Source organism: Ambystoma mexicanum, chromosome 3q (genome assembly GCF_040938575.1).
Source record: "Ambystoma mexicanum isolate Mex_15411 chromosome 3q, UKY_AmexF1_1, whole genome shotgun sequence".
NCBI lineage: Eukaryota > Metazoa > Chordata > Amphibia > Caudata > Ambystomatidae > Ambystoma > Ambystoma mexicanum.
Window position 1 is genome coordinate 1,264,007,568 of NC_090926.1, and position 72,089 is coordinate 1,264,079,656.

Sequence of the window (72,089 nt, forward strand, 5' to 3'; positions counted from 1 at the left end):
TGGTGCTGGACCACTCTGTCTATGGTATCTTATTTGGCCTCCAAAGGTTCAATCACTCCTCTGGTTTTCAATTATATTCGCGTTGTTCATCACATACATTTCACATGCTATACTCTTTAGATTTCTTCACACAATGTTTCCGCTTGCAACCTTGGTTATAACATAGGTGATTTTGGTATCAGTCCCTACGACACAATGTGCTACATTGTTGTTGGAGTCAAGGACAATACCATGGCGGCAGCCGCTCCTCCCCACCTTGGTTAACGACATGGGAGAGCCCCAGGGGTTCCTCTGACACACAATGCAGGTTTATTCAGCTTTAATTCCCGGTCTTACGTTTCTTACATTCCAAGGTTCGCGAAAGTAAAGGTCTGAAAAGGTCAAACGCACTTCCCTCCTTGCAACCCTCTCTGGTCTCGCCGTCTTTCTCATTGTATTAAACTGCAATTTTGAACTGCTGTTTCCTCTTGTGCTTTGCCTTGTTCCAAATGTGCTTGTGTGCTCTGCCTTTTATACGTGTGGGGAAGTGTGATGAAGGTCAGGTGTGTGTAATGATCAGTAATTGCCTGACGTTGCCTGACCATTGTATTGGGACATGTCAGGTATACGGCTCTGGTGTTAGTCCATTTTCGCTGACGGTGAGCTGTCCATGAGAAGGTGCTTGTGTCAGGAAAGGGGGGTTGAGTTCCTAGGTATCCTATCTGGTAGGATGGGGAAAGGGTGTTACAGGGAGGGGGATACCACGTCTCACCTTCCGGTGTCACACTTCCACTCCCCGAAGACCCCTCATCCAGGTGATCCTCCCACACTGGTCCACGCCCAGGAACTGGACTCAAAAGCAATGTGTGTGTCCTGGCCACCTGGATGACAGATCCCCAGGGACTAGTGGGTGAGACACCTTCAGGTTTCTCACACCAGGTGGACAAGTAACAGGAGAATGCAGATAGTGCAGGGGAAAGAAGGTCCACGTGCTAAGAGCCAGGACAGAGCTGTATGAACTCAATAGGGGTGCAGACCCAGCCAGGCTATTGCAGGGGGATGGAACCTGGTAGGGAAAGTGCAGGTTGAGGGACCTGGGGGGTCAGGGGAGACCAAGTGCTGGGGTAGACTGGTCGAAGAGGGCCTGGTAAATCAGAAGAAACCAGGCAGCTAGTCAAAAAGGGGCGGAGCGAGACATTAGCAGTGGAGGGCCAGAGGGGAGGAGGAAGAGAAAAGGAGGGTCTTGAGAAGCTTCCGGAAGTTAAGGCGATCCAGCTCAAGTCTGAGGGGGGCAGGGAGGCGTTTGCGATTGGAGGCACCTGCGGAAGAGGGATCTAGCCCCCACTCTGTGATTGGAAAAGCATCTGATCTGCAGAGAGTTGGAGCTAGAAGACCGAAGGGCTCTAGCAATGAGGTATTTAGGGAGAGAGGGGTGGATGTAGCAGGGTCCCAGATCCTAAAACTCTTTGTGGATGATGCAGAGGGTCTTGAACTTGATCCTCGCAGTAACCGGGAGCCAGTGGAAAGATTTTAGGGCTGGAAAGATGCAGTACCTGGGCTTGATGTCAATGTTAAGTCTCTCAGTCTTATTCTGGATTAGTTGGAGGGGGCGAAGGGAGGAGTTAGGCAGATTGAGGAAAAGGATGTTGCAGTAGTCCAGCCTAGAGAGGACCAGAGCTCTGGAGACATTCAGTTTCTGGGGGAAGGTGTGGAAAGGGAGAATGCCTCTGAGGAGGTGCAGCTGGAAGGGGGCCTTCTTGGCAAGGTCTGTGATGTGAGGAGAGGAGGAGAGGAGTTGGGATGACACCAGGGAAGGCAGTGGAGGGAAGCTTGAAGGAGAGGTGCATGTCATCCATATAACACTAGAAGTGAGGAGAGAATGTAGGGATCAAATGGGCTAGAGGGGCAAGATAGACGTTGAAGAGCCACAGCGAGAGGATAGAGCACTGAGAGACGCTGAAGTTGGAGAGTGTGATGGAGAAGAGAAAAGGGCCTAGTGGAACCTGGGATGGTTGGTCAGAGAGGAAAGAGGTCAACCAGTTCAGTGCCAGGTCCATGAAACCATGGGTTTCATGGAGACAATTTATAAGGGTGGCATGATTGACTGTATAAAAGGCAGAGGAATGGTCAAGAAGGATCAGAACGGAAGGAGAGTTGGAATCAAGATTTGAGAGCAAGTCTTCATGGGTGTTCAGAAGTGCAGTGTCCCTGCTTCTGGCTGCTCTGAAGCCAGACGGTTGTTCTTGGAGACAACCAACAGATTCAGTATGGTGGATCAGCTGGGAGATGACCAGATTCTCCAAGAGTTGGCCCAGGAAGGGGGTAATGGAGATAGTGGATAGTAGTTAGCCAGACAAGAGGGGTCCGCAAAAGGCTTTTTGAGGAGAGAGGGTGCTTGAGGAGTGGCGGGAAGGAGCCAGCGGCAAAGGAATTATTGCAGAAATCAGCCACGGCTGGAGCAAGGAACGCAATGTTGTCCTTAATAGTTCTGAAGGAGCAGGGGACCACCTGTTTGGAAGAGACTTCATAGAGGGTACTGGTGTAGAGACCTCATCCAGTGATATGGGTGAGAAAGAGGAGAGTAGGCGGGAAGCGCAGAGGGAGGCCTGAAAACAGGTGAGAGAGATGGGAGAGGTGTAGAGTTTTGGTTATGAAGTGAGAAGTCAGTGCAGAGAGTCAGGGATGGCAGAGGAGACATGGAGACTGCAGTAGGATTGGCGAGTTCCTTGCAGATTTTTATCAGTTCAGCTATGTTAGTGGCCCCAAAGATGCGGCCTTCGACATAGGCCTTCTTCGAGCAGATGGAGAGTCTGTATTGCCTTTGGAGTCCAGTCTGTCAGAGGATGTTCTCAAAGCCTGCCACTTCCGCTCAGCACTTGCGTTTCAGAGAGGCTAGGTCTGAATCATATCAGGTGTCACGCTTGGAGTCAGGCTTCATGCGGATCCTCGTGAATCATGATCCTCAGGGGCAAGGATGTCCAGAGTGTTGGAGAGATGAAGGTTAGCAAGGACTGTGTCAGAGTGAGTCAGTGGCTGGAGTAGGAGGGTGGATGAAAATGGCAGCAAAAGCAGCAACTGACATTCGCTTCATTGTTTGAATAACGGAGAAGGAGACTGGTAGTGCTGGCGGAGGCTTAGCCAGGGGACCCAAGAGATCCAGGTGAGAGGACAGGAGAGCTTGAACACACCAGGAGAAAGGTGTAGTGAGAGGGTTAGCGATGGGGATGTCTGCTGAGATGAGAGCATCCAAGGTGTGTCTGACTGAGTGTGTCGGACTAGAGGGAAGAATGGTGAGGGAAAGAGAGTCCGAGAGGCTGAAGAAGAGTCCAGAGGCAACATCAGGGGAGTAAATGTGAATACTGAAGTGTCCGAGGAAGAGAAGCTTGGAGTTGGGAGTCAGGAGAGGAGAGGTAAGGTCAGACCACTCTGAGAGGAAGAGGGAGAACGGACCAAGGGACCAGTAGATAGTGGCAAGAGTCAGGGAGAGGATTGGAGAGACACCAAGCCTGAAGAAGAGGCATTCGAAGGTAGAGTAGGACTGAGTAGGTATGATAGCAGGGAGCCATTCGGGGAAGATCAGGGCGACTCTGCCCGCAGACCGGTTAGGCCTGGGTATCAAGCTGGGCCCCCTGTGAGTCCCGAATACCTATGGTGTGGCATGGTTTGTGATCCAGGATGCACTGTCCACTGGTGTCCCTCTGGTCCTAGGGATTCTGGTAATGGCGGCATCTGCCTGGTCTGGAAAAAATACATTTTGTGTATCCACTCCCAGAGCCAAGTTGTGATGTACAGCAAGCCTGGAACAGGGAGCAGTTTCCCAGCACCACGGTAATCAGACCTTCCTACAAGTTGTGGTGCAGAGCAGTGCAAACACTGTAAATGGGAGGCCACAGTCTTCACAAGGAAAAAAGAGAGAATAAGAAAGGGGTGGTGGTCTGCCCAGGAAGGAAGACCAGCAAGGCAAGACAGCAGGAAGGTAAGAATCCAAGAAGATCAGAGGCTCAACAACATTTCACCATTACGTGCAACATGACGTCCCCCATGTGTGGAGTGCGACCTGCCCGCCGGGCACGTGGGAAGAAGTCCAGAATGCACCACCTGGAATACCAAGGGAAGCGGGTGCAAAGGGGATTGTGTAGCCCTCTGGGAGGAGTGTGTCAAATGTAGTGACAGAGCTGGCTGTGAACCACGCCTCACTGAGAGCGAGGACATCAAGGTCGAAGTATTCAAGGAGGTGGCAGATGTCAGAGGAGTGTTTAACGGCAGAGTGAGGGTTGAGGGTAGCTAAGTGGAGTAGGTTACCACCTTTTGAAGGTCTTCCGAGGAGGGATACAGAAATGAGGTGCACCCGTCGGTGGTGGCGAACGGGTCAGAGGGGTGTTAAGAAGAGGAGCTGCAGGAGAATGGAGGAAGTTGATGAGAGACTGAAGATCCCTATTAAGTAGGAGTTTTCTAAGGCAGATTTTGCTTGGAAATTCCAGCTGAACTTGTTGAAATGTTTTTTTCTTCAATTTGTGCATCATGGGCTTGGCTGTCTCAGAAAAGTTGGGAAGAAATCTGTTTTAATACTCAACCAGTCCCAAAAATGTCCTGATGTTCTTCTTGGTGTTTGGAACTTGCTGGATGGCTTCTACTTTGGCTCTTTGGGGGTAGGACTTCAGTACTGCCTACGTGGGCTCCCAAGTACTTGATAGAGGACTGTGCTAGGTGGTATTTCTCTGGGTTGGCCGTTAGATTGGCCCTCCTCAGTCAGTCATACAAGGCAGTAAGATGTTTTCCTTGTTATGATCAAGTAGCACTATTCAAAGTCATCAAGATAGACCCCAGCTAATTCCTTACAGGGAGCCAAAACTTGATCCATGAGGCATTGGAATATATCAGGGCCCTAGTGTAACCCAAAGGGAACAAGTGTAACCTGGAACGGGCTCTTTGAAGCGGAGGATGCAGTCTTGGGTTTCTTCACCTCATTCAGAGGTACCTGCCAGTATCTCTTTGTCAGGTCCACAACTGAGATGTACTTCGCTGGACCATGTATGTAGGGCATGGGATACCCATCAAATTTGGAGAGCTAGCATGCTGTAATGCACATTTATTGTGGGTGGGGTCTAAAAAAGGTCTAGTGCACCTCAAACCCCCAAAGCCTTAAAAAGAGGTGGACCGACGTAATGAAGACTGACCTAACAGACCCAATTGAGTTTTCTTATGTGCAAATTCTACAGTAAAATATATATTAGCTATAATAAATGTGCTTAAAAATGTTGACCAAAATAAATATATGCATGTAGAAAATAGAACTTCAAATCAAAATAGGTCACTTCACCATGCAATCCCATATATCCTTTGAAAGAAATATGTGATTCGTATGTACAATTAGCATCATTGTGATGGCAATACTTTGATGTATTGTAATAATCAAACCTGCTTGAAAACAACCGAATTCAAAAAGTATTTAACTGATGTTGCAATTATAAACATTGCTGATAGTGGCATCTACCGGCGAAGATCAGTATTGCGACTCGGCTTTATATTTACATTAGTGCAAGGAACATGGTCGGGAAAGTCGCTTCGGAGAGCCCTGCAGAGCCCAGCTCAAGGGCAACATTAGGAGACTGCGTGGCTGAGCCCTGGCTAGCTGTTATAAACTAAGGCTCCTTCTCCATAAGACCAAGACCAGAAGGTAAGTAGTTTACATGTAGGTTTTATTCTCTTAGTTAGTAAGTCGAGAAAGCACTGGGACATCCATCTAGCCCAGCAGCTTAGGTCCAACTGACACCAGTAGAACCCTGCACACCAAACATACATCAACATTCCACCCAGAGTCCCAGTGACATCACCACCATCACAACACTCATAGCCATAATCAATCCCACACAGATTATAACATATGTCCGTCTCTTCAACCAACGTAACATTCATTGCCATAATCATGACCAGCAACATATGCCCCCCTCTTCAATAACACCAAACTAGACCCAAGATGGATACCACTCCTAGAGCAAATTACCAGAATTGTTGTAACTCAGAAACATTTTACCCCCACTGAGCCCAACCACTACTTCAAGATCTAACCAAGATCTAAAATGAAAAACAGAAAACTAATTCAACCACAAACTCTTCCCAGAGCCCAAACCCGCTGAGCTACAAACCCACTGAATGAAATGAACCACAGCAAGAATGAACCAACAATAGGTCCTTACCCGTCGAGACCCCTGTATCGCAACCAACTAACCATTCAGCAACTAAACCCCACACAGACATGTGGCCAACATGTCTATGTCCAACTATGATCCTACCACTAAACACCATAACAACACACTGTCCCCTTAGATAACCCAGACAGAACACCAAACCACCCTCTAGACAGCACCTTGCTGCCCCCAGAAAATGACCCGGACCACACCTAACTGCCCGCTAGACAGCACCTCACTGCCCCCCAAAATTACCTAGACAGCACCTCACTGCCCACTAGACAGCACCTCACTGCCCCCCAAAATTGACCCAGACAGCCCCTAAATGCCCGCTAGACAGCACCTCACTGCCCCCAAGAATGACCCAGACAGCACCTCACTGCCCCCAAAAACTACTCCCAGCAGCACCTCACTGTCCCTTAAAATCACCGACATCCTCCACACAGACATCATGCACTTATATCCAGGGGACATGCCCCTACAGACAATAACAAACAAAAAGTCTAGAGGACAGCATCTAAATCCCATGAAAATAATCACAGATAAAGTCATGACGCCAAAGTCCCTGCACGAACCCACAAATATCCATGAAATGCAAAACACTAAATGCAAATCCTTGGCGCTAAAGTCCCTGCGCCAATCCCAAAATATCCATGCAATGCAAGAAAAATAAATGCAAAAGTTATTGACATGGCACAAAAAGTCCCTGCGCCAACCCCACACCCCTATGTCCACTTCAACCCACCTGGAAGAAAAACATTGTAAACATTACAAACTTTGTCAACTTCCTGCCAACGGCAGCACCGGAACCATCCTCGTCGCCAATGTTATAAACTAAGGCTCCTTCTCCATAAAACCAAGACCAGAAGGTAAGTAGTTTACATGTAGGTGTTATTCTCTTAGTTAGTAAGTCGAGAAAGCACTGGGACATCCATCTAGCCCAGCAGCTTAGGTCCAACTGACACCAGTAGAACCCTGCACACCAAACATACATCAACATTCCACCCAGAGTCCCAGTGACATCACCACACCAACACACCACCTAGAATGTTAGTGACATCACAACATTCACAGCCATAATCAATCCCACACAGATTATAACACTAGCCCACGGATATCAACAGTAATATGGCTCCCTGCGCGCTGTCTCAGATTGTGTCTTGAGGTGAAAAGTCCGGCAGTTGTGCTTTTAGCCGTTCGCTGACCCTCTGAGGCCTCGCGACAACCTTTTCTTTTCTTCCCGCTCTTTTCCTTTTTTCAAAAACCGTTAACAGCCAAGCCTCCCAAAACACTGCGCACGCTCCCCCCTCTGGATTGGACATCGCTTTAGCCAATGGCTGACGGAGCCGGCCGGCCGGCGCCCCTCTCACCATGGTGATAGGGGAGGGCTGTAACCTCAATTGGGGAATGACACGAGTTTTCATTCGGTCACTAAACATTCGCCGCACCATAAATATCTTGTCATAAAAATAGCTTTAATTTAAAGCGAAATTTTCGTGGTACTAATATTTGAAAACCTTAAAATGATTTCAAACGCAATGTTAGTTTTAAAATTTATGTGAAACTTATATTTGTAAAGGTTAACAAAATGTTCTACAAAACGTATTTTAATAATCATAAAACAAACATTTTTTTTACTCTTTGTTTGCATTGCGTAACAACAAAAAACATCCATTACGTTAACGCCCTCAGTTCGAAGAAGGTCCACTACCATAATCCGCTTAAGTCCTGTTTCCCTGTCGATCTTAGAAGCCTTTTAAACCGAAAATAAAAAGAATGCCCCAGAGACGTCGTGTGATTGGCTACTGTACTCAGCAGTGTCCCTGCCTTCACCTCGTGGCCGGAGGGCGGCCTCTCATTGGGCTACTTAGTATCAGTTTCGTAAAATAACAAAAGGCACATGAAGGGACCTGTCAACCCTCCCCCACGTGGGTGTGACAGATCACGTGATGCCGCTCCCAGCCGAAGTCAATAGGGCGAGAAGCCGGCTTGCGCTGACAAGAGAATCGGACAGAGCAAGCGGCGCGAGCTGGCAGCGTAACAGCCGGCAGCTCGCGACTATCCAGAGCTGCGGGAGATAACGGCCGCCTTCTGGAATCCCCCAGAAAAGGGGGAGGGTCTCGGAGGGGGGTATATAACAAGGTGAGAGGAGACGTTGGTCACTGTTTGGTTTCTCTAGCGGGGTCAGGAGGGCGTTGCCCCGCCAGTCCCTCACAACGGGGATATTTACCCCCTGTGTTACTGGGGAGCAGCCCCCCTCCCGCCCCCTTGCTGCAAGAGGTCTTCTCTCCTACACCCTCTGCTAAAAGGGATAACCTTCACTTCCAAGTTTGAACCCTACCCCACGGGAGGTAATAAACAAGGAGCTATCGCAAGCGCCCCCCCCCGCACGGAGATGGCACCCCCCCAGCAAGGGATGCGGTGCCTGCCGCGACGGCCCCCGCCACAGCCAGAGGGACCACCGGGGTGCCCCCTCCCCCCAGCAAGGGATGCGGTGCCTGCCGCGACGGCCCCCGCCACAGCCAGAGGGACCACCGGGGTGCCCCCTCCCCCCAGCAAGGGATGCGGTGCCTGCCGCGACGGCCCCCGCCACAGCCAGAGGGTGCCCCCACCCAGCAAGGGATAGCCCCCGCCACAGCCAGAGGTATCGGGGAGCGCCGGTCACTCCCCCCGGCAGGCAGGCGGGTCACTCCCCCGGCAGGCAGGCGGGTCACTCCCCCGGCAGGCAGGCGGGTCACCCCCCCGCAGGCAGGCGGGTCACCCCCCCCCCCCGGGCAGGCAGGCGGGTCACCCCCCCCCCGGCAGGCAGGCGGGTCACCCCCCCCCGGCAGGCAGGCGGGTCACCCCCCCCCAGCAGGCGGGTCACTCCCCCCGGCAGGCAGGCGGGTCACCCCCCCTCCTCCCCCCGGCAGGCAGGCGGGTCACCTCCCCCCGGCAGGCAGGCGGGTCACCTCCCCCCGGCAGGCAGGCGGGTCACACCCCCCCCCCCCCCGGCAGGCAGGCGGGTCACCCCCCCTCCTCCCCCCGGCAGGCAGGCGGGTCACCCCCCCTCCTCCCCCCGGCAGGCAGGCAGGCGGGTCCCCCGCGCGCTCCCTGGCTTGGACAGATTGTTGCCACTCGCTGGCCTGAGCCGGGGACGGAGCAAAGCGAGGATGCACTGGAGCGAGAAGAGCCCTGCAACGCTACCGGCGACCCTGCTGCTCGTGCGCCGGCCGCACACACTCGCACCGAGGTCGCTCGCCCGGAATGGCTTGGACCGAAATGTGGCTCTAGTCTAGGGGCTGCTCTTTAGCAATCTGGCGACGAGACACCCGCGTTGTGGATTGCATTCATTCATCATAGGCACTCGGTTGCTGAAAGTGTGGCAAACGCGGTGGTTGACTTCGTAGATTATTGTGGATGGGTGGCGGAGGAGGGGGGTTCAAACTCTTAAAATGCCAGCCCTTGCATGATGGTGCCACGCTTCATTTCCTGAATCTCTTGTTGTCAAGAGGGTGAGCCTATGTTATACAGCCGCCACAGTGGTTATCCTGCGCTCGGACTTGTCCAGAAAGTGCAGCACTGTGCCCTGGGGCGACTAACTGGACCTTGATCTTTGGAGGAAGAAGTGGGAGTACGACTAGGGACGCACTAATGGAGAAGATGCTAGAGGAGCGTCTGTGATTGTCAACAAGAGACAATATTGTGAGGGAAGAGAGGGTGAGCCTGCCAACAAGACCCATTCTGTCCTGTTTGGACGTGGGGGCACCTTAAAGGTAAACGAGAACAGTCTGGTCACGGCATCAATGAACCAGGTGTGGCCTGGTAAAGTGCTAAGATGGCAACCCTGCCCAGGTTATGAGCCAGGCGTGGCCTCCTCAACTGCCAAGATGGAAACCCTGCCCAGGTTATGATCAAGGCGTGGCCTCCTAAAGTGCTAACATGGAAACCCTGCCTAGGTTATGATCAAGACGTGGCCTCCTAAAGTGCTAACATGGAAACCCCGCCTAGGTTATGATCAAGACGTGGCCTCCTAAAGTGCTAACATGGAAACCCTGCCCAGGTTATGATCAAGGCGTGGCCTCCTAAAATGCTAACATGGAAACCCTGCCCAGGTTATGATCAAGGCGTGGCCTCCCAAAGTGCTAACATGGAAACCCTGCCCAGGTTATGATCAAGGCGTGGCCTCCCAAAGTGCTAACATGGAAACCCTGCCCAGGTTATGATCAAGGCGTGGCCTCCCAAAGTGCTAAGATGGAAACCCTGCCCAGGTTATGAGCCAGGCGTGGCCTCCCAAAGTGCTAAAATGGCAACCCTGCCCAGGTTATGAACCAGGCGTGGTGGCAATCCTGTCCAGGTTATGAGCCAGGCGTGGCCTCCTAAAGTGCTAAAATGGCAACCCTGCCCAGGTTATGAACCAGGCGTGGTGGCAATCCTGTCCAGGTTATGAGCCAGGCGTGGCCTCCTAAAGTGCTAAGATGGCAACCCTGCCCAGGTTATGAACCAGGCGTGGTGGCAACCCTGTCCAGGTTATGAGCCAGGCGTGGCCTCCTAAAGTGCTAAGATGGAAACCCTGCCCAGGTTATGAACCAGGCGTGGTGGCAACCCTGTCCAGGTTATGAGCCAGGCGTGGCCTCCTAAAGTGCTAAGATGGAAACCCTGCCCAGGTTATGATCAAGGCGTGGCCTCCTAAAGTGCTAAGATGGAAACCCTGCCCAGGTTATGAGCCAGGCGTGGCCTCCCAAAGTGCTAAAATGGCAACCCTGCCCAGGTTATGAACCAGGCGTGGTGGCAACCCTGTCCATGTTATGAGCCAGGCGTGGCCTCCTAAAGTGCTAAGATGGAAACCCTGCCCAGGTTATGAGCCAGGCGTGGCCTCCCAAAGTGCTAAAATGGCAACCCTGCCCAGGTTATGAACCAGGCGTGGTGGCAACCCTGTCCAGGTTATGAGCCAGGCGTGGCCTCCTAAAGTGCTAAAATGGCAACCATGCACAGGTTATGAACCAGGCGTGGCCTCCTAAAGTGCTAAAATGGCAACCATGACATGCCGCACTACAGACACACACACAGCTTGGGCCATGCAGAGGCCACACCTTACCCCATAATGGCAAGAGTATGCAGTAGCAACACCAAGCAGGGCGGCACCCGGACTAACATTTCTGGGGGTGGGAGGGCTAGTTAGCCCTTCAAATGCCGCGAGAGGGGGTAGTTTCAGAAGCTGTGGCGGGTACAAAAGTACTTATATGGGGACCTTTACGAGTTCTAACTTGACTCCGCTGGGGCAGCTTCAACGTTACAAGCAGTAAACTCTTTCACGCATGAAAACCAGGTGCTTAACGACCCTTCCAGTCGCTCCACTGACATGCAACTACTAACAGCCCGGGCCCCGCCCCTATGATTTCGTGTGCCTAAAGATGTATGGTATGAACGCATGTGCTAACAATAAAATGCTTTACGTCAGTAATTGTCGGACCTCTGTTAACAGTGCAGCCGCCGGCACCTTTCATTCGCACTGTCCTTGCCTCTGTAGGTCAGCCGGATCAAGTCATAATAACCCAAAATTTCGGCGGAGGAGAGTGGCTAATACCCGATTTGCCCAATGGTCGTTGCATCACTGCTCAATACTAAAGCTATAATCCATATGATGCAAGCTTACAACATATTTTGGAACACTTAAAGTCGCTGTTATGCTGACAAAAAAAGGACCGACCTGACTGTGATGGCCTTTCCACATGGCCCCACGTCAAATACGCACAATGAGGGGCGGGCACCAGGAGCTGTGGTGATGTGCTTCTTTATTTCAATCCAGTCCCTGGCCTTCCGCCCTCCTCATGCCGGTGCTTGTTTCTTGTGTCCTTACTTCCTCCTTCCTGTGTCCTAATTTCGTCCTTCCTCTCTCGGTCTTTCCGGGAAGCGGTTTGTGGTGCTGAATCATTCCTGTTGGAGGTCTTTGATGCTTTTCTCGAGTGTGTATCACTTCACCACTGCTCCCTTCCCCACGTGCCTGACTGTGGTACGTATGGCATACTGCCTTGAAATGGTTCTTTCACCGCATGCTGAGCATTGCTGTCCTATGGCTGGAGACATGCCTTCATGGGGAAACTCGTAGCCACAGCCGTAGCAAAAAGGTTCTCCCTTTCCTTTATGTGGTGAGGGGATTTCTTTCTTGATGGCACCTTCCGTGGGTCAACTTTCACACCACTCATGGCCTCTGTCTGGAGGGCTAATGCTGCATTGGAACTCGCTAGGCGCAGGTTTTCTTCAGCAACGTGGTGTTTGGAGCAGTCTCTTCCTGAAATCAGCACACTCGCATCCTGCGATGAGACCAGAGTGCCTCATCATTCGAATAATTGTAGAAGTTGCAATGTTTGAGGAGACTGCAGAGGCGCTTTATGAAAGCATCCATCGATTCCCCTCTGGCCTACTTTGTTGTGTAGAAGACACAACAGTCTAGATTAGTGTGTGGTGTGAAATAATCTGTAAGAGCGGTCTTCAATCCGTCATAGGTGTCGGTGAACCCCATTGGGAATTCATCCACAATATCACATACATTTGGGCTGTTCGCCAGGGTTAGTAGGCTGTGTTTCTTCTCAACTTCCAAAGGCCCTATGGCCTTGATGTATATTCCGAAACCCCTGCCCATCTCTTCCATCTAGGTCCTAGACTACTGGTCTCAGACGGTACAAAATGGGTGGGCAGTTGCATAGCCAGGTTATCTAGAAGTCTTGAGAGTAACGCCCCCGGTGTGTGACAGGCACTGCCAGGTTTACTGTATCTGACATGCTTATGTGTCTCGACAGAGGTGGTGGCTTTGCTTGATATGTCCAGGAGCTGTCGTGCTGTGCTTCTTTTGCACCTCATTGCAACTTACTCTGCTGGCCCCCATATCCGGTCCCCCCTTTCCGCCCACCCTGTGCCCGTGGGCTCCTTCCATGCCCACGTGATCTCCTTATTGGTTTCACAAGGACGTCACACTTGCCAATTAGGAGATGGAGAAAGGGTCACAACATCAGTGTTGCCTTTAGATCTTGCACATTTTCATATTACACATTGGAAGCCCAGTTGGGACAAAGCGAATGATGTGTTGCCTTCTAGCAGATCGACAGCAAACCTCTTAGTTGATATGGTCAAAACCATTATGTTTTAAAAGGATCAGGGTTGGCTCTAGATGTGGAAACAGCCTGTGCTAGGCTCTGCTATTATCCGAGACTGGTAAATTGTGCTTTGCAAGATCACAGGAGCTGTTGGGGTTTAGCCAGTACCCCAAGTTGTTTGGATAGATAAGGAAAGTTTTTCTCCTGGCTATCTTGCTTCAGTTGTTGAAATAATCATTTTAACACTGTAGTTAATGCGATACATAATTTGCTTTTATTCTTGATAGTATTGGATAGTTTCTTACATTACATTGATAAGCGTTGTATACACTTGAAGGCAGTTGTGCGCCTTGTTTGTCAGCCAACACGTGTTTCGACTCAAAGGGTCCTTATCAAGGCTATTGACAATATTCTTGAGCCCCCTGTGGGGTGCTGGTCCTGGTATGGTTGTTGTCGTGTAGACTGACGTGCCTCCTGTTGGGCCCTCACTGTGGCAATCGGCGCTCGAAACACTGACACCTAGCAGAGTGATAAGGACCCTTTGGGTCAAAACACGTGTCGGCTGACAAACAAGGCGCACAACTGCCTTCAAGTGTATACAACGCTTATCAATGTAATGTGAGAAACTATCCAATACTATCACGAATAAAAGCGAATTCTGTATCGCATTAACTACAGTGTTAAAATGATTATTTCAACAACTGAAGCAAGATAGCCAGGAGAAAAACTTTCATTATGTTTTAAATCTCCGTAATATGATATACAAATCTTATGGGAGAGTTGCTACTGCTTTTCATGGTCCTCACTGTACAGCAAATTACCTATAGCTCTGATGATTGTTCTAGTGTCGGGTTTTGGATAGCTACGACCTGCTGTCACGAGACAAGCAGCACGCCTGGTCATGTGACCAGAAGTCATGTGACAGGGGATGTGTGGTTAATAAAGTTAGTTGATGTTATCTGTTCAGTGGTGTGACTATCCATTATTTGGTGCGCTGGCATCCTGCCAAAAGCATATGAAATACTAGCGTTGGACACCCTGTGAAGGCCACAAAGCAGGCACCACGCACAGGACTACACTCGTCGCATGGCAGGGGTTGGGAAGGCCAAAAGCCAGCGACTCGCATCACAGGATAACCCACGCAGGTGCAGAGTGAGCTCAAGAGCCCCAACCAGCCGGATAAGAGAGTCTCCTTGAGTGGAGGCAATAAGGCAGGCCCTACTGGAGCTTCATGATGGGGATCAGGGTCTGGCCACGGTGGACCCAGGCCCAGCACCAGGAGGGATTAGCACAGCAGCTGGTACATCAAACAAGGGGCTCTTTCCCCTTTCCCACGCTTTTCACTTCTGGCATGACAGACTCATCAAATCTTGGACCCAGGTGGGCCAGATGGATTGGGGAATTCGATGTGTACGGCGACTCACTAGGGCCCCAGGAGGAAAAACACAGAAATGTGCACCTCGCAATGACAGCAGGCCCATAAGTGAGTGAGTGACATTATTTTTGACCTGCCCAGCGATGTGCACTACTCCGAACCAGCACTTGATGATCCACAAGAATGTGGATTATGAGAGACACGTCTTTCATACTACCATGCAATTAGAAGGAGAAACCATAGACACATTTATTACACCACTAAGGACCAAAGTAAGAAACTCATTTCCATCTGTACTCGAACGAGAAAGCATTGAAATCACAGGTCCGTGCAGGATGCACGTCCATAACACTGAAGAAGAAACTGCTGCAAATGACACACAATCAGGCCGAAATCCTACTGCTAGTTAGAAAACGACTGCGCTAGAACACCAAGTATCTACCATGATTAAGCTGCACATAACACAGACAACTGTAATAAGAGGAATCGCTACACAAGCTTGTGATCCAACCTACGCCACTGAAAGAAGATAGGAAGGAGAAGAAGCAATGTTTCTGTTGTGGTTATGATTTTCCGCATGATGTACCTGGCAGTGTGCCAGGAATGCTCTCCATGTGGAATCGATCATTTCAGATCCATGTGTCTGACTACGAGGACATCAGGGTCACAGTATAAAGACCACAAAGGAACAAGTCACCATCACGATACCCGAAAGACGAAGACGATCTGAAAGGAAATCCTACACGCAAGACCGATGCAGCACCAGAACGAGGCACTCCCCTTCACCGGATGCTCGCCGGAGAGTCTGAAGGCGTGTACATCACCTGCGTACTGCACCATCTACGAGCGAGTCCGGCAAACCCTCAAGCTCGGAGAGAAGAAAAGGTTATCCGTACACACTAGGTAACCCGACAGCCATGACCCATAGTGTGATACTTCCATTCACGATAACTAGGCAAATCACATGACTTACTAATAGATTCAGGTGCCACAATGAACGAGATGCCTGAGAATCAATTGCTAAAGCTGAAGCAGCCACCATGTCTGAAGAAAGCACAAATTGAGATATAAGCATACAGAGCAAAACAACCCCTACCATGCAAGGGAGTCTTCACCACAACCTGCCGCTACAAAGAAAAATTGGACCGTATTGCAACGAGTTGATGCGTACTGAGACTTCAATCGGCCATCCAGATGGGACTGATCCACATTCTCTACTGCATGATACCCCATGAGTACATAACACCAGCTGCGAAAATAAAGGCCACATTTCCATTCTTATTCAGAGAAATGGGAAAGCTCAAAAAGTGTCAAACTAAGGTGCACATAGACCCGTCCATTAAACCAGTAGCTCAGCACTACAGGGGGATTCCGTTTAACATTCAACACCAGGTAGAGCTAGAACTACATGCCCATATCCATGCAGACATCGGAGCCTGCAATCGGGCCCATGCCGTGGATATCTCCCGTGGTACCAGTGCCGTAGAAGGGGCCAGAAGGGCACATTTGCATATGCATCGACACGTGACTGCCGAACCAAGCTATCCTGAGAGAGCATCACCAAAAGTCACGTATCACTGATATGATGCACCTCTTAAATGGAGCCACCATCTTCTCCCGGCTTGTTATGAAAAGGGGAACCATAAAATTGAGATAAAAGACCTCACTATATAACCAACTTCACCGCCCATTTAGGGTTATTCTGATTCATAAAAGGCTAAACTTCAGGATATCCCTGGCAGCCGAGATATATCCAGAAGGAGTCGGGAAAGTAATTTGTCACATCCCAAACTGCATCAGGAAATAGTGATCACATTCTAATATTTGGCAAATCGCAAGAATCCCATAATGCCACAGTACAGAGTCTGAAAAGCTTTGGCGGATGCCATCTTAACACTCAACAAGCACAAGTGTATTTTCAACAAGTTGACACTAGCATCTTTTGGGCTTGTGTTCTCAGAGAAGGGAATTGAGCCAGACCCTGACAAACTCAAAGCGCTCATGGAAGCCCCACGACTAGAAAACATAGTTCAAATCTGTTCTTAACTGGGCCTTACTAGCTTTTGCACCTGCCAGAGTTTGTGTCACCAGAACCCCGCTTCAAACCCTCACGAAAAAAGAACACAAATTTACATGGGACCCTGGGACCCTTCGTGCCAAGCCGCGTTTGACAAGATCTGTGAGGAAATTGCAAATGCAGTGTGTATGTCTTTCTTGACCCCAACCTACCCCAGAAGTGACTGGATGCGAGCCCGGTGGGGCTACGTGCTATACTGGCGCAACACTCTACAAACACTCCCATAGGAGGATAGTATCATACGCAAGCAAAAGCCTTGCATACGTCAAGCAGCGGTACTCCCAGGTGGAAAAAAAGTCTTGCGGTCATCTGGGTATGCAAACATTTCCACCTGTTCCTGCATGGCAAACAGTTTGTGATCATTACGAACCACCAAGCCCTGATCACCATATATGGCAAGCCGATGGCCCAGATGCCCCCAATGAGGATTAAGGTTGCAAAAATACAAATTGAACATTGTCCACAAGCTGGGAAAAGATGTCAACCTAGCCGACTTCTTGTCCCGACATCCCCTGAAGAGTCCAAAACCCTCAAGTGATCGGGCGAAAGCGTACGTTAACTATGCGGTGAATCATGCACGACCCTCAACAGTCTCACTGGAGGACCTTATGAAGCATACTGCAGTGGAGCCCACACTAGGTCTAGTATCAGCTTGTATTCAAAATGGGCAGTGGCGGTCCTCTAACCCTACTATAGACGTGCGACTACTGAGGACACTGACTCCTGTGAAAGAAGAGCTCTCTCTACATCCTCATTTTGAAAGGGAACCGGGTACTGATACCACCCCTGCTACAGCAGCAAGTTGTAGAGTCGGTAGCGCACAAAAGGCACAGTGGAATAGTGCCCACCAAATGTTTACTCTTTCAGAAAGCATGGTTTCCGGGCATGGACAGCATGACAGAGAGCAACCTCCAATCATGTCACGTATTCCTCAGGTTGCAGCCACATGCTTTCCCAGAGCCACTGCAAACGTCCCTGCTACCACAGCATGTGTGGGAGGTTCTGATATACTTCGTCAGCCCACTGCATTCAGGCATATACATACTCGTAGTATTAGCTGAACACTCGAGATACCCCGTCATTCAGCTGCTCCAATCCACAGCAGCCACATCTGTCATATCAGCCCTGGACTGTATTTTCACACCATACAATATCCCGAAAGTTGTTAAATTGGATATGGAGAGCAACTTCAGAGACTTAGCACAGTACATGGGATTCTGCCACTGGAAGATCACGCTGCTCTGTCCTCAAGCTAATGGTGACATTGCACGTTTCGGGATGGTCATGAAATGCTCAATGAGAATTTCTAACTCCCGCAAACCGCTGGAACAAACCATATTTCAACTACTGCATGACTATAGGAGCATGCTGAACAGCTCTACAAGGGCGTGTCCCACTGAACTGATGTTTGGTCACTCTGTGCGTACTCCACTGCCACACAACCCGCATGTGAAAGAATCAGATGACAGAGACCGGGAGATCAGAGCAAATGACATAGAAGCTAAAAGAAAAACAAAGGAATATGCTGAGCAACGTTGTTGGGCGCAGCCATTGGACTTTGAAGAAGGTGGGCCTGTCCTATCAGGGCAACCCAGCTCCCACAAGGGAACAACGAAGGTCAGGAGGGCCAGGCAACCCCTGAGAGCTGAAGGACGGCCCCATAGAGCCATAAGACGTCCAAGGCGGTTTGTGGATTAAGGAGGTGGGTTGTGACATTATTTTTAGGGTGAGGTTGTAGCGTCGGGTTTTGGATAGCTATGACCTGGTGTCACGAGACGAGCAGCACTCCGGATCGCTGGCCAGAGGTCATGTGACAGGAGGTGTGCTTAATAAAGTTAGTTGATGTTATCTGTTCAGCTGTGTCTTTTATTTGGTGCGCCTGCATCCTGCCAAAAGCGGGTGTGATGGTTGTGAGATCAACAATAGGTTTCTTCTTGGCAAGGCTAAACAGATGGCCGTTTTCCTTGGCTGCTTTGGGTCAAACGGGCCACTTCTCTCTGTGGGTTGCTAACAAGGCTCTCTGTTTGATTAGCACCCATTCTGGGGTGGAGTGGGGGCCGGGATGTAAAGGCACACTACTTAATAGTGGTGCACAGTGCTTTCTTGTCATGGGGCGACGGCACCGCACACCGACGGGCAGAGGATCTGAAGATCAAGATGTCGCTGGTGCACTGATGGAAGAAGGAAGAGTGGTGAGGGTCATGGAAGCCCAAAAAGGTCTTGTTCATGGCCAGTGCCGCACCGAGGGAGCTTTATTTGGCCCAGTTGATAAGGTAAATTCTGTGCCAGTAGCCGGGCAAAATTAGTAGTGACTAAAGAGCCTACTCGGCACCACACTAATACTTCAGCAGTGACCTCAATCATAAAAGTGAAACGGCAGGGCCTGACTGGTATATCTTGTTTAGTTTAGCTCACGCCAAGGGTAGGCTATTCTCTTCAGAAGATGTGATCTAGGGCAGAACCAACATAAACACAAAATACGGGGGTACTGAGTTAAAAGAATGTGCAACCAATGCTCTAGAAAAATAGAGTATTTAAACTAAGAAAAACGCACAAAATGAATCCTTGCACGCCCCTGTAATGGAAAACTCGGAGAAAGCAGACATTAAAGGGGCACTTTGTATTTGTAGATAAGTGCGCTCAGGCAAAGATTTAAGCAGCAAAGTGTCAGATATTGAATAGCTTTCAAAAGGTAGAGAAGGAGACTTAAAAGTCATTATTGTCCATGAAGTGTGCGTACCAGGAGGATAGCGCCATTTCAAGTACCTTTTTTTTAGATCTTGTCTTTCATGTTTTTTGACATATGTTGGGAATGTTGGAAGTCTCCGAAGAATAAACAATGGCACTTTAGTGTCAAGCAAAACTCTGAGATGCAGGGGCAGCTGTGCGTCATAATAGAAGAGGACTCTGGCATTTCCCTTGAAGCAGTTTGCACAGAGTCAAATGCCCGCAGATCAGCATGGAGGTATTTGTGTTGGGAGATACAATCCAGGGTCTCCGGGGCATAGTCCTTTTCGTCTGCCCTTCCCAACCAGGAAGACCTTTAGAGAGCACTTGCTCAGTGAGCAGGGTCCTGGGTACCAGAGTCTCAATTGCAGTGTCTGGCGTGGTCCAGCTAGCTGGGTATCCCAAATAGGCCCCTGCAATCGTTGGAAGGAAGGATGTGTCCCCTTCCCTTGAGATCCTGATGTTCACCTCTTGGCAAAGTACTATACTCCCAGTCTGGTTCCAGTGAATCCTTCTTCAAGCAGTGTCCAAAGATCAATCAACTAAGGAGAGTGTCTCAAACCACGTCCCCTGCTTATATAGGCATAACGCGACAGCAGATTCGTCCCCAGATAGCCTGTTCTGGGTGCAATCATGGCTGCTTTAACAAGTATCCTTTGCCTGCTGATGCCTTAACCAGAGTACCTGGTCTGTAGGAAGTGGGAGGGAGGACGTTTGGGATCCCTAGGTAAATCCAAGATGGTAAGACCACTCTCTGCACTGCCTACATCAAAAGACTCCAGGGTAAACTGGTGTGAGGTGGCCATTGTAATTATAGGACCGTTTTGTGAAGCACCGGTTCCCAGGGAGGATTTCTGTTGGAGGAAGATGAAAACCCTTCTCAGTGGATCAGAGAGGGCTTCATGACTTGGACCCAATATGGTTGTGGGTGCACCCAATCCACCTAGCTTTAGTACACACCAGGGCCTCTCATGAATGTGTCGCTGTTCCCCCCCCCACAATCTGACAAAATGACATTGATCGCTTGTTGCTGTTGTGCAGTCTCAGTAGCCATAATCACAATTGAAGTCAGAGGGTTAGCATATTCTGTCTTAACCCATTACAGTTTTAACACATCACAGACAGAACAATTTGTTTACCATATTATTCCTCAAACTTTGTTCTCTATAGATTACTAAATGGCCCTACAAAAAACACTTTCTATCCCTGGGTGTGTGTAACTAACCCAGGTAGTGCGCTGATGTATCGCCTATCAAGGTTAAGGGGTGAAAGAGAAAATTTGCCCTAATCTCTCTCACTACTTTCCTTGTCCACTAAAAAACTAGGAGCACACTTTTGGAAGTCAAATCCTTCTATTTTTATTTGTATTGCTTCCAAAGGTGTGACTTATCAAATTATTAAAAAACACTCAGAAAGTAGACTTTATGGACTAGTTAGATCGCGCCATATGTCTATTGGTGCTCACTTTTCATTGCTCATTAAAATCCGAACGTAAATCAGCCAAGTTCAATCTCAATTTTACTGAGTCAAGGGAGTCGGATAATCAGCCCAACCCTCTATCAATCAACCGGTTTCAGCGGAATAGATCAAATTCTCCGCTTTATTCGGGACTTGGGATGTGGCAGATGTAGTCACAGTAGATAGTTAAAAAAGACAATCTTCTAATTTGTTGTTTCGCACTCCATCTCTCTTGTTAGGGGAGAGCATCTTGGTTGAATTGTGGGACGTCTCAATTCTCTTTTTCAATCCCTCTCTGGGTATCCTGTATGTGTATGGATGGCTTATTCTCTGTGTCATCAGAGATCCTTAGGAAAAACTCTCTTGTTCACCATAACCCCCATGGTTGTGTTCTTGTTGTTGGGTCGATATATCGAACACGACGGATAAGTTATACTTCATGAGGGTACTTGGTTATCGTGTTTGGTTGTATCACTGAGCATCCGTTCGGCTTCTTACTCAGACGGCGTAACCTTAATAGGCGATACATCAGTACATTACCAGGGTTAGTTACACACACCCAGGGATAGAAAGTGTTTTTGTAGGGACATTTAGTAATCTATAGGGAACAAAGTTTGAGGAACAATCTCAGTAGCCACCAGGTCGAAGGCAGACATGGCTTATACTTCGTCTGTTGGTAGTGGTTAAAAACGGAGGTAAACCATGGTTTTAAATTGGAGCCCGACACAGTTAAAAGTCCACCTTGTCTGTTAGAACTTTGGGTTCCAGCAGCTGTGTTTAGGAATGCACATGGGACTTTTGAATCAGCCCTGCTGCCAATGCAGGCCGGCTGTTTGGGATGACAAGAGATGGTCAAAGTAAAGGGCATGTGTGCATTATTCATTGATTAATTGTGTGATTTATTATGCTTTTTGGCATGGAGCATAATGAAAGTAGGGTCTGACTCGCAGATCTCGCCTTCAGAAACAGAATTGCCGGCATCATTTAATTAAACATCAACAAAAACCCAGGCTTTTTCACCCTCTCATATGGCACTCTGACACAGCTGGTGCCTAGTATTTGCTCTGGATCCTCCTTCCTGATTGGCGAAGGCGATCAGAATGTTTTAAACGGTGGGCTAATTTTGTTTAGCTATCATTTTAATTTTGTGGACCCAGTCCTATGTACCATTATCTAAATTATCTAAACAAGTGTCTAGTTGATTTGAAACGCACAAAATGAAAAAAAGTTCTTGGCTTTGTACTGGCACAAGAGCATGATGGTTGATGTTTAGTGCAGCTGCTTTTTCTGATGGTAGGGGTTTGTAGATGACAGTGTGATTAATTTGTTAGCTATATCACAGGTGTGGGCTGGCTAGTTTCGTATGCGTTTGTCAGCGGTATGGAGAGCCCACATACAGTCCTCTGTTATGTTACTGGATTTTATGAAACGCTCGTTCGCAAAAGCATCATGGCTCTGAGGGACATCAGGACGAAAGGATATTTAAAACAGAAAGGTTTTTAACAGGCGGCGGAAGCTGAAGAGGCCCGGGGTAGCCCGAATAGGGAATGGTAGAGCGTTCCATAGTTTGGTCGCAGCAACTGAGAAGAACCGGCTACCCATTCCGGCGCACTCAACCCAGAAGGATGATCAGCAGTCGAGCTCTCTCAGATCTTAGTGAGTGCCCGGGTACAAAGTGTTGAAATGTATCCTGCAGGAATTCTGGTCCCATGCCATAAAAGGAGCATTGGACAATACAGAGGGACTTAAAAATGATCTGCTTCTGTACTGGCAACCAGTTCCTCTTACCTCAGGAACAGGATGATAGGCTAGCATTGGTAACCCCAATGGGTCCAACTCAGCCTTTGATCCTGCCATGGTCGACCGATTTAGTACCACGACAGCACTTTGAATAGGATCCACATGAAGCATTATATAAAACGCTACATTATTTTTCGTATGGGGAGTGAGGGTTGCTTGATTGTGGGGAGGTGGAGCTCTGCTGGTTTTCCCGTTTGGGGTCTGACTGGTTTGCAGTTGGTTGCTAGCTCCTGACATGACTGAAGGCTTGCATTGGTGTGATTGGCAAGTGTATATTTACCAGGCACACACACTGCTTCCACTGTGCAGGCTTCTTGGAATTGACCAGCACAGTTGGTGGTGTGGACAAATGCAATTTTTGGGCAAAACCTCATAACTGGTTAGTTCATCACACGCTTCTGCTTTTTGTGGCCCTCCATATTGAATCCTAAATCCAGGTACATATAGGAGCTGCCTGCGAATCGACTGGTAAAATGAATAGTACCTGGGTTTTGTAGAGGGGCACCTCTTTAATCTCTTTCCAGAATTTCTTTGTAAATCCTAGGAGACTTTCTTTGTAAATCCTAGCACTCTTGCCCACCAAATAAGACTTTACTCTTCTTTTTCAGTTACGTTCTTATGTGGGTGGTCTAACAGCCTTGCATCAGATCCCATCTCCCTCCATGGCAGGGCTTCACAGACTAATGTGTACTAAATGAGTTCACCTTTTAATAAAGGAGGGCAACACTCCAGAAAATATATTATGTTCTGGGGATGTGAAAGCTGCCCCCCACCTCACAGCCTCTTGATAAGTCAATTTCCAGGCTATATAAGACAGTATTACTTGGAAAACGTGTATAGCATGGAAATTGCCCACTAAGCGGAGGCTGCTGCACGTCTGTGATATGTGGTGCCGATAGGGCTCACCCGTGGTGCTTCCTCCCGTCACAGTGCTGCCATCCCTGCTGCTAGGACCGCTATGCCACTCACCATGCTGCACTGCTGGTACAGCCCCTGGCCAAGGTCTATAGAGCTAAAGAAAATTGACCTCATTTTTTTTAAATGCATGCTTAACCTTGCAGTATATTCGAGTCGTTGAAGAATCAGATGAAGGCTGCAGGGGGTGGTAACGTGGTAAACCTTGGGTACTTACTATATCTTTATCGGTGTGGAAAAGTAATATAAAATGGCCTACATGTTTTATGCAAGTGACACTGGAATCTCAAAATGTAATACTGATGTTTTAGAAGGCATGGCATAGAAAAACTCCTTGGGCCTTCCAGTGTCATTCACCTTGATCTGGGTTTGGTTTCCCTTCAAACCAATTCTGCAGTGCGACTTCATGATATGATATATAAATACACTATGTGTTTCAAAGCGCTTTGACGCAAGGGAGGGAACACAGGAAAATACAATGACATTCTTACAGGCCATGAACAGTAAGGATGTGGAATTAACTATCGTACTCGCCTGACGACATTTCAGATAGTGCAAGAGCTAAGACATAGATAAGGAAGGGAGGGGGAGAGTGGGAAGGAAATGGAAACAGACAGAGGACTACTGTACTTGGCCTGACGACATTGTTGGTAGAGCGGGAGAAAACAAAAGGTGAGGGAGAGGGGTGCAGAAAGGGAAGGGAGGAACAAAACAATCGACTATCGTACTAGGCCTGACGCCATTTCAGATAGTGCTGGAGGGGGTGGGGTAGGAGACGGACAAGGTTGCGATCATATTAGGCCCAGGGGCAATTCTGATAGAGTAAGTGCATAGAAGAAAATAAGAGGTGGAGATAGGAAAAGGGAGAAAAGGAGAGAACAGAGAGTAAGTAGTCAAAAAGAGTGGAGAAGCAAGAGGGGAGAGTGAATACAATTGCAGAAGTCAGTAGTAACACATAATGTTGCAAGCCTGGATACAAGATGAAGATGGGAACAGCATGATTCAGGGCCACCATGAGAAAGGGTGACGCACCTTAAATCTAAGAAGTCCATAAAAGTCAAATCCAGCATTGGCCACAAGACGGTTTTGGTGAAACAAGAATGTATCAGGACAGACTCCTGCATAAGTAGGATGGAAGTGGGGGCAGGGTAGAAGAATCAAGCAAAACGGGCAAGACCTGTGTGCGAGAAGGGGCGGGGCGCAAGTGAACATCACGTGGGGATCAGAGGGGTAGGGATGGCCTGTGGGGACAGAGGGGGTAACACATGTTGGTGCATGCTTACCTGCTATCTGAGCAGGGGTTTGGGCCCTGAATCCTCCTGGTCTGAACAAGTCCAAACAGGAATTGCCCTTTCCTTCGTCTGCCCTTTGCTTTGGACGCCCGGGCAAGAGACGCCATTGATCTAAGAACAGGAAGGAAGAGGCAGGGCTAAGAAGGTGGGTGTTGCTTAGGCCAGGTGACCTAGATCCACTTGCACCTGCTCCCCATCAGCAAAGGAAAAGAGGCTGGAGGGCTCCTTAAGTAGGGAAAAAGAGCGGCAACCTGGAAGGCACCAGGTGGGCGGGGCTTAGGCCAGGTGACCTAAATCCACTTGCACCTGCTCCCCATCTGCAAAGGAAAAGAGGCTGGAGGGCTCCTTAATAGGGAAAAAGAGCGGCAACCTGGAAGGCACGAGGTGGGCGGGGCATAGAGCAGCCCGATGTTGATCATGATGAATTAGAGGGTGGCCACATAAATTGGATCGGGGGTCTGGACCTCTACTGTATTGAGTTGCAATGTATTGAAATTATTGAATCCCGGCAGTGCTACAAACCTGGCTTTCTTTACGAAGCAGATCAAAACGCGCACTCTCCGCTTGCTGTTGGCGAGTTATAATTGGCTCTTTACAAGTAAGAAATGGTGCACAGTTTTATTCGCGACCTAGCATGAATGCTAGTTTTCAAAATGCACTTTGTATGCATGGCCAGTAAACTGAATTTTACCCCTGACGCAAGGCAAACGATGTGATTGATAACCCCTGATGTCAAGAGACATACGTAGGCAATTGTTTTGGGCCATGCCCCCGTTCTGAATCATTTTTGAAATCCCTGCCCCCAGTTTTGTTTGTAATTTAATTAATACTCAAGAGCAGAAATTGTGCTGCACCGAGATATGCTGTAGCTGGAACAAGCTTTATTTGTTACAGTGATTGGGTAGGAGCAGGGAGTGGGTAGCACAAATATGCTAGAGCTGGGTTATTCAATGGTGACACAATTATTTGTTATGCGGTTGGTTAGGAGCAGAATTTTCTTTTAAGTTGTGAGCAGAACTGACAATATACTGTAGGATTTGTATGCCATTCCATCGGGATTTCTAGTAAGCTAGTAATGGATGTAAAATGTGTGTGTGCGTGTTTTTTTTATTTTTTTGTGGTTTTTTTTGGGGGGGGGGGGTTTAATTCATGGTTTTATAACCTGTAACAGTTTTGAACTGCCTAGTCTTCCTTTGGAGGTGTGCAGTTGCAGTGCTTTGCTTTGGCATTTTGTGGTTGGTTGGTTTTCCCCACTGGCACTGTTGGCTGGTTTGCCGTTGGTTGAGTCATTTGTGTTGTCGGGGAGGGGATCCGGTAAGTTTTCCCATTGGCAAGGTTGGCTGTTTTGCAAATGGAGTATGCTTTGTCAGTTGCTGCCAGTTTGGGTAGACCATGAATTGTTTGAGGGTAGTTTAAGTTTTAGGGTCGCTTTTTATGGTTCTTGTGAGAAAGCTTTAGGTTTGGACAGTTGGTTTAAGACATTTTTGTTCTTTAATTTTGAGACATACTTTTGGTCTTAAGATTAAGATCAAGCTTGTTCAGCTCAGCAGGTACTCGCACATCGGAGCAAAAGCCTTCACCCCCTCCAGATGCGGGGATGCTCCTTTTAACTGCACATGCCACAGGTTCTCTTCAGTGCAGTAAGCCTACTTGGGTCTTGCATGAACAGCATAGTTACCCACACTAAAGTTTTAGGATGAAGGTATGGTAGATGCCCCCTGATACCATAGACCCACAGTGGGCTTTGGTTCACGACATCATTGAAATCGAGATGGGATTCCTATACAAGATACACTTGGTCTCAGAAGAAAGGCCCAGTTGAAAACTCGGGTGGAATAGATGCTCTGGTCTTGGGTGCATGGGCTGGGTTTGAAAAGTTAGACTCTTGCCTTACTCTTGGTTTTTGCACCACTCATTGATTCCTTGCCTGTCTCCTCTCTCAGGTTCGCTCTCTGCTTTCGCCTTTTACAACTGCCACTCCACATGCTGCTGGACGGGGAGATCACGGCTGGGGACCGGCTGACCAGTGCAGCTGCCCGCGGAGACACGCTTGAGGTGCGGCGGTTGCTACATGATGAACTGGTACACCCAGACTCCATCAACCGCTTTGGCAAGACCGCACTTCAGGTGGGACCAGGATGGTTGTGAATAGACCATAGGCTTCTTTCATAGGTTGGAGTTGCTGGTTGAGGGGGTTAAAGGCTGTTCTGTGTAGGCTGCAGCACATGGTGATCGCAGGGACGTCCTGATTAGAGCACGCAGGGGAAGGAAGTTTAGAGAAGCCCACAGATTTAGTCGGATGAAGTAAGTTAAGGGGGGGGTTGTTGGCAGGGCACATGGAGTGGGAATTCAGGGAGGCCATATACCTGGCGGATGCTGGAAGGGCAAAGTGAGTGGGGGCGTGATGTTAATTCAGGGAGGTCATGGGCAAGCTGAGGGGAAGGAGCAGGTAAAGGAGTGCCATTAAGGTGATAGCAGATGAGTATGTCTGTTACCTCTATGGGGCTGCATGGAGAAAGCTCCATGATTAAACCGAGCATGAGAGCAGATGCGGTTTAGTGCGCAATATGTGATCCTAGAAGAACATTCTTTGCTTGTACTTCAGTTCCCATGTCTGTCTAGAAATTGGCTAAATGCAAGTAAGCAGTGCCATAATATATTTGCTTACTATTCTCCTTTTCATCCCCATTTTGACTCCAGGTAATGATGTTTGGCAGCCCGTCTGTGGCGCAGGAACTCCTGAAGCAAGGTGCCAGCGTCAACATTCAGGATGAATACGGGACCACACCAGCCCACGATGCAGCACGCACTGGCTTCCTCCAAACCATCCAACTCCTTGTCGAGCATGGTGCGGACATCAACGTGCCTGACAGCCACGGCTCGATACCAATTCACCTGGCCATACGCGAAGGCCATGAGGACGTCGTACACTTTCTGTCAGCAGAGTCCAACCTGCGACACCGGGACTCTGAAGGGTTGACTGCACTGGACCTTGCCAGGCAGGGAGCAGAACCCCAGCTGGTCACCATTTTAGAGCAGTACATGTCTGCCCAGACGTAATGGTGGTCGAGTTTAAGGAAAGAGAAAAGTGGTCTTGCTGGTCTGTTCCCATGTTCCTCCTGTTGCCCCTTCACTTGGTGAGGGGCCTGGCTTGCACTGGGTGGCGGCACATTGCTCCTTCAGCCGCGCATTATCTCGCTCCTGGTACTAGATTAACGGTTGCCTTCTATTCTCCAGTTCTTGTTTCGAGTCTGTTTTCCATGTTAATTATTTCTTTAATTTATTTGTGAATGCTCTATTGTTGGGATTTAGTACACCATACAAAGGTTAATTCTCCCTTACTCCTACGTGGTGTGGGGTGCTCAGGTTTCTATTGAAAGTGACCGAACCTACGTTGCTGCACAGTACTTGTTGGCCAGTTCTGTTCATATTTAATATCGCTCTTCCTGGAAGCTTAATATTAAGTGGCATGAAGACTGTTCCGTTGATCCTTTCTCTGTCTTAGTACTATTGCTGTTTTGCTCGTCCAATCTTTCCAGTTTGGCTGTAGCGCAAGTGTGCTTACCCCTCCCTGCAGCCCATTGGTGTCAATGAATTCCAGCCAATGTGTACCTTTTTTGCCGGGATGGTGGCGGACCCCGAGGTACCCCTGACAGTATCCCCTATGTGTTGTGGCTGGGCTAAAGCCATGTCACCCAGGTAGCTTCGAAGAACCTGGGCAGGGCAGCACCTTGCACTATGATCTTTGTTTACGAGGTTTATGAAGAGCACTTTGGATTCCCGGCATTAGCAGGAAGTAAACTGGTTTTCACCTACTCATAAAGGCAGTGCTTACCCTATCCTCTCCTGAGTCAGCCAGGCACACGTTTTGCTGGCGCAGAGAGTTGTTTTCTTGGCTACAGGCTATCGGTGCAGATAAGCCTAATCTGTTAGACCACGGCAGACCGGGCTGCTGGTAAATGGGCGAGCGCCTATCAAGGCTAGTTCAATGTCTTTCTGTTCTGATGATCTGGATCCCACTAAGGCGCCTCTGCGTTTGGCAACCACTTTGCAAGTCTGCATTCGTTCCACACATCACCAGTGGCTTCATAAATCCACTCATAAATAGGTATGTGCTGCAGAAAGTGGTGCAGCCCGGGTCAGGGCTAAGGTTAAGTGAAGAGATCCTAACTGCACCGCGCTTCTCTACCATCACCCCCAAGAGAGCTGCCATGGTGGCATTGCCCACCCTGCTCTGCACTTGTCCATTCCCTTGCAGTACTACACAGCTATTGGAACGTGTTTACATATATACACCCTGCCATAGTGAGATTATTTTCCTAATTGTCCTATCAGTCCTACGTTGCGTGTGTTGATGTTGGCACGCAACCCAGACAAGGTGAGATAGCCACTTGAACATCAGTCGTACGCTGTTTGTGCAGGGTGGCAGCCACTGTAGTCGCTCGTTTTGTTTGGCATGGAAAACCTGCTGCATAATTGGAAGCTCTCCTTCAATGGCAGTACCCCAGACGCTCTAGGGTGTGGTGTGGTTGTGCAACATTCAGTCTGTGCACCGCAGGTGTGGACACAACTCCCTCCATGCCATCCCTGTGGAGCTGCAGCCTCCCCACTTGATGAAAGCTGCTTGTGCGGCCTCATATTTTCTATACAATGTTACCCCATTAAATGAATTGGAATCCCTGTTAATGTAATTCATGTACATAGTCCTTTTTATATTTTAAAAAATCCTATTTATTATACTTTTGAAGGACATGTTGTGTCATAATTTAAGTTTTTTAAAACATTAAATTAATGTGTACAGATTCTTGCAGTTTTTTTTTGGTTGATTGAAGTTTGGACAGTGCAACTGACTGCTATTTTAGCAGCCTCTCCTAAAAGTGCCTTAGCTTTTACTCTGTAGTTTATGTAGGTTCTTTGTGTATAATTTCTAGGTTCTACGTGCCTTCTGTTCAGTCACTTACTTGTGGGCAGTGTCAAGATAATTGTCTCTTGAACATGAATGCCCTACCCTTTTGTTTCTCCAACATCTGCAAGGTTCCCGACTTCTGTAACCCCGCTTGTTCTAGGGTGCATACTCTTGTGACCAAGGTTTCAAAAGAAACTTCATTTAAATGCTTTTAGAGTTCATGGTTTATCTACGTGCCCTCTTGTGTCGGGGCATTTTTTAGGGCTTGTGGCGTCAAGCTAGGACAAACAATCCAAATGTGTCCTGCGTCCCTTTCCCGCTCGTGCACGTTTCACTCTGTGCCACAAATTCTGTCTATGATGAACAACCACTCTCCAATGCCACACCCAAGACCTGTGTGCCCCACTTGCCTTGGGCAAAAACGTGGCAGCAAGGGTTGCAAAAGCAATTTTGCAGATTAACTCCCCACTCACTCAAGGGCCATGCCCCAGGCAGATCCCATCCAACAAACACTGCAGTATATCATTCAATTAACTGGTCGGTTAGGAGAGGACAGTGGCCCAACATTGATGCCATGAGCGAGCCAAGAGACCGGTTAACCTGCGATGCATACCACAATAATTAACCACATTCTAAAAAACGCTGCTGTCCATAAAAGCGTGCTTGTGTTAGGTGATTTTGGATAGTGTAGGAGGTTGCATTATTGGATGGAACATGTATTGACACATATTAGATGTTTGCCAACCAGGTGTGTGTTCACTAGATGATTTCAGTGTGCCCTATGTAGATTCCTTTAACATCTTTATTGCCACATGAAAAACGTTTTATATTAAGTTTAAAAATGTTGAAAGGATTGCAGAGAACCAATCAGAAAACTAGTTGTTCCTAGTTGAAAAGAAAGTTGTTCCATTGTAAAAGGTAACCACCAAAAAAGGCACTTAAGGTCAAATTAATTGATTGTCTATATCAATGCCTTAGGCCAAAAGCATTGACTGTTTCCCTTCAACTTGCTTATTTTTTTCTCCACCTTCTATCTTCCCACCCCACTCGCATGGCTGAACCTCCTTCCCCTCATGGTTTCTACTTCACTCTTCTCTTGTCATTCCCTTTTCTGTCTCTTGCCTGTTTCCCCTTCACATATAGACTTCTCTATTGAGTCTCATGTCTCTCCTCATTTTTCCTGCATCTGCTTCCTTTCCCTTCACTATTACACATCCAGGGTCTCTTCCGTTCTCCCGTCCCTTCTATAATCGTATACATCAGTATCCCCAAGCTCTCTTGCATTCCTCTCCTCAACCCAGCCCCTCTGACGGGCTACCTTCGCTATCTCTCCCAGTTGGCTCTCATTTTCTGACTTTAATATATTCCTCTTTTCATGTCCCACACCCTACATCTCTGCCAACTCTTGTCCTTGCCTTATCTCTCCCTCTCTGACTTTTGTCACCTCTACTCAGTGTACCTTTCTCTTCAATCTAGCCACTATTTTCATACCGCCCCTTCTGCCCTTTTCAGATTTTCTTTAGTTCAAAAGGTTTTATTGGATTTTCACCTTTTCTTTTAAATCTCTTCCATCCCATCTATCTCCAGGTTTGCCTCTCATAACTCAGTTTGTGGTACTACCCGCTTTATCTCTCCTTAATCTTACTCATTCTAATATTTTGTCTCCCAGCTTTACTCACACAACTCCCACCTCCCCCGTTTCTCATTATTCGCCTTCTATCCTCTAATTCTTATTGGTTTCCGCTCAGATCCTGATACCCCCTCCTCCCACTTCAACCTCCCTTTATTGTGTTTCTCATCCCTCCCTTTTTCTTATTGCATTTCCATCTTCTGTTTGTTGCATGTTTCACTCGCTCCATATCCCCTCTTGTCTTTCATACCACCCTTCGATACTGTTGATTATCTTCAGACTAGCCAAGGTTGCTTTGTGTCAGAAGAATCACTGAAGTGGTTTCTTTTCTTTCATTGCAAATCGAACTCTGCAAGTAAGAATCAGAGCCTATTATTCAGACACACTTCCTGTCTCTTTGGAGTCCTACGATGGTCCTCCCTTTCTCTGTTGCTATTCCAAATTTAAATCCGGCCATTATTAAACATCTTATCCCAATTTGATCTAAGCTGCCCCTCTTACGCCGATTATACGCAAACCTAGGTTGGGCTAAACAATCCTCCAGTAGAAATCCAACAAACATTAGTATGTACTCCAAATATAAAAAAAAGTTGGACGCTGGAAATTAGGCTGTAATTAAATCCCACCAAGACTGAGATTATTCCATTTGGTCCAAAATATTGGTATTGGCCTACTTGTTCGAAAAACACCTGACCTTTACTTTTGACTGACATTTTCTTTTATCATTTTCTTGGGTGAAATTTGGTCAAATGTGTGTGTATATATATATATATATATGTAAATATATATGTGTATATATATATATATAATGTATAGGAATAGCTGGGGTCTCCCCCAAAATATTCGACTAAAAAATGCAGTCAAATATTTTGGACCTAGTAGACCTAAACCAAGATATTTGCTGGCAGATTCCGATTCTGAACTGCAACGGACACATTAGAGAACTTGTTCATCTTATTTTAGACTCAGATTATTGCAGCCCATTCTCCCACTTATTGCTGAAAAAGACTGTCCAGCTGTCGTTGGGACATTGCTGACCTCTAAACTGGAATATTGTAATGCCCTTCTTACTGGGCACTCCAGCTATCTAGCTGCATCGCCTTTAAGTCACACAAAATGCGGCCTTCCGACTTCTCTACAATCTTCCAAAAACGACCTCAATTTGCCCCCTTTGTAGAAGTCTTCATTGACTCCCAGTACAACAGAGGATAAATCTTCAAGATCCTCTGCCTTGTCCTTGTTTTTAAATGTCTTCATGTCCTAGCCCCCAGTTATCCTACTTCTAAAATCTCTTTACATTGGCCCGCTCAACCACTGCGATCTGCTGGTCAAAATCTTCGGACAATCCCTGCCTCTCATTTTGCACATCAGGGCGACAGCCGCTTTTCCGTCTGTGGTCCTCGAACCTGGAACTCTCTGTCCCCCTGATCTTCGGAAAATCGTCCCTACCCCTATTTAGAAAACATTTAAAAACCTGTCTCTTCCATTAACTTGCTTTCTTCCACTACTCTATAGCTCTGTCTGCTATATTGATAACATCAGCGCCTAGATGCCATTTCTGCCTGGTCCCCGCAAGGATTTGTGCATTATAAATAATCAAACCACCCTTTCTCCATCTATGTGCTCTCCTTGCTGTATGCATTTCTTTCTCTCTTTGCCTAGTGCCTGCTCTTTACTCATTCTCTCATGTCGCACACTCACATTCTACAATTGTTCTCTCCTCTTACTTGTTATTTCTATTCCTTAATTCTGTTTGGCCTATCCGCCCTCATTCTTCTGTTATCTGACGCTTGCTTTACTCAGTTCCGTTTCTACCCCTCTTTTAGTTCTTCTTCCTGTCACCTTTCTCGTTCTCATTTCATTCTCTTAAATTCCGGTGTCCTGTTCCTTGCTTTTCCTTATCCTGTTTAGCTTTCGCCCATCCTTTCTTGCCTTGCCTCCTCTTGCTCGTCAAACAAAGGCTGTGCTTTCTGTATGTGGGAGAGCATTGCTGCAGACGGGCCAGAGCAGGCTTCTGTCCTCTGCATGCTCAGTGTTGTTAAGAAGCTGCTGTTTCAAGACGTGGTCAAGACGCCATCTTTCCTTGTGTACTATTACCCGCACCCCACCCTGATCACCCGCCCAACGACACGGCCCTGCATGACATAATACGACGCAATGCAGGTCCTTTGGGCTCATGGACACAGTGTAAGGGTTGTTAGAACAGCCTGAGAAATATGGACGTGTAGAAAGGCAGCGGGTAGGACTTGGAGGTACATGCTGAAAGTAATAGCGTGCATGTCCTGGCAGGATTGTGTTTTAAGATGGGGCTGAGCCAGATGCCAATTATTGGGGGTTTAGACGACAACTGAAAAGGCTATACCACATGATCACGCAATGCCCCCCTAAGAGTGCCCAAAACATCAATTTAACGGTTTTCATTAAGTACTCCTGTTTACATATGTCCCATGCACCACGGTCCACCTTAATATGTCCAGTCAACATATGCCAGGAAAACCATCATATGTCCAGGTGCAGCCATTAAGTTTCAATGTTCATCAATCGGAAATCGTGAATAACTTTATATGCCAAGGGCGAGTCCTGCATGCTTGTGCAACACGATTGTATGGCGGACAGACCTCTGTAGATGTATGTTCAGCCTCGCATAACTATGCGCCAACATTACGCTTAGATTTCACTATGCGATACCAAGCTCTTGCGTCCTGTGCCCATGTTCCACCATTGGATGTCAGAACAGGTTCATATTCACAAAACCTGCATGCTTGATATGCTGTAGCAGGTGGCACAAGAACTGGCTGAGGTGGTTGACATATGTGTACTACTTAATAGGCCCTAGAGCTGCCCCTCTCTTGTCTTGATATGCCCCTCCTCCATAACCTAGGCCTCTGTAAAGCCCGGGTTAGTGCTAGCAACTGTTCACCCTTCTGTCCAAACGCCTGCTTGTTCTATTGGTGTTGATCTGAATGCTGGCTATATACACAGTCCCTCTGCAACTTCTTAACTCTAGCGAGCCGTTAGTGTGCTGAAGGGAATTGGGATAGGGCCTTGCAATTACACGGTGGTATTCAAACTTCCTCCAACACACCCACTCTCTTTTCGTGGCTACTCTTTACTTCACCCTTCCTCCTCCCAACAACCCTTTGTCCCTTTGATGGTTTATGCCTCCTAGGCCTGGCCTTCACCCTTAGATGCAACCCCTCCCTCCAAACATATCCTCATCCCTCCAAACCTCTGTGCCTACTTCCTCCTCCTGCTACTCTAATACCCTCCTTTCACTCTGTACCATGCACTTCGCAATCCCTCCTTACAATATATATTCTACAAACAATTGCCACACGTTCACTTCCACTCACCGCAGCCACTTCCACTGAACAACCAATACCACACCCTTTCCAGAATGTACCTCCTCACTCCACTGCTTCCTCCCCCCCCAGCTGATCTCTTGGTTGTACACCTACTATCCCAGATAACCCACACTTCCTGTGGGCTCTTCTTATAGACCACCCCTTCTGGTGATTGGGTACAAAAGGTTATTCTCCCCACAATAGTGTGATTGCTGTCCGGTTATATCTTAATTAAGAATGAATGCATTGGATTGTGTCTTTCCATTTTTGTGTATTTATTCAGTTGTATGCTCGAAATATTGATTCACATCACAAAGAAACATATACTTCCCTGTGTGACTTCTGTAACATTGTTAAGGATGTACCTGCTTTGGTGTGGTTAGCCAACAATCACCTTTGGCGCACGTGCATTGATCTTTCGCAATTACTTGGCTTTGTCAAGGCTAGAGTTACAGTTTAGTGATTATTACAACATTATCTATTTTTACGACATAGTTATCTTTGACCCAATGGTTCTACTGCTTTCTGTTTGTATCCAATCTAGTTAAATATTTCGTTATTCCCAGTGAAACATCAGAAAGATTTACTACAGGTATGCAGCACGCGTCACATCTGAACATTTCCCAATTGGGTAGAAGCCACGAACTACACCAGCACAATCCAAGGCATTAATTATTTACATGATTTTCATGTTCTGGAGTTTGGTCCCTCGGAGATCTGCAGCGCTGACAGATTTAAGTAGTGTCTGGGGCTGCAGGGTTTGGATGGAGGGGACTTCTCGGTTTGGATAGTGTCTTTCTAGAAGGAAACAAGAAACCCTGGCGAGCATCTTGTAAAGGAGCCATGGTCGGAATTAGGTGGGGGCTGTAAAACCCACTGTGCCACAAGGGGCAGTGGAGAGTTGTGGGCTTTTTCATCTTGGGTGCATGTTCTCTCTTCACAAGACCAGGATACTGACCTTGTCACACATCTCCCCCCTTTTTTCGTAAGTCCCCTTTGTCATCCTCTCCCTGCAGCTAGCTCACTTGGGATACTGTGAATGAAAGTCCATGTTGACAGGTATAGGGCCTTCCTTGGGTTCCACTATAAAAAAAGGCTGTAGGGCCAAGAACCACTACAGACTGTAGAGATTGGTATCCTTGTCCCTGGCCATCCAGACAAATGGATTATGATCTGCTACCAATTTGAACTTTCGGGCAGTGGGAGAATATTGCCTGGCATAGACGGCCCATTTTATGGCTATAGCCTCCAGCTCTAAAATGGGATAGTCCATCTCTCAGGAGTGGAGCCTCCAACTGTTGTTAATTCTGAGTTTCTCCTCACCCTTTTCCACCTCTGACTCCCCTAATCCCACCACGGAAGTGTCAGTCTGGAGTTTTATTTTAATTTTATTGTTTTATGGCCTATAAAAATAAGATTTCACAAACATAGAAAAAACAAATTATAATTAACAAGTATAAAATAAACCTTGCTTATTACAAAATAAAATTGCATTAAATCAATCACCACCTTTTTTACCTTATCTCATAAAACATCACTAAATCCATGCGTTGGCTACAAAATATCAAAATTTTACAAAACGACGCACAAAAAGGCATATAGTGCCAGAATCAATTTCACCCCATTTCCCAACAGAAGTCTGTCACAAAATGGTGAGCCCAAATATATCCGTCTCGGTTACCCAACAGCTACACAACTGAATTCTCCGTAAATACCTGCAGTTGGTGTTTATTAAGGTCTAATCCCATTTACTCCTCCGATCCAAAGTTGGTAATTGGTTCGAGCGGAAGCGCAAATACACCCGTGGATTTTCAGGCAGGGGATAGAACAACATACTGCAGGGTAACCTCTTTCTTTCTTCTAAACTTTGCATATTCTTTGTAAAGGGGAAATGTGGACAACAGATCTGCAGATTCAGCCCAATCAGCCACAAACTGTTGCTTTTATTACCACATTGGGGGTGACCTTTAGTTCTTCCTATCAAATACAGAATCTTACACATGTTCCCCTTAAAAACATTAATTGTGGTTGTCAACTGTAAAATAGATCTGTCACCAACATTTTGGTAGAGTGAATTAGTTGGAGGATTAAGGAATTTGGCATACTCTCACAGAGCCCTTCCTGCCAAGGAAACCAGGCCCATCTCATGCCTTATCACCACATTTGGGATAGGGTTAGCCAGCCCTAAGGTTTCTTTCCACAGCTGCCCCTGCAGAATATTGAGATATAGTCCCATATCAAAGGACACAATATTCAACCCATAGAGAATAGTCTGTTCAACCATTTGCAAGTAAAACCTAATCGGGGAAGCGGGGAATAGCAACATAACTGAGAATAAACTCTCTTCATTTGAGTAAGGAGAAGAGTAAAACCTCCCTTCAAAAACAAATTCTGAGAGTCCCTAGAGTAGGTATTGGTCAAATTATATCCCAGGTATCTCATAGATTGGACTCTTTCATGGGGCTGGGAGCCCACTTTCCAAGCAAACATTAAAGGACACGTTTTAACCGCGAAGACAATGATGTTTGATTTTTGCCCGTTCACCTTCAAATTGTTGTTGACAGCGTATTGATGGAAGAGGGTTAACTTCCTATGAAGGCCAATTGGGGTCTTGTCGAACAGAATGAAATAGTCAGCAAACGTGAGCCAGTCAAGGCTCATTGACTTCAATTTTATTGAATTCATAACACCCGACCCCCACACTGCATTCAAATCTGCGATGTACAGGTTGCACAAGGTGGGGGCCATGAAACAGCCCCCTCCCTGGTCAACCTCACCCTCAGGGATGAATCGCTGTGCAACAAAGCCAATAGCTGGACTGTTCTCTGTGGCAAATGTCAATCTATAAGCTTCCTCCAGAGAGTACTCTGGCTCACGGTATTGTAAGTATTATGCATGTCGATGGATGCCATATAAACCAGACCAACCACTCCTTTTTCATTTAATACTGTTGCCAACATGTGTGAGATTACTGTGGCTTTCAGGAAAGTCCCCACCCGCAATTCGGAACCCCACCTGGTAAAGCGAGGGTACGTTTAATAATATCATCTGCTTCTTGAGGTTAGAGAAGGAGTAGAGCGGTGAAGAGTTTACTTCTTGCATCCAGCAATTCAATAGGCCTAAAATTCTTTGGATCTGCAATGCTCCCTTGTTTATATATGGGGATTGTGAGTGATTGCTCCCACGTACGCAGCACTCGATACGTTTGATACACACTTTTGAATAGGATCTTTCTTTATAAGCATTGGAGGGATGCCGTCCGGGCCTGGTACTCTGGAGGCCTGAGCACGCCCAATAGCCCATAGCATATCCTCTCCCTCCCACGGACAGGACTCCAACTTGCCCCTACAAGTCAAGATTGTCGGGCATTCAACCTCTCCCCTAGGCAATGCTAATGTCTCCCTCCAATAGGAGATCCAGATGGGTTCCGGTATGGAGCTACCCATTGGAGTGCTTAGACCTTTCGACTTTCCCCTGAGCAAAGTCCAAAAGCTGGCATGGTTGTTTTCTACCCAAGTTTGGAGTATTTCCTGGTTTCTCCCTTTGGGTGCTTCCCTTTTTAACGCTTTAACAAATCCTGTATAGCGGGTTTGTATTGATTTTCTTTTTTGCTTGTCTGCATAGTGACAAATTTCCCAGATCTTGTCTTTTCATTCTCCTGGCCAACTCTATTTTATTGTCATACGAGTGCCGAATGTTTTTGGTGTCAACGTAGTTGTCCTTTTTTTGCTAATAACTTAAGGCAGTTATTCAAAGTTGAGTTTAAAGCAACCATTAAGAAGCCTTCATTACGCAGTCCCTCCCTCTTGACCACTCAATCCACTATGTTCACAAAACTTCTGGACGCGCCTGAGTTCCAGTTAACCGTAAGCCCCCCCTAGCAGATGGGGTGAGCGGCACATGGCTCTGTCATGCCTGTTGGCAGAAATGTGCGCAGAGGTAATACCAACGGCCAGTGATCACTACCAAAGAAGGGTCTGCGGCCAAGCGGCTCACATCTGGATCTCAAACTAGACGACACATAAAAATGGTCAATCTATGATTGCGTTGTTTCCCATACACCAGGTGAGGAATTTCTTGGTCGAGCTCTATCGCGTTAGGCAAGCAAATTTCCATATCCCAATTTTTCAAATAATCATCCCACACCATGGCAGGTTCAGCATCGCCAGAGTGAGGATTAAGGGACCTTAGATCTTGGTCCCTATATTTGCCACCATCTGCACAGCTGGAATTAGTCACCCCCCCCCCCCACTATACCCTGTGTGACTTACTCAACTCTAACCTGCCCGCCAATAGCCCATCCAGGACCTTGTGAAAAGCATACAGGGTATATTATGTGGGGTTCCAGTATATGTTCATAAACGGGACTCCTCTGCCATACCCGAAAATGTCACACTAATGGCCAAGTTCATTGCGTTGTATTTTTACCTCCCGGTGGACACAGGCCAATATCAAGTCAATTACAATGGCTAAGCCCCCCTGTGGGGGCCCCCTACTGCCCCATGTGGCATTTTTGCAATAAGTGTGGAAACCCTCTAGCACAAAAGGGCTCATGGCCATGGATTCCTGAATTGGAACTACTCGGGCGTTTCCCATTTGAGCATTCCTAATTAGGGTGCCATAGCCACACACATTCCACGTTACTATGTTGACACCCCATCCTAAAGGATGTTCTTAGAAGCTCTAACTTTAGAGAACATCTTGACTGCCGCCTCAAACCAGGACCAATTCTCCAAAGATGATCCATCTGCTCCCGCCAATGAGTTGGCAGTCGAGGATGGGGTGTTCGTGGTGCAAACTAATTAAATTAGATGTAAAGTAGCACACAGATCTCTTGGCCCCTTGTCTGGGAGAAACAACCCGCTCTGTATCGTCAGAACGAAGAGCCTGCAACATTGGGATCGTCTGAAATCCTTTCAGCATCAGGCTTCTGTTCATGCGCTCTTGCCCATTCTCCTGCGAGACTAACTCCCAACCCATGACAGTATCCTGGAATTTGTCCTTCTGATTATGGTCACAGACATCCGAAGTACTGGGCCTCTGTTTCAGGGCCGGGTGATGAACAATGGTTGGGACCAAACCAGATGAACCCTGAAGAGCCGGAGCCGTCGTTTCCACTACGTCCTTCTCAACGTGTTCCCTCAAACTAATTGAACCAATCAATGAGGTTGGGACAGTGTTTACCAAAAACGTGGTGACTTTGTTTACTCTTTACCTTTTTCTTTGGCCTCCCAGTTTGGGACGTATTATCGTCACTTGCTACAATGGTAGGAGGCGGACATTGTAACTGGTGGTCCATTGCTAAGTCCTTGACGGATCCAGAGTCCTATAGTGAGGCTATAAAGTTCTGCACGCTTTTCTGCTTATTAAGGTTTGGAGCAGGCTGGTTCTTACTTTTCTTTTTGTCCTGGCCCTTTCTTTTCTTTCTTTGTCTCCTGGTATTGACTTGATAGAACTGTTAATTATTGTTTGGAGAGGATGTTTCTGTACTGGCCAAACGTTTGTTAACATCATCTTCTGGTGGGCTGTTAACTTCCACCAAAGCCTGGTCTGCTTCCTCAAACTGAACTTCTAATAAGGCTGTTTGGGTATCGGGAGTTACCCGTTGGTTCATATTGGTTGTCACTGTCGCTATCAGCTGCAAACCCACTGTATGTTCACAAGCAGTCTCCATTAGGATTTCAACGTCTCATGGGTTGTATGCATGTGTAACACCCTTGGAACTTGAGGATTTCAAATCACAGTCGGCACACTTGACTCCTGCCAGTATTTGGGCAACGTTGATGTCAAGGGAACCCAACTTTGTAGAATTATCCTGCACAGTGTGTTTGATATTATCATAGATTCTGAGCAGCAACTCCAAAACCAGGTGCAGTGCTGATATGGAAGCTGGCCCCAATGTATCCAACTGCAGCAGGACAGCAGAATTATGTCTCATCGATGGATTACGTGTGGTGTAGAAATCTTAATTCGATGGATTCAAAATAGACCTCAACATAGCCGGTGAAGGGATTGCAATCTTTTCAGCGAAAGGCTGGAGGACAAGCCTGTTTGTTCCAACGTAAGCACCAGCCCTGACTGCCTGAGTCTGGACAGGACGTGTGGGAGCTGGTTTGCCCACCACCTTAGAAAAAAGAGGGGGAGAGCAGGTCAGATCCAAGTGTTCCTGCACTCCCTCACCTCCTTGGTCTTGGGCCAACAAAGTGGCTGGAACATTCATTGGTGTGGGCTCCAAAAGACCAATCCTTTCCCTTTCAAGTTCTTTGAGGGTCTCCAGCCCTTTTTCAGTGATTAACATTCTTCTGTTTCGTAGTTTTGATGGGGATTTTCGGGCAGAAAAGGCGCGCAAATCTGCGTTTACGCATATAATTCCATGAATCAGGCAGTTAGTGTAAGTTAAATGGTGTAGAATGCGTGTCGGCATGTAACAGCCTTAACAGCAGACCCACGCTGCACAAGCAGTAGGGAGCTTACCCGCGATACAAGGTAGAGATGCGAGCGTTGATATTATCTTTCACCACTTGTCTCTCTGCACAGCGCTCGCACTATACTGATGGTTTTAACTGCTTTGCAGCGCTGTCAGTAGCAAGAGCTCCTCCCAGTAACAAGAGTCACTGAATACAGACTGCATCATCCCACAGAATTCTGACCATAAGACTACTTGTCACCACTTGTCTCTGTGTGTGGTGCTCCGCACTATACTGATGGTTTTAACTGCTTTGCAACGCTATCAGCAGCAAGAGCTCCTCCCAGTAACAAGAGTCACTGAAGACAGACTGCACCATCCCAGACGATAAGACCACTTCTCTCTGTTGAACTAACTCCTTGGAGATGTCTGATGTCTGGCTTTATTAGGATTGTACTTCCACATAAGGATTTCTTTAGCGGTTGTACTTTGACCCATTATACGATGTTCGGACATTACCTAGTTTAGTTTGTTTGTGAGGAATCTGCAGTTCCTGAGATAGATAAAACAGCGATAAGATCCAACAATGCCCAGAAAGGCTGTCAGTACTGGGAAACATTGTTTCCCATAGAAAGTTGTTGCCACTTTGGGTAAGTTTTCACTTTGTTAACTTTATATCATTGTACAATGCATCTTGCAATGCAGTACAATGGGGTACACTTTTTGGTTTGCCCTAGACTAACACTCGGAGGATATTTGGTTACTCCAGGTGTGCCACAGGGACAAGCTAGTGGCAGCAGTTACCTCTTGCTATTTATTTTGTTGTAATTTACTTTCTCCAGCATGGGGTCTGGCATGGATTCACATGCTCATGAATATTCCCCGTCGTCAGGCTGGGAATCCTCGGTAAAGAAAAAATCAGTATCAGTTTCGTTTCTGACCTGTCTTTCGTAGTAGTAACCAATCACTGATCTCTGCGTCATACTGACCACAGCCAATGACTGCCATCTCCCTAAGCCCCTCCTCTGGCAGCCATCTTCAGATTTTTACCGCACGTTCAAGTGTTGGGAGTCCTCGTGCTTAGCTCTCGAGCTTTTACTGTGTGTTTCGCGCTTTTTCAGGTGAATTTTAAATTTTTTTCGGTTAATCGAGCCTCAAGCTCCACCGTTTCTACTCCCGTTAACGGGTACCCGTTGCAGGATTTTCCTACGCCCCTCAAGGGTGAAGATTTCGTCGAATCAACCTCTTGGAGGATTCCAGAAGATTTGCGGCCTACTTCTAGATGGCCCAGGACGCAAGTTCATCACCCGGACCCAAGCTGTTTCGCAGCTGCCCTGGATGCGGGCTGCAGAATGTGTTTAAGGAGGACGAACATTCACGATGCCTCTACTGTCTTAATGGGGACAAGACTCATGTAGAGAAGGACTGCCAGTTCTGCAAGAACTTGTCGGAGCGGACCATGAGGGACCGTCGATCTCGTCTCGCCAGCTGGTTGGAGAAGGGCTCAACGGGTGAGAAGAAGAAGAACGGTCCGAGCGGGCTTCTAAGTCCTGTGCGGGTGCCCCGGCGACGGGGACCCAACACCAGGCCAAGCGCCGCGAGTCCGCTGGCTCCGGAAGCGCCGAAAGGTCGGGCTCTTCGGTCGCCAGGCAGGGCGCACCTTCCGCGGCACCGTCAACCACGAGCCAGCACTCCGGTTCGGGGAAGAGGAAGTCCGAGACCCTGGGTAAGCTTCGGGAGAAGCCCGGTCCGATCTCGGGAGAGGGGGAGCGAGGTGTCGCCCCTCCCCTTAAAGAGAAGGCCCAGGACACACCTAAGGTGGTGAAGGCCCCTACCCAGCAGGCAAAGGCCTCTATCGAGGCGATCGCGGCGACTCTGGCCAAGCCAGCGGAGACTGCCTCCGGGACTAGAGTTTCCCTGCCGCCAAGGAGGGAATCCTCTTTTCAGCCCATCGTCATGGCCACCATGATGGAACAAGGGGGTCGGGGGGGTCACAGCAGCCTCCTCGAGCTCGGAGTCAGCCTCGGAGGAGGAACAGACCGAGGTCACGAGGAATCTCGAAGTACAATTCGAGAAGGTTCGGTCCCGCAAGGAAGATCCTCGGGAGATAACCGAGGAAGATGACGATGGCGAGGAAGAGCAGCCTTCCCTTCCGGCGCAGCCGGAACCTAGGCCTCAGGATAGCTCGGCGGCCATTTTGTCTGCGATCCAGTCCTTATGCTCTGAGATAAGGACGAGATTACCACGCCCCAGGCCGGAGGGCCCGCAACCTGGCCCGTCGGGAAGTCCTCAGAACAAACGACAGAGGACCCAACCCTCTCCTCCGCCCGCCCCCGTAAGGCCTGCAGTTCCCTTCTCATCCTCCCACGAGTCGGGAGAGGATGGTGCGGTGGGCTCGACGACGGGTTCTGAGGGCGACGACGACGGAACGGGTCTCCCGTCGCACAGGCATCTCCGCCCGACGAGATTGGCTCATTCCACGCCATGATCGCCAGGGCGTCCGAATTGTTCCAGCTCTGCCCGGAGGAGCAGAAAAAGGAAGGTTTCCTCTATCAGCGCCGGGAGGCCAAGAGGAAGACTGTCATCGCGGTGCCTCTAATCAATGACATCTGGGAGGAGGGCCTGTCGGTACTCAAGAACCCCTCCACGGCACCAGCCAAACGGGACCGGTACGAGAAGAAGTACTTCTTCTCGTACTGGGTCCCCGAGACTGCTCCCCTGTGCCTCAGGTCCCAGCCAACGTCAGACTCGGTCGTCTCGGCGGCGGCGAAGAAGAAAGCGGCGGGGTCAGGAGCCTCAACGTCGAATTCCCCTCCGGACGGCGAGGGAAAGAAGTTGGACGCCATGGGGCGACGGGTCATTTCGTCGGCGGTGACGACGATCAAAGCGACCAACGCACTGGCGATCGTGGCCCGTTACAACAGGGAGCTCTGGTTTAAGCTGGCCCCCATATTGGACTTCTTACCGGACGACAAGAGGTCCGAGGCCCTGGAAATACTTCAAGAAGGCGAGGTGGCGTCGGACCACGCCATAACGGTGGCAATCGATATTGCCGATACCGGGTTCCGCCCGCTGGGCAACGGAGTTTGCCTACGACGACGTGGTTGGCTCCGGGTGACCGACTTCCGTTATGACGTTCAGACCAGGGTGTTGGACATGCCGTTCGACAGCAGCAACTTGTTCGGGAAGGCGGTGGACGAATCCCTCCAAGCCATAAAGACGGACACAGAGACGGCCCGCGCCCTAGGAGCCCTTCAGCAACGACGGCCCTTTCGGAGCTCCGGAGGCAGACAGGGGGCCTCCAAGGGATCCAGCGGTGGCTCGTCATCCTACCGCCAGGCGGCACGCTCCTCGTCTCAGGAGGCCTACCGGGGTCGCGGCAAGCAGGGAGCGCCTCGCCGCCGTCGGCAAGGTGGCCAGGGTGGCAAGGCCACCACCTCCAAGCAGGACTGAACCGGCCGTGGCCTCAGGCCCCCACCGAAGCACCCCGGTGGGAGGCTGGCTGACAAAGTTCGTCGGCGTGTGGAAGTCCATCTCCACCGATCGTTGGGTGCTGGATACCCTGGCAAGAGGACACTCTATCGAATTCCTACAGAAGTGTCCTCACATTCCACCTGTGGCCAGGAAGGAAAATCACATCCCGCAACTGCTGTTGGAAGTACGGGCGATGCTCAGGAAAGGCGCCATCGAGCCCGTCCCGAAGAGACTCCGGGGTGTACTCAAGGTACTTCCTCATCAGGAAGAAGACGGGCGGCTGGTGCCCCATCCTGGACCTTCGTCGTTTGAACAAATACATCAGGTCACAAAAGTTCAGGATGGTCACCCTCCAGCACGTGCTGGGACAGCTGGAGGAAGGCGACTTCCTATAGTCGCTGGACCTGGAGGATGCATACTTCCACGTTCCCATCCTCAGAAGTCACCGAAAGTTCCTCAGGTTCGTCGTCCAGGGACGCCACTACCAATTCAGAGCATTGCCGTTCGGATTGAAGTCGGCCCCCAGGGTCTTTACCAAGTGCCTGGCACATGTGGCGGCGCGGCTGCGCCTGCAGGAGATTCACGTCTACCCCTACCTGGACGACTGGCTCATCCGCTCAAGGACGAGGGAACTCGCCGTTGAACACACTGCGAGGACCGTCCAGCTACTCACAGACCTGGAATTCGCCATAAATTACCCAAAGTTCCACCTGGTGCTGTCGCAGGTGGCCCTGTTTCTGGGAGTTCCTGGCGGCACCGTCGGAAGAACAGACGAAGACCATTCTGGGCAAAGTGCAGCGCCTTCTAGCCACGGACGTGGCCCAGGTGAGGTCCATCAAGTCCCTCCTGGGGATGATGTCCTCTTGCATCTACCTGGTGCGCCTTTGCAGACTACGGAGGCGCCCTCTTCAAGAATTTCTCGACGCCCGTTGGATGCAGGCAACGGACACCTTCGAAGACAGGGTCCCCCTCAACGAGGTGTTCCGGCGGTCCGATTCAGTGGTGGGGCGTTCGAGCGCACCTCACGGCGGGCAAGGACTTTCAGACGCCGGCGTACCAGGAGACGGTGACAACGGACGCTTCCCTGGAAGGTTGGGGCGCCCACACCGGAGATCTCCACGCAAGAGGCCTCTGGCTCCCGGAGGAGAAGCTCCTGCACATCAACATCCTGGAACTCCGAGCCGTGTTCTGGGCTCTCAAATCGTTCCTCCCGTCGCTCAAGGGCAAGGTGGTGCGGATCTTCACGGACAACACCACGACAATGTTTTACATAAGGAAGCAGGGAGGTACCAGAGCCCCAGCCCTATCCAAGGAGGCACATGATCTGTGGCACTGGGCGGACGCCCAGGGGATGTTCCTGGTTCCCTTCCACCTGGCAGGAGAAAGAAACACCATCGCCGACTCGCTCAGCAGGGAGCTGCGCGTGTGTCACGAGTGGGAGCTGCGCCAGGATCAGGTGGATCAACTCTTCCGACGATGGGGCAAACCCCAAATCAACCTGTTCGCAACAGCGACGAACTCGAAGTGCCAGAGGTTCGCCAGCAGGTTTCCCCAGCCGAGAAGCATGGGCGATGCGTTCTCGTTCCCCTGGGACGGCCTATACCTGTATGCATTCCCTCCGTTGCCGTTGCTGCTTCGACTCATCAACCAGCTCAAGAGGTCCCGGTGCAGGATGATCCTCGTCGCACCAGCGTGGCCGAGGCAGATCTGGTTCCCGGACCTTCTGGACTTGTCAACGTCCCCATCCATCAAGCTGTCGGCGGACGCGGATCTCCTCTCCAGAGAAGGAGGCGCCATCTTCCACCACGACCTGGCGTCGCTGAACTTGCAGGCTTGGCTCCTGCAGTGCTAGAGGTTGGAGGGTACGATGTACCGGCCGACTGCAGAGAGGTTCTTGCAAAGGCCAGGGCGTCCTCGACTCTCAAATGCTACGGTCACAAGTGGAAGAGGTTCTCTATCTGGTGCCGAGCACAGAAGATCAACCCCCTACGGATTACGGCCCCTCAGGTGCTGCCGTACCTGCTATCGCTGGCAAATGCTGGGCTAGCCCATGCCTCCATTAAGATTCATCTGGCGGCGATCTCCAGATATACCAGAACCACAGGACGGACGTCCCTGTGGTCCCATCGACTGGTGAAAGAGTTTATGAAAGGACTGTTCCGGTCGTTCCCGCCGGTGAAGGCCCCGGCCCCGGCGTGGGAACTTAATGTGGTGCTGACTAGGCTCATGGGGCCCCCATTCGAGCCGATGCACTCCGCACCAATGAAGTTTGTGTCGTGGAAGACTGCATTCCTGGTGGCGATTACCTTCGCACGACGAGTGGGAGAGATCCAGGCCCTATCCCTCAAAGCACCGTACTTGACTTTCCATGCCTCGAGGGTGGTGCTTAGGACGCACCCCTCCTTTATGCCCAAGGTGCCGTCGGACTTCCATCTTAACGAGCCCCTGGTGTTACCTGTTTTCTTCCCATCTCCTTCGTCGCCGACCGAGAGGACTTTGCACTCGCTGGATGTGGCTAGAGCGCTGAAGTTCTACGTGGACCACACGAAGAGTTTTGGGAGGACATCACAGCTGTTTGTGAACTTTGGACCTGTGAATCAAGAGAAGGCTCTCTCGAAGTCTTCTATTTCCAGATGGCTCTCCGGCTGCATCATGCACTGCAACCGGTTGGCTAACCGACCGCTGCCAGGCCGTCCGAGAGCCCATTAGACTAGAGCGATCGCTGCTACTACGGCGTTCCTATCTGGTGTGCCCCTGCTGGACATCTGCAGGGCTGCTACATGGAGGTCGACGCACACCTTCACGAGATTCTACTGCGTCGATCGGGATTCCAGGGAGGAGTCCAGGGTCGGCCAACCAGTGCTGCGCAACCTGTTCGCTTAAGGTGAGCCTGGTGAGGAGGTAAGAGACACTTAATATTGAGTTGTTGTATTGCTTAATGTTGAGCCTGTTGCCACCTCCCGTGGTTGTGCATGTGTGTACTGCTATGTATTCTTATATTCATGAGCATGTGAATCCATACCAGACCCCATGCTGGAGAAGAAACAAGTTACTTACCTGTAACTGTTGTTCTCCAGCATGGGTCTGGCATGGATTCACATGCGAACCCTCCCGCCTACCCCTCTGCGGCTCTTCACATACTGCCACTTCGCGTGCTACCAAATCTGAAGATGGCTGCCAGAGGCGGGGCTTAGGGAGATGGCAGTCATTGGTTGTGGTCAGTATGACGCAGAGATCAGTGATTGGTTACTACTACGAAAGACAGATCAGAAACGAAACTGATACTGATTTTTTCTTTACCGAGGATTCCCAGCCTGACGACGGGGAATATTCATGAGCATGTGAATCCATGCCAGGCCCATGCTGGAGAACAACAGTTACAGGTAAGTAACTTGTTCCTTAGCGTTACTGCGTTTGGCTACTTACTGTGGCTAGTGTCCAAACATGGCTGTGCCACATGGTTTTTCATTTGTCTAGGGGCCATCTTGTCACCAAATCTTCTTCCTGGCCTGTGCGGCCAGGAAAGTCTTTATATGGACTTCCAGTGCTCGGGAAAGAAGAGGCTTTTCATGGGTTACTGCAGGGCCATGTTGGTTTGTTTGCTGCCAGGAAGTGGGTTTGTACTGTCTGGTCCCAATCCACAAACTGGTTTCAGTGTGTCTGAATGGTATTCATGAGTTGGGCCACCAGTGGTCCTGATAGGTGTGTGTGCGGGGCCAGGTCTTTGATTGGCTAGTGGGATTTTCAGAATTTACCTGGCTTTATGGATAAGAAGAGGACATCTGCACACACTCTAGAGAGATCCTGGCAGAAACCAAAAGAGCCAAGTATCCTGTCCAGCTGCAAGACTTGCAAGTAGACCGTGGACCTGTAGGAAGAAGGTCTGGTGTTCAACCTCTGCTGCTGTCCTGGTAGATACCTGTCTGGGTGAAGATCTCCAGCAGTCGTGAGAAGGAGCTGTGACCCTTGGAGTGGAGAGAATATCCATTCTCGATGTCAGCTCGGAGTCCTGCGAAGAAGAGCCTTCGGAAGTGCCCCTGGATCACCCAATGGCTGACCAGCTGAGTGTTTGGGCTACTGTGCTGCAGGCCTCGCCATTCTGAGGTGAGGCCTGGAACTTGGGGGATCTCCAACGTATTCTACAAGAGTCACCTCTGCCAAATTGTGTGGTTCTAGCATCAAGGGGACCCGAGATAGGAGGCAACGTCTGACTCCGGCAAGGGTGTCTGTCTGTGTTGCCGCACATCAGTAGCTGTCCGAAAAAGCTTTCCTGCATTTAGTCCAGTGCTGAGAGGGGCCCTGCATAATGTTCTCCTGCGTTCTCCAACCTGAAGACCTTGCACTAGCATTTGTCACCAACCGGAGAAGTGCTCAAACCTGCAGTCCCTGGGCATCAAGGGCTTAAGCTGAAGGCTTGAAAAGTGACCTTGGACCCTCTTGAGAAGACCTACCAAGTCCTAAGAAGAATATGAGGACGAGGGGTGAGTTGTAACGATACTTACCTGAACCTCTGTCTCCCCTTTTTAAAAGTTTTATAACTTTTATTAACTTTGTCAACAGTTCGGCTTTGCCAATGCTTGCTTGTACAAGCACTCCAAACGTTAGGAACACTTTTGTTATTTAGAATAACTTGTCCTCTACCACTTGGAACTCTTCATTGGACCCTGGAAGCCCTACACTAAAATGTTCCCCCCCATCTCACAAACTATATGGAACTTTGGTGAACATTTGAGCACTTAAGGGGGGATGTCTAAAGTTAGTGTTACATCTCTGTGGACATATAGTGCTTCATACTAATACTTTTAGCTTCCTTTACAGGGATTTTATATATCTATTGCCCTACTCCAGTGATTGCATATATGTATCTTTTATTTAGTGTTGTGTGAGAATATTACATGCTAGTTGTCATTTTTCATAGTGTTGTATGGCCAAATTAAATAGGAATGTTTATAACTGATTGTCTAAGTGGGTTCCCTGATTGTTCACTCTGTGTGCTCATTGAGGACCCCTTACAAGCTCACCACCTCTTGAGACTTAGCATAGACCACTCACCTTGCTACCTTGAACTGGTTTGGCTACAGCCCTCAGAGCTGTCTGTGTCACTATACTACGTTGGCCTTCTACATCTGTCGACCAAGCCAGAGAATAGAAAACCAGTCCAAACAGGAATTGCACAGAGCAATCATGTGCAAGGTCTTTTTAGAGTGAGTGGCTTGGTTTCTGGCCTGTATTTGTTGCTGCCCGTTGGTGACGACCGAAGCCAATGGAAACTTCCCTTCCATTCCAGTGAGAGACATAAAGACAGCTGGATGCCAAGACAAGGGGGAATAATCAGCTGTAGAGCGTGAACCACTGGCCTGGTTGAGTGCACCAAGGAAGGAGTTGCTCATGTGAGGAGATGAGTCGGAGAACCATGCAATTGGCAGGGTCGGGGGAGATGAAGGTGAGGAGCCTGACCAGCTCTTGACCGCAGAGGAAGGAAGCAAATCCATGCTGGAAGAAACGCTCACCTTTCTGATGCTGGAGTCAGAGCGGAAGAAGGGACGCGTGGAAGCCGACCATGCAGGCCAGAGACAGGTCGAGAATGTGGATCGGCCCTGGCCACAGAGACTGCCTCCATGAACGAGCACTGCTGTAGGACAAAGTACGTAGTGCCATATGAGGGTGGGGTGGAGGGTAGTGAGGCCAAGCTGGGCTGATAATCTAAGCATCCCACGAGGGCATGAGAGAAGTGTGAGTAAAAGCCTGGCTGAGCAAGCCCAGAGCACACTCCGGGCTGATAATTCAAATACCCCATGAGGGGATAAGAGAAATGACAACTAAACCAGGGATGAGCAGACCCATAGCCCACGCTGGTCTGGTAATCCGAATACCCCAGAAGGGGGTGAGAAAAGCAACAAGCAAGGCAGCGCTGAACCTGTCCGTATCTCACGTTGGACTGGTTATCTGAATACCCCAGGATGGGGTGAGGAAAGCAAGCAAGGCCTTTAGCCTACACAAGGCTAGAAGTAGAAATATCCCACCATGGCTAAAGATAGAATTTTGTTTTGTCTTTATCAACCTATCCAGCTCAGAAGAACCGGTTACGTTTCAATAAGTATAATACATCCCTGAAGCGTGGATTAACTGGCAACTGTTTGGACTGGCTGATGAGGCCGTTGTTTTGCCAACAGTAAATTGAGACATTTGTGTTGTTGTTGGAACTACTACATAAGCTGAAAGGCTGCTAGAAACTTTGAGAAATCTTTGGTGTGGGTCAAAACAGACACTACTAAGGGAGAGTAACCCTATCATAAATTGCAATTTATATTGTCTTTTCCTTTCCTTTTGGAGGAGCAGATGCTAGGTCAGACTAGATCTTGACAAAGGGATTTTGTAAAACCTCCTGACAAGCACATGTTTGTTGTTTTTTAGAATAGGGTTCGCATCTCAGAAGTAGGGTTTAGAGGAGGCATTTCATTTAATTTTAAATAAACCTCTGGTTCAAACCGGACGTCTAGTCCATCACCACAATGATTGGATATTTATTTCAGTATCACCCAAATTGATCGAAAACATTTGAACGAATGGTAGATTTTACCGAAATCGGTCACTACCATTAGTTCAAATTATTTTGATCAATTTGGGTCCGAAAATACCAACATGAAGAGCAGGGAGTTTCCCCGCTCCCCATATTCAGTATCTTCGGCCGCAGGGGTGTCCCCTGCATCCATAACATTAGCATTGAGGGACGAAAATTGCTTGGTCACCCATTTTTAATGAGCTGTCAAAAAGGGGGCCCAAGCAGTTACACTGTGGGCAGTCTACCCGCGAACAAAATGTTTGCGGGCAGACAACCCACATCCTTATTTTCCGCTAGATGAGAGAACTTTTTTTTTAAACGTTTATATTGCAGATATCCTTGGTCGGCTGGACTGTGCAGAGCTTGGTGCACACAGAATGTGGGACACTATCCATACTGACAAATCTGGAGGACCTATTTGCGTTGCCGTCCTGTTGAAGGTGATGTGCTCATCTGCGATAGGCTGGACCACCCTTCCTCCACTAGTGGAAGGTAAAGGATGCTGCAAATGTCATGGAGGGAGGGAGAATATGTCAAAAGAGGAAGCGTATTCCGTTTCCCACTACTCCTCCTGGCCTGATCTTCCTCCCATGGCCCCTTGGAGGAAAGGGTGACTGAGCCATTCGTCTCCCTGCGGAGGGCAAAATAGTCGCCAGCTTCCCCAGGGCCACACCAGAGCAGGGTCGATTGTGACCGCTCCTCATCTGATGAAGACAATACATGGAAGTTCAGAGGAGGGTGGTGACCCGCCCCCTTATACCAAGGACAGAAATTCCCAGGAGGACACTGGAAAGTATATAAGAAAGGACTGGTTATAAGACGTTTGGGGCAGACTAAGATACACTTTTCTCCCTGCCTGAGCCTTCTTACCTCTTCAGGAGCTTGAAGTATTTAAGCAGTTCAGACAAACCCCATCAAACAAGAGGAGTTGCTTTCTGACCAAGAGCTTTGTGACTGAGTGAGCAGCTACTCTGTTACCAAACTGGATACCCTGCTGTCAAACCTCTGGGGGAATCCCTCTGTTGCACCCGAGGAGTTCACTTTTACGGATCAGTGGTTAAGGAAAGACTGCTTTACAAAGGGTCTTTTCTGCTGGATGACATCCTGATACAAGGGCAAGGGTCTAAGCTACCTATGTATACAATGGCCTCCTATGAGAAATGTCGGAGGATTCCATGTCTCGCTCAAGGAGTGGACGTTGCTGAATTGCTCCCAATAGTCACCAGTCAAATGGAACATCTAACTGCTAAATCATCAGATGCTGCAAGAACAGCAATCCTGGGGAAACGTCATCACGAACTAGAGCCTGCTACACAGAAACCATCCAGAAAACACAATTTTAAAGTGGCCATTTATGCGAACACTCTTGTTTGCTAACTGGACTAAACGATTACTAAGGCTTTTAAGAGGGAGAAACATCTAGAACCCATCCTTTCAACCCTCAAATAGCAAGGGCGCTCTTGAAAATAAGTTCCCGTCTTTTAATATCTTTGTTTCGCCAAACCCGAAGGTGGTTCCTGAATAAAAAGCATGGGTACTCCTCGGTTCTCTGACAAGTACCAGAGGTAAGTTAGCTCTGAATACTCCATTGGGTGATGGTTTTTGCATTTTCTCTGTGTGGTGTGCTGAAATTAGAGAGCAGTGAGTATTAGAAGGTATGAGCAAGACCTACTATTTTCAAGTCAACCCCACCTTTAGCCAATGATTTGTGATGCACCTGGCCTTCCATTGAGAGGAGAGGAAAACCTTCCAGCCAAACCATACCTGTCTGTTAGAAGCAGGTCATTGCTCAGTCCCTGAGGATGAATTGAGGCGTGTGACTAGCCAATAGTCTATTGAGTTTCCAAACTACCCTGAAGAGAGTATAGTTTTATCAATGATCTGAAAGGCATCAGCACATGTATTTAGAATGGAGATCTTCTAAACCATTATAGCCTTAGTTGTGCTGGGAGATTTACTGTATAATGCATGTTTCCATATACACCCTTCCTACCACACACATTTGAGCGGCTCAGGCCTCAGCTTCATTTTCAGGTACTATCCTTTAGCATCAATTATGACTGCAGTGTATTTCGCAAGATGGGTTGCTCTCTTAAGATTGATGATCTGCTGATCCACTCCCCTTCCGACAGGTGCAGCAACACACACAAAGAACATGCAGGGTCAATTCGGCTTCCTGGCCAATGTGGCAAAGTCCACCCTCATTCCTAGTCTGTGAAATTAATGAAGCACAATTCCAGACAGATCTGGGTCTTCGAGCAAGGGACAGGAATGAGCAGATAACCTTTTCCATATAACATCCCTGCTGTACCCTGATGGCAAACAGAAAGAACATTCCCAGGGGCACATGGCCTCTATCATGTCTACAATACTTTGGGCATGGTTCTCCTTCACCACCTTGTTTGGCATATTGTGGCTTCATGGACACCAGCATTCCAAGATTTTAACAAACGCACCCAAGTCCTTTCTAACGATACAAGTTTGATGGGATGGGGAGGAGGTGAGTCAGACTAGTTTTTCTGGCCTCAACACAAGGGAAATGGGCGCAGGCACAAGCAGTGAGAAGTTAAAGGCGATTTAGCTATCCCTTCTCATGTTTCTCCCATACATCCTGGGGCACATGCACAAAACGACTGCAGAGGCACCGATAGACAGGGCAGATAAAGCTTGCAACATCCAGGCCCCCTAGTAGATGCACTCTATCTATGGATGGCACAACACCATGCCTTCATATCAGTCTTGCTCCTTTCAGGGATCCTGAGCTCAGAAGCTGACACCTTAACTAGGATTTTCCCAATCTCGGGACCCCACTTGGACAAGTCAAGTTTTTAATAAATCTACATAAGTCTGCATCCACTTGGGTAGATGCATTTGCTGCACCAGGAAATGTTCATCTACAGGACGTTTGCACCCAGTTCAGAGATCGAGGGCCATGTCCATCTCATGGCTTCCTTTATGCCTTTGCCACCTTACTAAGATTCTTCAGAAGGTCATTAAAGGAATAGTGTGCTCAACAATATTATTGTCTCGAGGATTCGGGCATGTGTTTTTAAGCCTACGTTGATCGATCGTACAAACATTTCCTATGCACCTTAACGTTGTTTTTCTCATTTTTACACATGCGAAATCAGGCAGCGTGGTGCAGTCATCTTGTGCTAATCTTATCCTTTGCTGCATCACCCTAAGGTGAACTGCCCTGGTGGCACTAAATCATATCCCCGCCCCTGAGGCTGGCCTCACCAAACCTAGTGATATTCTCTGCCTATCTCCATGACGTTACTGGGCAGCATAGTCAAACGCGCCCAGTCATCACCTACGTGTTAACATAGGTTGACACAGAACCCAGAATATCAAAACACATCATCTCACAACACAGCGCGTCCCAATTTTGAATATAAAATTATACTTTTGAAGGAAATAGCAAAACTCTACAATTTGTAAAGTACTTTTATTTCACGATAAACGCTCCGAGAACATCCGGCGATTGCCATATTCAAGCAAATCATTTTTTTTGTTCTCCATCCACAAATGTTTATCGCAAGTCATGCGGTTTTCCTTTTGGGTATAAGAAGCGCATTGGACGCACCGTGAATCGCAAGGCTTCGGCACCAGCTTGGCGCTAGGCCACCGTAAACGATGTGAGGTTGTTCCTTATCGCTGGTACCACGTAAGGGCATATCATCCCCCTTGCCGATCGTCCCAAAACAGTGTCATGGTGATCCAGTGGATTTGCAGCTGTCTGTTAAAAAAGCTGTCAATTGGTATCTGGAATCGATGACTATCGCAGAAAGGCAGGATGTAGCTGTTTGAAAAACATAACAGAAATGTGTCTAAGTAGCCGTTCTTTATTATAATTTATAAGTTTTCCTATAATTTATCATTTTACCCATTAATCCTGCATGTGTGAAAACTAATGATGAACACAAACGTGAAACCATGGGAACACAGAGAAAATAACGTGGAAAGTAGTCTACAATTTGCTTGAGAGGTTAGTGCTATGGAGTATGTTCAGCTCGAAATGGGATGTGGAAGCTGATGCTAAATTCTACAATTCGAAGAACACATAGACAGCATTTTAACTAAATATTAGCGTAGAATTTGGCGTTTGTGGAACATGGGGGAACCCAGATGTGGACTACATGCATTTCGATGCTGGACTGCCCATGTGCTCGGGACAAAGACAAGTACACACACAGGTTGTATTTGCGTGCCATTGCAATATGCCACAAAGAACAACCCAGTACAATGTAAGCCAGCAATAACGGTCGGCTAATGATACGTTGACTTGTTGGTCTATAAAATCGTCTACAGTAAAATTTACATAATATTTGGCATTTCCATTCTCTCGGCGTAACGCAGAGAATGCATTCAGATCAACACATTTTCATAAAATGAAATTACATGTCGCTTTGTCCAGTTTTGGAATGGTGAACCTTATCATATTTGACGGTATTACAACCCTCCCTTCATTAATTCCTTTCGGAATCCTCCCTTTCTTCCAAGGTCGAAAAACAATTGAACCTTATAGTGTGTACATTGCGTGGGTTTGCTCAGCTCGCAAGCAAAAGTCAAAGCCGCTGACCTTCACTCCCAATGCGAGCGAATAGCCCATCAGACCAGACCATAGTGGCATTAGAAATATTTTTGAAAATCAAATTAATTGTTTGCTGCCATCCACCAATGGCATACAAAATTTCTAGTAATTAACTTTTTTTAATGAAAACAGTTCATTTACTTACTTACCAAAAGCCTTATTTATAATGTTCCTCTGCAGAACTCCGCACTCTCCCAGCGACTGCCACAGCCAGCCCACACCACCTGTCAGCTCAGCCCGTCTCCTGTTCACACGGCAAATCACGTAAACATTTTTCGCAAGGAGCGAGTCTCGAGCCCTGACAAAATGTGCTCGTACGAGAATGTACGAGCAATCCCTGATGCAACCCCCTCCTGCCAGGCCGTGGTCCCCTGAACCCATGACCCCAGTTTCCCTTGACCGCATCTGGTTTCCAGACCCTAACCCCGCACCACCTCAACCACACCCTCCATATACCTATTCTGGATTGGTCATATATTCTGATAACGCTGACACCTACCCCCACTGCGTTTGAAATCGTAAGACTCTAAGGGCTGCAAATCAAAGATCGGCCCCTGTGATAAGACATCTGATAGTGAAGGCGCTCTCTCCCCACACTGATCTACTGTCATGATGCCTACCTCCAAGGAGCCAGGTCCAACCCAGCAACCCCAGAGGCAGGCATCATTCCCCCCAGGGAAGTGCCAGCGGGCCCAAGCTGGGGCCCTTTGGACACAGTCCTGGCGCCCTAGGCGCCAGGCTCCTGTTGGACCCCTGTCCTGGCGCCTTAGGCGCCAGGCTCATAAAGCTAGACATGTGTTCAAATGTTTTAATGTGCACTTACCTGATGCAGACCATGCTGCTACATCCAGGCCCTCTTGAGGCCTGAATGGAACTACTTTACCTGTGGGACTACTTTCCACCTGGGTGTGGTCGGGGAAGGATACATACCTGATCGGTGGAAGGATACATACCTGGAACCTCTTCCAAAGCTATTTAAACCACGCCCGATCAGCAACTCACGCTTCGCGTTGTTCTGCTCCTCGCAGCTGGACGCTCACCGTGTCAGCTCCTGCATCTGGACTTCAGCCACGCCTGTCAGCATCCTGGGTCACCTGCTAAGAGAGAATTGGAGAGAAAGAAGACCTTACCTACTAAAGCTGCATCACAGAGATATCACACCGATGATCCTGAAAGGGAAGACATCATTTTTAAAAGCATTTCGCTTCGATCGCTGCAGCGCTGCATTTCGCTCACCTTTCCTGGGCACCTCCATCTTCAGCAGCGATCATCCGGATCCGCAACCACTTCCCAGAGCCTAGAGAGAAAAAGACAAGAACTCAAGGTGAGAGAAGGAAGGGAATAGGAAAAGCTCAGTTTCCTTCTAAGATTTACCTGTTGGGTCATTCCCATTTCATTTCGGGTCCTGCCGCTTCCTGGCATTCCGGACCCCGGCCTCTATGGGGAAAAAAGACAAAGACATTGAATGAGCGAATGCAAAGACATTACCCGAACACTCATCCAGAACTTACCTGTCATTTACTGGAACTGCACGTTTCACTTCGGGTCGGCGCCATATCTCTGGCATTCCGAACCCCGGCCCCTAAGGGGAAAAAGACATAAGCGTTAGCACTTGCTGCAATAAGACAATGAACATTATTATTAAGCTTGAACTTTTGAACTTGCTACAGAACTCTTACAGCGCCTTACCTGAATAGTCAAGCTTATTTGAACTCCCATCAAACCTCAATCCAGTGAAGTAACTGGGTTTCAACGCGCCCCTGCATCAGAAGCAGGATGGAGAACTCATCCTTCCAGACCCTAAGGTGAGACTTCACGGGGAATCGTAGAAGGGTATCGTGGAGGGTTGGAAGGGAGTGGGAGGCTTGAGCATTATTCCGTCAGTAGGTAATACTCCCTTTTCACACACAGGGGAATATTCCTGCGAGCCAGAGAAGCCAGAGTAGAGGGGCCCTACCTGTCCATCCTCAGAGTCCTGCGCTTCACCATTGAAGAAGCATCAGCACTCGAAGCCAGACCTGCGCCTCCGTGGGAATCAGGTGAGCGTGACAGAACACGAAGCCTACCCACAATTTCCCACCCGGGCGCTATGGAGACTTCTGAGACAGATCAGCTGGCCCAGCTTTTGGGGGAATTACGGGCAGAAGTGCACTCAGCCCGCCAGGAGACTAACGCTCTCAAAAGAGAACTGATCCTATCCAAGGAAAGAACAGATGACCTGGCCAAAAGGTTATTGCAGGCCCAGGCAGGGCACACTCCTTTATCTAATTCCAGAGGTACTTCCACATCAATGGGTTTGAATAACCCGGTACAAATCAATCTACCTGGACACATGCCTTTGGCCCCGCCTGAACGTTTTGCGGGGGATCCCAAGAAATATGAACCAATGTCGTTTACACTTTCTATGCAGACCCGGGGCCTTCCCTAACGACCAGACCAAGGTAGCCTTTATACTATCTTACCTCAGTGGAAGTGCTGCCAACTGGTCTATTCCATTGGTAAATCAGGATGATCCCATTCTCCAGAATTTTCAGGGTTTCCAGGCCAGCATGGAAAGATTGTTTGCTCGACACTCTCAAGTACAGGCCCTTGATAACGAACTGCTATCCTTACGACAAGGTAATCAGGATCTCCTGTCCTACATTGCCACCTTTAATGGACTGGTTGTGGAAACTGGATGGCCAGAAAACAAAAGGATCACATTGTTTCATCGAGGCCTGCGCTAAGAGCTTAAGATTGTTCTAGCTCAGATAGTAGATCCACCCCAGGTCTGCGCAGACTACATAGACTTGGTGGTTCAACTTGATCACAGACTTCAAAATAGAAAAGCAGATCAGTTCAAGTACGAAACCCGAGAACCGATCAAAACCCACGCTAACTCCAAGAGTACCAATGTATCCGAACCTATGCAAATCGGCGGTGTTAAAGGACCATTAACGCAGAAGGAACGAGAGAGAAGGCGGCAAATGCAACTTTGTCTGTATTGCGGGACTTCCGGTCACTTTCTTCGAAATTGTCCGGTTAAACCACCTAAGAAGGTGGTTGGAGCCACTGATAACAAATTATTGACACCTGAATCGGGAAACGACCTAGCCCGACAAGCGTAGGGGTCCGCTTGCCGAGCTTGAAAACAAACTCTTTGACCTCGCATTTTGTCATGCCAATGGTGCTCGTGGACCCAAAACAGCCTCAGCAGTTGCATGCTATAAAAGCATACATCGACAGTGGAGCTATTGGAAATTACATAGACCGTGAATTGGCTTCCAGGATTAAGCTCCCTCTCCGCCCGAAAGTAACCCAAGATGTCATTACTACAGTAGATGGAACCGAAATAGCCTCAGGGTCTGTAACGCATTCCACTGTTGAAATGACACTGGTGGGTCAGGATGGACATCGGGAAGCAATCGTGTTTGATGTGATCAAGGCCCCACAATTTCAAGTAATTCTTGGAATTCCTTGGTTAGAAACACATAATCCCAGAATTGACTGGCGAGCAAAGAAGATAAGTTTTCCTGATTGTGAACCAACTTGTTATCCAAGAAATCCAGTTATGGGTCTAGCCTCAGCAACTTTCACCCCTGTACAGCTACTGTCAGAATACCAAGAATTCCAAGACGTTTTTCATAAGGAACAGGCTAACACGTTACCTCCCCATCAGTCTTATGATTGCCAAATCGATCTGGTACCCAATGCTCAACTACCTTGTAGTAGGATTTATGCTCTTACGGAACCTGAGAACCTGCATTTGCGTCAGTATTTAGATCAGTACCTAGCCAATGGTTTTATTCGCCCGTCCAAGTCTCCTGTCTCCTCAGCTCTGTTCTTCGTGCCGAAAAAAGAGGGTGACCTTAGAACATGTATAGACTATCGCGCCCTAAATCAAATAACGATTAAGAATCGTTATCCTCTGCCCCTGATCCCTGAGCTTATCGACCAGGTGAAAGACACTTGTGTGTACACCAAGTTAGATCTCCGAGGAGCTTATCACCTGGTGCGTATAAAAGAAGGTGACGAATGGAAGACTGCATTCCGCACCAAATTTGGGCTCTTCGAATATCAGGTGATGCCCTTCGGTTTGTGCAATGCACCTGCCGCCTTTCAGTACTTTATGAATGATGTTCTTCGGGAACTTATCGATGTCTGTGTCATTGTTTATATTGACGACATCCTGGTGTACTCTTCTTCAGAATCCGATCACAGAAAACATGTTAGGGCAGTTCTTGAGAAATTGCGCCAGCACAGACTATTTGCCAAGCTCGAAAAATGCGTTTTTCATACCATAGAAGTTGAGTTTCTCGGATTCATCCTGACACCTCAAGGAGTCCGAATGGACTCGCGAAAGGTGGACGTCATCCTCAAATGGCCATCTCCTAGCTCGGTGAAGGGAGTTCAGAGCATGCTCGGCTTCGCCAATTTCTATTGAAGATTCATCCCGGAATTTTCCCGAACAGTCCAACTCATCACAGCTCTCCTAAAGAAAAACAAACACTTTGAATGGACTCTTGAGGCCGAACAAGCCTTTCAGGACCTGAAAACCAAATTCACCTCTGCACCTGTATTGAAGCACCCGCACCCAGATCTCCCTTACATTGTGGAAACCGACGCATCCAGTTCAGCCATGGGAGCTGTCCTGTCGCAAAGAGACCCAGAAACTAACCAACTACACCCTGTGACCTTTTGGTCCAGGAAATGTTCTCCTCCTGAAATCAACTACGCAATTACCGACAAAGAGTTACTGGCTATTAAATCTGCTTTCAAGGCTTGGCGTCACTACCTTCTCGGGGCAAGACACACCATCACCGTAATTACGGACCACAGAAATTTACAGTATTTAAAGACGGCCAAAGCTCAATCTTCACGACAACTCCGATGGGCTCTATTCTTTGCGGAATTTGATTTTGTAATTACCTATCGCCCTGGCTGCAAGAATGGTAAAGCGGACGCCTTATCCCGGATTGGCATGGAAGAACACAATTCGAGTTTAGAACCTGTGCCAATCATACCTGAACAAAGAATCTTAGGCCTAACTTCATTGCAAACTATTGAGGACATCCAAACGCAAGTAAAACAACTTCTAGACTCTTCAGCCTTACTGGAATGCAGTCAAAAGGGTCCTCATTACACCGTTAAGGATGATTTACCCTACTTCCAGGAGCGTTTGTTTCTGCCAAGTAGAGAATTGCAAGGACTTGTTATTGCCCATCATCATGAATCATTAATGGAAGGACACCCTGGTATCGCTAAAACGGAGGAAAAAATCAAACGCCACTTCTGGTGGCCTTCTTGGAGAAAAGACATAAAGTCTTTTGTATTGTCTTGCGGAATTTGCGCCCAAAACAAGGGTCAAAAGAAAAGGCCAGCCGGCCTACTTCAACCCTTGGATATTCCACTGGCACCATGGCACACCTTGTCAATGGACTTTATAACTGACCTACCTCCTTGATCTGGTTACAACACTATCCTTGTAATTGTGGATCTATTCTCCAAAATGGCCCACTTTATCCCTTTAAAAGGTTTGCCTTCAGCTTCCACCTTGAACAAGGAATTTCTGGAGAATATAGTTCGCATACATGGTTTTCCTTCCATATTAGTCTCGGATCGTGGAAGTCAATTTATCTCCCATTTTTGCAAGAATTGTTGCCAACTAGCACAAATAGATGTGCGGTTATCCACCAGCCACCACCCCCAGACCGACGGACAAACCGAGAGAACCAATCAGACTCTCGAGCAATATCTTCGGTGCATGTTACACCAATCCGAGTTAAATTGGAAAGACATCCTTTGGATCGCAGAATATGCATACAACAATTCAGTGCATTCTGGAACCGGACAAACTCCTTTTTATACTTTGTATGGTCACCTGTCATGATCACTGCTTCCAAGGAGCCAGGATCAGCCCGACGTCCTTGGAAGCAGGCCCCTAACCCTAATCCTAGGCACCAGCCGGTCCCCACTGGGACCTTTTGGACCTTGTCCTGGCGCCGGTGGCACCAGGCTCATCAAAACCATTGGTCCCGGCACTGGAAGCGCCGGGCTCATATTAGGTGTGAGGATGCTTGGGTGGACTTACCTGCAGCAGACCATGCTGCTTACTTACCAGCCACCTAGAAGCTATCTAAGAACAGGAACTACTTTCTTACCTGGGTGGGGCAGCTCCACTCCCTGGATACAGCACTGGAACTCTTCTGGAAACTGGAACTCTTTTCTTACCTAGGCGGGGCTGTGGAAGAAGACGCCTCATCACTCCAAGGCTATTTAAACCACACCCGATAGATGAAGCGTGCTTCGCGTTATTCTGCATCTGCAGCAGAACGCTCACCGAGTCTGCTCCGGCTTTTCTTCTTCTGATCCTGGACCTGCAAGAATCCTACTTACCATTTCAGTATCCAGACATCATCAGCACCTGCAAAGAACAGAAACAACAGGTTAGCAAGGCGAACTTTACACGCAGTACTTACTCACCTGATCCATCGGCTGCGGCCGCTCCTTCACGCCGCATCTCCACCTGCAAAGGTAAAAGCATTGCCATACTTACCGGCACGTTGTGAATTCCGGATTTCTTCGTTCTGCATCGCTGCCTGTAAAGACAAAGTATCGTTAACAACTTACTGGCATTCCGCGGACTCCGGCGCTGCAAACCAATATCTGAAAGGCAAAAGAAAAGACATTAAGCAGGTATTTACTTACGTCCATCACGCTCGTCGCAATCAAACGCCTGCAAATACTCCGGCGTCTCTTTAACACGAACTAAGCTGCAAGGAAAGAGACAGTTAGAGCGCTTGCCATACTTACGAACTTCCAGGTGCTTCACTTCATCTTCCATCTCAAGAGCCCTGCAATACATAAGGGAAAAGCATTATATAGAGTCTGCATATAAACGTGCCACGCATATAAAGACTATAAAGACAAAAGGTGTCCAGAAACTCACCGCTCGTGCAAATAACGACGGTAACCATCCTCTGAATTCAAGAGGCCTATGAATCACCAGTGAAGGAACTGGCAACGGCACCCTGCACCAGACGCAGATGGAGTGCCCAGCATTCATCTATATAAGGTGAGCACGTTGACCTGGGGGGGGGCTCTACGAAAAGCTGGGAAGAGAGAGAGAGAGAGAGAGAGAGGGACATTCAACTACCCAGACCATTAACCCCCATATTCTTTCACCTACAGAAACCTCACTCTTCGAGTCCGACACACAGTGAGAAGAGGTTCGACCCCAGAAGCCAATCGAGTCCTGCACATCACTTTTCGAGTCACAGACAGCTTCCTGCCAAGACCCGCGCCTCTGTGGGAATCAGGTGAGCGTTACAGAACGCGAAGCCACCACCACAAAACTCCTACCCAGGCGCAATGGAAACCTCAGACACTGATCAACTAGCCCAGTTGCTCGGGGAATTAAGAGCAGAAGTACATGCAGCTCGTCAGGAAACAAACTCTCTAAGAAGAGAACTGATAATTTCCAAGGAGCGAACAGAGGACCTTGCTAGGCAGTTGTTACAAACGCAGGCAGGACAGACACCTTTGCCCGTTCCAGGAGGGAGTTATCCTTCTGCATCAGCTTCAAATCCAGTGCAAATCAATCTGCCCGGTAATGTGCCCTTGGCTCCGCCCAAACGCTTTTCTGGTGATCCAAAGAAATTCGCAGTGTTCATCAACCAGTGTCGCCTACACTTCTTATGTCGACCAGCTGCATTCCCAACAGACCAGACCAAGGTGGCTTTCGTGCTTTCTTATCTCAGTGGCAGCGCTGCAGATTGGTCGATCCCTTTAGTCACCCAGGATGATCCGGTTTTACATGATTTTCAGGCCTTCCAGTCCAGCATGGAGAAACTGTTCGCAAGACATGCACAAGGGCAGGCCTTGGACAATGAACTTCTCTCATTACGACAGGGTAGTCAAGACCTCTTGACTTATATAGCCTCCTTCAATAGACTCATAGTGGAAACACAATGGCCCGAGGACAAGAGAATAACACTTTTCTACAGAGGCCTGCGTGGAGAGCTCAAGGATGTGTTAGCGCAAGTTGTGAATCCTCCACAAGAATGTTCTGACTATATTGACTTAGTTGTCCAATTGGACCATAAACTACAGAACAGGAAGGCAGATCGTTCCAGATTTGATACCCGAGTGTTTTCTAAACCACAGACCTCGAATAAGGGAGCTGACACTGTGGAACCCATGCAAATAGTGGGCATGAAAGGACCTTTAACCCAGAAAGAGTGGGAAAGAAGAAGGCAGCTGCAATTATGCCTCTTTTGCGGAAACTCGGGACACTTTCTTCGGGACTGTCCAGTGAAACCAGCTAAGAAGACTGTAGGAGCCGCGGATACCTGTACCACAAAGTCTGAGCAGGGAAACGACCTCGCCCGACAAGAGTAGAGGTCCTCTTGCCGAGCGTTAAGATCTGTCCCGTAACCTCGCATTTCGTGATACCCATGGTCCTCATTAGTCCTGAACGTCCGGATCGTTTGCATGCAATTGAAGCTTACATTGACAGCGGAGCAATCGGTAACTATGTGGACCGTGAAATGGTATCAAGGATGAATCTACCCCTTGTCCCTAAGGCAGTAAAAGACGTCATCACTACTGTGGATGGCACGGAGATAGCCTCCGGACCAGTAACACATGCCACCCAAGAAGTGACGCTAGTGAGTCAAGATGGACACCGGGAGAGAATCGTGTTCGATGTAATCAAGGCCCCTCAGTTCCAGATCATTCTGGGAATCCCTTGGTTAGAGAAGCACAATCCTCAGATCGATTGGCGAGCAAAGACGGCTCAGTTTCCAGAGTGTTTTACCACTTGTTATCCTCGGTTTGATGTTTCACTGGCGGCAATCTCTTCTGAGGAGGTTCCCAAATTACCTCCCGAATACCAGGAATTCCAAGACGTCTTCCGGAAGGATCAAGCTAACACCCTGCCTCCTCATAGGTCTTACGACTGTCAAATAGATCTGATACCTGGAACAACTCCTCCTTGCAGCAGGATTTATGCACTCACCGAGCCAGAGAACCTTCACCTCCGACAGTACCTGGACCAATACCTAGCTAACGGGTTTATCCGTCCTTCAAAATCTCCAGCTTCATCGGCTTTGTTCTTCGTTCCGAAAAAGGAAGGAGACCTTAGGACTTGCATAGATTACCGTGCCCTGAATCAGATCACCGTTAAAAACAGATACCCGTTACCTTTGATCCCTGAACTCCTGGACCAAGTCAAAGATGCATGTATATACACAAAGCTGGATCTCAGAGGAGCCTACCACTTGGTACGGATAAAAGAGGGCGATGAATGGAAAATGGCCTTCCGCACCAAGTACGGGCTATTCGAATATCAAGTGATGCCCTTTGGACTGTGTAATGCTCCTGCTGCTTTCCAATATTTTATGAACGATGTCCTTAGAGAACTCATAGACGTGTGTGTTGTTGTCTACATTGACGACATCCTTGTCTATTCATCATCTGAAGAAGAACATCAGAGACACGTTAAAAAGGTTCTCGAGAGATTGCGTCAACATAATCTTTTTGCTAAGCTTGAGAAATGCGTTTTCAACGTAACGGAAGTCGAGTTCCTGGGATTCATATTGTCACTTAACGGAGTCCATATGGATTCAAAGAAAGTTGATGCAATTATTAAGTGGCCATCACCAACCTCTGTAAAAGGAGTTCAAAGCATGTTAGGATTCGCTAACTTTTACCGCAGATTCATTCCTGAATTTTCTCGGATAGTCCAGCCCATCACCGCTCTGTTGAAAAAGAACAAACGTTTTGAGTGGTCTACTGAAGCAGAACAAGCTTTTCAGGACTTAAAAGCTAAATTCATTTCTGCACCTGTTTTAAAACATCCTCGCCCAGAACTTCCTTACATCGTGGAAACGGATGCTTCTAGTCTTGCTATGGGGGCAGTGTTATCATAAAGAGATCCGGTCACGCACCAACTACATCCTGTTGCCTTTTGGTCCCGCAAGTTTTCGCCTCCCGAGATCAACTATTCAATTACAGACAAGGAACTTTTGGCCATCAGATCGGCCTTTAAAGCCTGGCGGCATTATCTTCTAGGAGCCAGACACACAGTCACCGTAATGACTGACCACCGCAATTTACAATATCTAAAGACAGCCAAAGCTCAATCTTCCAGACAGCTTCGCTGGGCTCTGTTTCTAGCAGAATTTGACTTTATAATTACTTATCGACCAGGCAGTAAGAACGGAAAAGCAGATGCCATCTCCCGGATGGGAGTAGATGAACATTTGACCAATCCAGAACCAATACCCATAATTCCAGAACAAAGAATTTTGGGTTTGGTCAGCGCTCAATCTTTTGAAGACATCAAGACCATGGTTAAATCACTCCTAACTCCGGGCGATTTACAAGATTGGCATTTAAAGGGGAAAGAATTTTCAGTGGATCAAGACCTACCATATTTCCGAGGACGATTGCATTTACCCTGTGAGAAAATACAAAAACAAGTAATCTCCTGTTATCACGACTCTCTATTGGAGGGTCACCCTGGCATTACCAAAACCATGGAAAAGATTAAAAGACATTTCTGGTGGCCGTCATGGAAAAAGGATATTAGAGACTTTGTAATCTCCTGCGGTGTGTGTGCCCAGAATAAGAGTCAGAAGGAAAAACCAGCAGGCCTACTACAGCCACTAGACATTCCTCCCTGTCCATGGCATACCCTGTCCATGGATTTCATCACGGACTTACCTCCATGCTCGGGGTATACTACCATTTTAGTAGTCGTGGATCTATTCTCCAAGATGGCTCACTTCATTCCCCTAAAGGGTCTACCATCAGCCTCAGTATTGGCCCGACAATTCTTAGGAAACATTGTTCGGCTACACGGTTTTCCCTCGGTTTTAGTCTCCGATAGGGGAAGTCAATTCATCTCTCACTTCTGGCGCAGTTGCTGTCGTCTAGCCCAAATTGATGTAAGACTTTCAACTAGTCACCATCCCCAAACTGACGGACAAACCGAAAGGACAAATCAAACTCTAGAGCAATATCTACGTTGCATGCTCCAACAAACTGAAAACCCATGGAAGGATATTCTTTGGATCGCTGAATACGCTTACAATAATTCGATTCATTCTGGAACAGGAAAGACTCCCTTCTTCTTACTATACGGACACCATCCTAGAACCTCTAACCTGGATCCTCCCCAAGAATTCGAAGCACCTGCTGTGGATCACTTGCACTCGGAGATCACCCGTGCTTTTAAGGAAGCCTCGGCCCATCTGCAAAGAGCTAAAGCTCAATTCAAAAGAGGAGCAGATCGACACCGTAAAGAGGCTCCTCACTACGCTGTAGGAGATCAAGTCTGGCTATCCACTAAGCACCTGCCTCTAAAGGGACCCCGCACCTTCATCCCGAGATACCTTGGACCCTATCTCATATCTGCCATAATTAATCCAGTGGCTGTCAAATTGGAGTTACCTACGCATATGAAAATACACCCAGTATTCCATGTCTCCTTATTAAAACCTGTGCAACCAGAAACCTGATTGACTGACCTCCCAGAACCGGTTTTAGTAGATGGAGAACTTGAATTCGAAGTAAAGAACATCCTAGACTCCAAAATCTCCAAATCTAAGTTATATTATCTGGTTGATTGGAAAGGTTACGGCCCCCAGAAAATGTCTTGGGAACCTTCAGAATACGTCCACGCACCTCGTCTGGTCAAAAAATTCCATCTGAATCACCCCGACAAGCCAAAACCCCCGGAGAAGTCACGCTTAGGAGGGGCCTTGAGGGGGGGTACTGTTATGATCACTGCTTCCAAGGAGCCAGGATCAGCCCAACGTCCTTGGAAGCAGGCCCCTAACCCTAATCCTAGGCACCAGCCGGTCCCCACTGGGACCTTTTGGACCTTGTCCTGGCGCCGGTGGCACCAGGCTCATCAAAACCATTGGTCCCGGCACTGGAAGCGCCGGGCTCATATTGGGTGTGAGGATGCTTGGGTGGACTTACCTGCAGCAGACCATGCTGCTTACTTACCAGCCACCTAGAAGCTATCTAAGAACAGGAACTACTTTCTTACCTGGGTGGGGCAGCTCCACTCCCTGGATACAGCACTGGAACTCTTCTGGAAACTGGAACTCTTTTCTTACCTAGGCGGGGCCGTGGAAGAAGATGCCTCATCACTCCAAGGCTATTTAAACCACACCCGATAGATGAAGCGTGCTTCGCGTTATTCTGCATCTGCAGCAGAACGCTCACCGAGTCTGCTCCGGCTTTTCTTCTTCTGATCCTGGACCTGCAAGAATCCTACTTACCATTTCAGTATCCAGACATCATCAGCACCTGCAAAGAACAGAAACAACAGGTTAGCAAGGCGAACTTTACACGCAGTACTTACTCACCTGATCCATCGGCTGCGGCCGCTTCTTCACGCCGCATCTCCACCTGCAAAGGTAAAAGCATTGCCATACTTACCGGCACGCTGTGAATTCCGGATTTCTTCGTTCTGCATCGCCGCCTGTAAAGACAAAGTATCGTTAACAACTTACTGGCATTCCACGGACTCCGGCGCTGCAAACCAATATCTGAAAGGCAAAAGAAAAGACATTAAGCAGGTATTTACTTACGTCCATCACGCTCGTCGCAATCAAACGCCTGCAAATACTCCGGCGTCTCTTTAACACGAACTAAGCTGCAAGGAAAGAGACAGTTAGAGCGCTTGCCATACTTACGAACTTCCAGGCGCTTCACTTCATCTTCCATCTCAAGAGCCCTGCAATACATAAGGGAAAAGCATTATATAGAGTCTGCATATAAACGTGCCACGCATTTAAAGACTATAAAGACAAAAGGTGTCCAGAAAGTCACCGCTCGTGCAAATAACGACGGTAACATCCTCTGAATTCAAGAGGCCTATGTTTCACCAGTGAAGGAACTGGCAACGGCACCCTGCACCAGACGCAGATGGAGAGCCCAGCATTCACATATATAAGGTGAGCATGTTGACCTGGGGGGGGGCTCTACGAAAAGCTGGGAAGAGAGAGAGAGAGAGAGAGAGGGACATTCAACTACCCAGACCATTAACCCCCATATTCTTTCACCTGCAGAAACCTCACTCTTCGAGTCCGACACACAGTGCGAAGAGGTTCGACCCCAGAAGCCAATCGAGTCCTGCACATCACTTTTCGAGTCACAGACAGCTTCCTGCCAAGACCCGCGCCTCCGTGGGAATCAGGTGAGCGTTACATCACCATCCTCGGACCTCAGACCTAGATCCACCTGTGACCCTGGAAATGCCTGCAGTAAATCATCTGCATTCCACAATAACCCGAGCCTTCAAAGAAGCTGCAACTCATTTACAGCAAGCCAAGAAAAGGTATAAAGAAAACGCTGATTTGCACCGAAGTAAAACTCCTCCTTACCAAGTAGGAGACCAGGTATGGCTAGCAACGAAACATTTACCCCTCAAGGGCCCGCGAACCTTCAATCCCAGATTCATAGGACCTTATCCCATCAAGGCTATAATCAAGCCTGTGGCCTTTAAACTGGATTTGCCGTCTAACATGCGTATTCATCCAGTTTTTCATGCATCACTTTTGAAGCCAGTACAACCAGGGACCCGACTGTCCAAGCCTCCAGACCCAGTTCAAATTGAAGGGGAATTAGAATTCGAAGTTAAAGACATTTTAGACTCCAAGGTGTTAAAGTCAAAACTCTTCTATCTTGTTGACTGGAAGGGATATGGACCTCAGGAGAGATCGTGGGAGCCTAGTAACCATGTTCACGCACATCGATTAATACAAAGGTTCCACCGGAGATTTCCGAACAAGCCAAAACCCCCGGAGGGAACAACCTTGGGAGGGGCCTTGAGGGGGGGTACTGTCATGATGCCTACCTCCAAGGAGCCAGGTCCGACCCAGCAACCCCAGAGGCAGACATCATTCCCCCCAGGGAAGTGCCAGCGGGCCCAAGCTGGGGCCCTTTGGACACAGTCTTGGCGCCTTAGGCGCCAGGCTCCTGTTGGACCCCTGTCCTGGCGCCTTAGGCGCCAGGCTCATAAAGCTAGGCATGTGTTCAAGTGTTTTAATGTGCACTTACCTGATGCAGACTATGCTGCTACATCCAGGCCCTCTTGAGGCCTGAATGGAACTACTTTACCTGTGGGACTACTTTCCACCTGGGTGTGGTCGGGGAAGGATACATACCTGATCGGTGGAAGGATACATACCTGGAACTTCTTCCAATCTTCCAAAGCTATTTAAACCACGCCCGATCAGCAACTCACGCTTCGCGTTGTTCTGCTCCTCGCAGCTGGACGCTCACCGTGTCAGCTCCTGCATCTGGACTTCAGCCACGCCTGTCAGCATCCTGGGTCACCTGCTAAGAGAGAATTGGGGAGAAAGAAGACCTTACCTACTAAAGCTGCATCACAGAGATATCACACCGACGATCCTGAAAGGGAAGACATCATTTTTAAAAGCATTTCGCTTCGATCGCTGCAGCGCTGCATTTCGCTCACCTTTCCTGGGCACATCCATCTTCAGCAGCGATCATCCGGATCCGCAGCCACTTCCCAGAGCCTAGAGAGAAAAAAACAAGAACTCAAGGTGAGAGAAGGAAGGGAATAGGAAAAGCTCAGTTTCCTTCTAAGACTTACCTGTTGGTTCATTCCCATTTCATTTCGGGTCCTGCCGCTTCCTGGCATTCCGGACCCCGCCCCTATGGGGAAAAAAGACAAAGACATTGAATGAGCGAATGCAAAGACATTACCCGAACACTCATCCAGAACTTACCTGTCATTTACTGGAACTGCACGTTTCACTTCGGGTCGGCGCCATATCTCCGGCATTCCGAACCCCGGCCCCTAAGGGGAAAAAGACATAAGTGTTAGCGCTTGCTGCAATAAGACAATGAACATTATTATTAAGCTTGAACTTTTGAACTTGCTACAGAACTCTTACAGCGCCTTACCTGAATAGTCAAGCTTATTTGAACTCCCATCAAACCTCAATCCAGTGAAGTAACTGGGTTTCAACGCGCCCATTCATCAGAAGCAGGATGGAGAACTCATCCTTCCAGACCCTAAGGTGAGACTTCATGGGGAATCGTGGAAGGGTATCGTGGAGGGTTGGAAGGGAGTGGGAGGCTTGAGCATTATTCCGTCAGTAGGTAATACTCCCTTTTCACGCACAGGGGTATATTCCTGCGAGCCAGAGAAGGCAGAGTAGAGGGGCCCTACCTGTCCATCCTCAGAGTCCTGCGCTTCACCATTGAAGAAGCATCAGCACTCGAAGCCAGACCTGCGCCTCCGTGGGAATCAGGTGAGCGTGACATCTACACACTTATCGTAGACATGCATTAAATAATGATCATCACTATACCTTTTAAGTATATATTAGAGGCCTATAAATTGCACACGTGTGTTTGTACTATCCCACTTTGGGTCACTAGCTAGGTGAAGGGTGTGGGGGTATTGCCCCTGAGGTAACCAGCGGGGGTCGGAATTGATAGCTGACAGGTCTTGCACATCAGAGCGAGAAAGGGTGGAGTGACGCATGTTAGTTTAGGATGCTATATACTGTGACTGTGGTCTTGTTTTATTAGGATGCACTCTGGGGTGGTCAGCAAGGAAGGGTCACATGTCTGGTACATCAAAAGAATAGCTTTGGAGGGGCAAAAGGTTGAACAAGCAGTAATTTTCCAGCAGCGGGGGTGAGAGGTGCAGGAGCACATTTGTTGAGATGGATGAACTACAAGTCATGGTTTGGCCCTGTCACACACAGGACAGTGATCTCAGAGGAAGAATGAAATTAATACATTCTTTGTTCGCAACATGTTGACTCAGCGCATCAGTGAGAAAGGGACTTGGGAGGCACAGGCGCAGGAGGAAAAAGGTGGGGGCTGTCAGTGCTCGATGTGCACGGCGCTGCTGAGGGGAGGGGAAACCTCGCAATGCCAGAATGCGGCCTAGTCCAAAGTTGGAGTTGAGGGCACACAAAATGGTGTCAAAGTGTGTCTAGCAATAGCCCCACCTCTGCATATGGCTGCAGAAGGGCAAGGAAGCGTCCCCCACGAGTGCAAGAGCAAGGTGTCACTTTCGTGTAGAATGTATGGGGGTGTGGGCTCAACCGACCCACTCCTTCCTTACATTAGCAACGACCCCCAACACATGCCCCCATGAAAATATAGGTCAGAGTGCAACTATGTCTCACCAACAACCCCCTTTGAGGCTCTGTTTGGCTTACAGTCAGTAGTTCTTGCGTGCCGAGTATCTTATCTAGCCTAGGTCTTGTTCCTTTTGTGGGACGCATAGTTATTCAGCTATTTGG

General features: G+C 48.3%; 1 protein-coding gene across 1 annotated transcript; it reads left to right on the top strand.

Moving 5' to 3' along the window:
- The first annotated feature begins 8,082 nt into the window (after positions 1-8,082).
- Positions 8,083-29,686, top strand: CDKN2D (cyclin dependent kinase inhibitor 2D). The gene is made up of 3 exons (XM_069604295.1): positions 8,083-8,309; positions 26,828-27,011; positions 27,585-29,686. Exons 2-3 carry the CDS (start codon positions 26,868-26,870, stop codon positions 27,942-27,944), a joined length of 504 nt encoding a protein of 167 aa, XP_069460396.1. The 5' UTR covers positions 8,083-8,309; positions 26,828-26,867; the 3' UTR covers positions 27,945-29,686.
- Positions 29,687-72,089: the final 42,403 nt, after the last annotated feature.

Bases quoted from the DNA above. Each gene is read 5' to 3' on its own strand.
- CDKN2D (XM_069604295.1), top strand. From the start codon at position 26,868: ATGCTGCTGGACGGGGAGATCACGGCTGGGGACCGGCTGACCAGTGCA. The intron at 27,012-27,584 runs GTGGGACCAGGA...TTTTGACTCCAG, and splicing joins TTGGCAAGACCGCACTTCAG to GTAATGATGTTTGGCAGCCC.